The sequence below is a fragment of the Crocodylus siamensis genome, chromosome 6 (assembly GCF_052110815.1).
Source record: "Crocodylus siamensis isolate JL-2025a chromosome 6, ASM5211081v1, whole genome shotgun sequence".
Classification (NCBI taxonomy): domain Eukaryota; kingdom Metazoa; phylum Chordata; order Crocodylia; family Crocodylidae; genus Crocodylus; species Crocodylus siamensis.
In genome coordinates, this window is record NC_143400.1 from 25,303,059 (window position 1) to 25,374,637 (window position 71,579).

Genomic DNA, 71,579 nt, shown 5'->3' on the forward strand with positions numbered 1-71,579 from the left:
GGAGGCTGCCAGTGTCCCCAGAAACAAACTGAGTAGTGGCCGGGCTCGGCTGTGGAAATTTAGGGCTTCGACATTCCACGCCAAGGACCAGATTTAAGCCCCTGCTTCAAATGGATTACTCAAAGCGCGTATGAAGAATGGCAAGTTGTGGGGTCTGAAATGGGTTTTTTTTTTGCTGTTTCTGATTTTGGGGCATGTGAGACTTGTGAGGCCTGAGCAGCAAAAAGCAAGGAGCCCTCCATCATTCCTTGTAGCTCCTCAGCTGTGCATGATGCAGATTTGGGAAAGGGGGATGTATAGAACCTTCTCTTGCCGCTTCTTGCAGTGCAAAGTCCCTTCTGTGAAGGGGTTGAATTTTTTATTTTTTTTTAAATGTGGGCCTGAGGTCAGGTGGGTAATTCTATGGATGTAACTGCAGTGAAGAGAAAGCAGGTCTGTTAGAAAGCAAGGCGTTCTCCTACTTGTGTGCCATAAGGACAGTCCCCTGATTCTGCAGCCTCAGAGGCACAAGTTGGTGCCTGGCGGTGTGCCTGTGAGTTTGCATCCAGGATTTTTTGGGTGTTTTTTTTTTTTCTCCCACAGCACATGGAGGCTGCCATTGTCCCCAGAACCAAACGGACTACTTTCTAGGTTTTGTGGCTGAAAGTGAGGGCCTCGTCATACCTCGGCCTTCAGCAGATTTAAGCCCTTGCTTTAATCGGAGTACACAAAGTGTGTGTGAGGAAGGGGAAGTTGTATGGGCTGAAATGGTTTTTTTTGTCATTTCTGATTCTGGGGTATGTGAGAGATTTGAGGCCCAAGCAGCAAATAGCCAGCAGCTCTGTAGCCTTCCATGTAGCTCCTGAAGTGTGTATGATACTGGCTGGGGAAAGGGGGATGTTCGCGGCCGCCTGTGGCCAGTTCTTTCAGGGCATAGGCCCCTCTGGCAATAGGTTCAATTTTTATTTTTTTTTTTTAAATGTGGGTCTGAGCTGAGGTGGCTAATTCTATGGATATGACTGCAGTGAAGAGAAAGGAGGTTTGGTAGAAAGCATGCCATGAGGAACTTGTGTGCCATGAGGGACAACCTTCCGACTCTGTGTCCTCAGCGCCACAAGTTGGTGCCTGGGTGTGTACCTGTGAGCTTGGTCCTAATTCTTTTGTTCTTGTTTTTTTTGCATCATGAGACATGGAGGCTGCCATGGTCCCCAGAAACAAACCGAGAGGTGGCCGGGCTCCAGGGAGTAAAGTTAGGGCCCTGGCATGCATCGCCAAGGACCAGATTTAAGCCTTGTTTCAGTCGGAGTACTCAAAGTGTGTGTTTGGAAGTTGTGGGGACTGAAATGGGTTTTTTTGTAGTCTCTGATTTGGGGGGTATCTGAGAGTTTTGAGTCCCAGAGCTTCTTGCCGGGCATAGGCCTGCCTGTGAAGGTGTTGAATTATTTTATTTTTTTATGTGGGCGTCAGATCAAGTGTGTAATTCTATGGATGTGACTGTGGTGAGGAAGGCAATGTGGGAGAAAGCATGCCATTCACCAACTTGAGTTGCATTATTCACTGTGTCATGATTCTGGGGGCTCAAAGGTACAAATTAGTTTCTGGGTGAGTGTCTGTGAGCTTGCATCCAGTATTTTTTTTTTTGCACCACTGTTGCCCTGAGGGGTCAGGCCAATGCTCAGCATCTCAATATTGCGCTGTTAGGCAGGAGGGTGTGGGTGTGTAACCCCAAAAATTACACACCGATCACTAATTTGTATATCATGCACACAATGACATATATGTATGCACTCACACTCTCAAATGAGCAACTCCCATACACACTTGTTCAAAATAACGAGTCGGAGTTTACACACATTACTCACACCAAATTTAGAAAGATTAGACTACAGGGGCATGAACTGAAGAACTGAGGCTGGGGGGTTAACTTGAGGTTAATTGATCTTAATTGATTGAAAGACAACACCCAAAACCTGCAGAACAGGGAAGCATGCTGGCACAGAGCCTGGAACTGGAGCCAGAGCTATGGGGGAGCTGCAGAGGTAGATGGGGAGAGGAGGGATAAATGGAACTAAAGGAAAGTGTGTGTGTTAAAGAGGGGCTCTGGGTGTGGGTAGGCAGAGGATGGCTCTGGGGCAGCTAGAGAAGTTGCAGAGAGCAGCAGTAGGTGATGGAAGCTGGAGAGAACTGCAGGACGGCTAACGGGAGCTGGGAAGCTGCAGGAGGTGGGAGGAAGCCAGGAAACAGAGAGAGCAGCAGAGAAAATCACAGGAAAAGCAGGAAGGGGAGGCTGAGAGGTGGCAGAAAAGGGGAGATGGAAATGGGAGGGGATGGGGAAAGTAGCAGAGAAGGTGGGTAGTGGAGAGAGAGAGGGAGAGAATGAGGCTGGAATTTAAGATAGGGAAGGGATTGGGATTCAGGAAAACATGACCTGCCTCGGGGTTGCAAATGACAGAGGTTTTATTGAACAGGAGAGATGGTGACACAATGCCAAATTGGTTTCCTTGCACCCACACACACATACACACACGCACACAATAGCAGCAGGGATTAAACAAGCTTGGTGCAGTGGCTGAAGTCCACTGAAGTCCAGAAGGAGAGAAAAAGAGAGTCCAAATTGTAGGGGGAGGTGTGCAGCTAATATCCACCTATCCTGGCTGGCTAGGGGTCCATGTCCAGTAGATGTTGTCCAGAGGGGGTTCCCAGCAGCACCTCTGGCGTGGATAGGTGACGTGAAGCTGGTTTGGTCCAGATGGAAATGTTTTTCCCACTGAGTGTGTCTTCACCGCCCCTCTATATAGGGGTGTATCTTGTGTGACCTGAGTGACAGAAGGCATACCCAGGCAAGGGTCAGCCCCTGGAGTAGTGAGCATGCGTGCTCCATGAAGGGATGTGCAGTTTCAGGTGTCTGTAATGGTGAGAGTTGCAGTTTTGCAGGGTCTTTAGTTTTTCAACTGCTGGTCTTCTTTGTGTTAGTGTGTAAGTTCCGTAGTTTCTGGATGTGGACAGAAAGGGCTTTTTCTGGTCATTTTGACTCTTGCAGCAGCTGAGACTATTGAGGCCCGAGTATCAAGAAGCCAGCAGCCCTGGAGCCTTCCTTGTATCTCCTGGGCCATACACGAAGCTCGCGGGGGGGAGAAGGATGTTGACGGCTTTCTATGGCCGCTTCTTGCAGGTCACAGACCTGTGTGTGTAGTGGTTGAATTTTGTAATTTTTTTTAATATGTGGGCCTGATATCAGGTCGGTAATTCTATGGATAGGACTGTAGTGAAGGGATTGGTAGTGTGGAAGAAAGCATGCCATTCTTCTACTTGTCTGCCATAAGGCACAGTCTCTGCAGCCTCACAGGTGAAAATTGGTGCCTGGGTGGGTGACTGTGAGCTTGCATCCAGGATTTTTTGTTTTTGCTTTTTTTTGGACCACAACACATTGAGGCCTCCATGGTCTGCAGAACCAAGCGGACTAGTGGCTATGTTCCTGGGCTGAAAGTTATGGCCACAGCATTCCATGCCAAGGTTCAGATTTAAGCCCTTCCTTCAACTGGAGTACTCGAAGCATGTATAAGGAAGAGGAAGTTGTCAGGGCTGAAGTGGGGTTTTTGGTCGTTTCTGATTTTTTTGGTATGTGACACTTCAAGAAGAAGCCAGCAGCTGTGGAGCCTTCCTAGTAGCTCTTGAGCTGTGCATGATGCAGGCTGGGGAAAGGGGGATGTTTGGAGCTGCCTATGACCACTTCTTGCAGGGCACAGTCATGTCTGTGAAGGGTTTGAATTTTTAAATTTTTTTGTTAAATGTGGGCCTGAGGTCAGGTCGTAATTCTATGCATGTGACTGCAGGGAAGAGAAAGGATGTTTGGTAGAAAGCATGCCATTCTCCTACTTATGTGCCATAAGAACAGTTCCCTGATTCTGGGGCCTCAGAGGTGCAAGTTGGTGCCTGGGGGTGTGCCTGTGAGCTTGCATGTAGGATTTTTTGGCTGTTTTTTTCCCCCCTCCCCATGGCACATGGATGCTGCCATTGTCCCCAGAACCGAACGGACTAGTTTCTAGGTTCTGTGCCTGAAAGTTAGGGCCTCGTCATACCTCGACCTTCAGCAGATTTAATAGCCAGCAGCCCTGGAGCCTTCCTTGCACCTCCTGAGTTGTATATGATGCAGGCTGAGTGTGCGGGGGCAGAGGAACCAGCGGACCCCGGGGCTCGCTGGGCCAGACCCCCCAGCTGGGCACACCCGTCTCTGCTCTGGAAGACACGTCAAACACTTACCAGTTGCAGGTGTGTGACGAGAGAGGCCGGCTCAAAAGACCTGCCGGAACGAGAGGCAGCAGTGGCGGCAGAAGTGCCGGTTCAGCAAGCGGACACCGGTGAGCCCGTGGAGGGGCGGATGCGCCCCGCCCGAGGCAACACCTGCATGTTTTGAGAGCAGGGGTAAGGCTCCAGCGTGGAGCGGGAAGCTGAGGCGGTTTCCCAGGACTTGCAGGGGCGGACCACAACGTCTAGAAGTGTCTGGCTCTAGAGAGAGCAAGTCAGAGGAGAACCCTGAGGACAAGGGGTGAATAAATTATTAGCAACGAACTCAATGTGGTAGGGCATCAGGTGTGCCAGAGGGAGGGCTGCAGCCACCCATCCGGGAGACCCCCAGACGGGAGAGTGGAACCCCGCTCTGGGGAGGAACGTGGGCTCCAGATACGGCAACTCCAGGCAGGAGCTGCATTTTCATTTTCCCTTCACGATTCCAGTGAGATCCTGATTAGAAGACTGAACGGTTCCTACGTGGCGGCATGGGCGAGGGTGTAAGGGTGGAGGAGCCCTCAACTGAGCCGGGTCCAGCAGACACAAGGTCTCATTTTCGGATGTGCATGCGCCAGACTATCCAACTGAACCAGGGAATCATTAAAGATGTGGCAGGCGAGCTCGGTGTGTTTAATCTGTACAGTGAGCACCTAGTGTCACCGAGGAGATCTCCCGACACAGGAAGAACAACGAGACTAGCCAACTCGTTCACATTTGGTGCATTGGCTGGGAAGTTGTTGGCAGCGGCCTCCCTGGCGACATCGGACAGTGCAAATGGAGCATCAGGCAGGCTTATCCGGAACAGAAACTTTACAGCAGGTAATGAACTTATTAGTGAAGGTGCTGCTGCAGCAGCAGCAGCAGGCTATGCAGCAGACCACGCTACAAGAGCATTTCCTGCAGCAGCAGATGTGGGCACAAAAGGCCCCTGGGGAATCCTCCCAGTCTCGGGCTATGGGCTGAGGAGGGAGAGGAGGATCCACGCAGCGAACCAAAGACTGCGGAGCTGGTCCCATTTGGAAGGCTTGGCTTCCATGACCGCAGCCCGCTCTTTGGCGAGACAGGCAGTGAGCTGCTGGGAAGAGATGGCCTCCACCTCTCCCCTCTGGGGAGGAGGCTCTTCTCAGCCAGGCTGGCTGACCTGCTCCGCCAGGCTTTAAACTAAGCCTGCTGGGGGATGGGGGGACTACTGCCACTGCTGGCCCGCTGAGCGACCCTTGCAAAGCCAGCAGACCAAGGCACTTAAGGGAGCCCACCCCTGCCCCAGCCTTGGCACAATCTGTGGGCAAGGCAAGAGCCCCCAAGGGCACACTTCCCTGCCTGTACACTATTGCCAGGAGCCTGGGCAACAAGCAGGAGGAGCTCGTCCTCCTGCTCAGTGCAAAAAATTAAGACGTCATTGGGATAAGGGAGACCTGGTGGGACTCCACCCATGACTGGACCACGGGTATAGAGGGCTATACCCTGTACAGGAGGGATCGTATTGACAAAAGGGGCGGGGGTGTAGCTCTCTATGTGAAAGAAAGCTACATGTCGCTGCAAGCTGATGTTGGCGACTGGCATGGACAGCTAGAGACCCTCTGGGTAAAAGTTCGTGGGGAAAACAGCACAGGGGACACAACGGTGGGAGTCTACTACAGACCTCCCACTCAAAGTCCTGAGCTTGACCAGGAGTTCGCCCGGGAACTGACTGAGGCCGCTTGCTCCAGGACCTTGGTTGTCATGGGTGACTTCAATTACCCGGACATCTCCTGGGAAGATCACTCAGCAAAATCCGAGCGGTCGCAAAGCTTTCTATCGTGCATGGATGACCTCTACCTGACTCAAGAAGTCTATGGGCCAGTGAGAGGCAAAGAGCTGCTTGACCTGGTACTGGCTACAGGGGACGACCTAATCGGTGACCTAGTGATCGATGGGAAGCTGGGTGACAGCGACCATGAGCTGATCACCTTCACGATCCACCGTAAAGCTGGCAAGTCAGTCAGCAACACAGAAGTCCTTGACTTCAGAAAAGCCGATTTTGACAAGCTCAAGAGGCTTGTCGGTCAGGCCCTCAGGGACCATGACCCCAGGGAGATGGGAGTGCAAGAAGAGTGGTTGCTTCTCAAGGAAGCGATTTTCAATGCACAAGCTAAATCTATTTGAACATGGAGGAAAGGCAGCAAGAAGGCACAGCAGCCCTCCTGGCTCTCCAGGGACCTAGCGGACCTCCTGCGGCTAAAAAGGAAAGCCTACAAAGGATGGAGGATGAGATTCACCTCCAAGGAGGATTATTCTGCGCTGGTCCGGTCCTGCAGGGAGCAAACCAGGAAAGCCAAGGCTGCAACTGAACTCCAACTAGCTTCAAGCATCAAGGACAACAAAAAGTCCTTTTTCAGATATGTGGGGACCGGAGGACAAGCAAGGGCAATGTTGGACCCCTGCTAAACCAGATGGGGCAACTGACAACTGATGCCCAGGAAAAAGCCAACCTATTAAATAGGTACTATGCGTGAGTCTTTCATCAGTCCCATGGGACGCCAATGCCTGCTATGGGACAGGGAGATCTGGGTGATGGGGATCCTCTACTCTCCATAAATGCTGCCCTCGTGAAGGAACATCTTGAGAAGCTGGATAACTTCAAGTCAGCTGGCCCTGACGATCTGTACCCCAGGTTACTCAAGGAGCTTGTGAGCATCATAGCCCAGCCCCTGGCACGGATCTTTGAAAACTCCTGGCGCTCTGGTGTAGTGCCCGAAGACTGGAAGAAGGCCAATGTGGTGCCGATATTCAAGAAAGGGAGGAGAGTGGATCCGGCTAACTACAGGCCCATTAGCCTGACTTCTATCCTGGGGAAGATCTTAGAAAAGTTTATTAAGGAGGCCATCCTTGATGGACTGGCCCAGGCTAACATCCTAAGGGATAGCCAGCACGGGTTTGTTGTGGGTAGCTCTTGTTTGACCAATCTCATTTCCTTCTATGACCAGGTGACCTATCACCTGGACAAGGGAGAAGAGATTGATGTCATATATCTTGACTTCAAAAAAGCCTTTGATCTGGTATCCCACGATCACCTCTTGGCCAAACTGGCCGGTTGTGGCCTTGGCTCCACCATGATCCGCTGGCTGGGAAACTGGCTCCGTGGTTGGACCCAAAGGGTTGTGCTCGATGGCAGTCACTCATCGTTTTGCCCTGTGACCAGTGGGGTCCCTCAAGTCTCTGTCCTGGGACCCATCCTGTTCAACATCTTCATTAATGATGTGGACATTGGAGTCAGAAGCGGACTGGCCAAGTTCACCGATGACACCAAACTTTGGGGCAAAGCATCCACGCCAGAAGATAGGCGGGTGATCCAGGCTGACCTGGACAAGCTCAGCAAATGGGCGGACAAGAACCTGATGGTGTTTAACACCGAAATATGCAAGGTTCTCCCCCTTGGGAGGAAGAACCTGCAGCATCCTTATAGGCTTGGCAGTGCTACGTTGGATAGCACTACAGAAGAAAGAGACTTGGGGGTCATCATTGACCACAAGATGAACATGAGCCTCCAATGCGATGCTGCAGATAGTAAAGTGACCAAAATGCTGGCTTGCATCCATAGATGCTTCTCGAGCAAATCCCAGGACGTCATTCTCCCCTTGTACTCGGCCTTGGTGAGGCCACAGCTGGAATACTGTGTCCAGTTTTGGGCTCCACAATTCAAAAAGGATGTGGAGAAGCTTGAGAGAGTCCAGAGGAGAGCCACACGCATGATCAGAGGTCAGGAAAACAGATCTTACGATGACAGGCTGAGAGACATGGGACTCTTTAGCCTGGAAAAGCGCAGGCTCAGGGGTGATCTGATGGCCACCTATAAGTTTATCAAGGGTGACCACCAGGATTTGGGGGAACGTTTGTTCACCAGAGCGCTCCAAGGGATGACGAGGTCGAACGATCACAAACTCCTGCAAGACCGTTTCAGGCTGGACATAAGGAAGAATTTCTTTACTGTCCGAGCCCCCAAGGTCTGGAACAGTCTGCCAGCGGAGGTGGTTCAAGCACCTACATTGAACACCTTCAAGAGTAAATTGGATGCTTATCTTGGTGGGATCCTATAACCCCAGCTGACTTCCTGCCCTTTGGGCAGGGGGCTGGACTCGATGATCTTCTGAGGTCCCTTCCAGCCCTGATGTCTATGAAATCTATGAAATTCTTTGAGCTCTAATGTGTGGATTGCAGGAAAGCTTAGGATATTGATGCCCCCTAGAACACCAGTTAACATCTTTCAATGGCCTTTTACTAAAAATCCAATTACAGGCATGGACTTCACGGCATTCAGGCCCTGTACCATAATAAATTTTTTCGTTATTTGATGAGGTACATTAGTAGTAATGACGCTGACCTGGGCCCCTGTGTCAAGTAGGAATGACACCCGTACTTGTCTGAGGGGGTTCGCTGGGTCGATGAGGCTGAGGGTGGTGTAAGGGCGAGCATCATCATTTGTAACAGTTCCATGTATTGCACCGCCGGCAGAGCCAACGGTGACTACTCGTTTTTTGACTGCTCATTGTATTTGAAGCCCAGTTGTTCTGCAAGGAGTTTCTGCCCTTCGTCCCCTAGTGCTTGTAGTTGGGCTTTGTCAAGTTTGGTGTTGTTCAATAGGAATCCGAACCTGGCTCTTTCTTCTGGAGACCTTTGTGGGGTTGCTGTTCTGGAAGTGCCTTGGCGACCGATCTTCTCTGGTACTGGTATTTGTTTCGGGTAGGTTGCGACATGGACTTGGGTGGAGTTTCTGGTCATCGCTGATTGTAGCCAGGATACTAGTCCTCAGATGTTCATCACTGGGGTGTTGATGGACGGATTGAGAACTAACTTTCCAGTAAGTTCTTGTGGGCCTCCATATTTCTCGGATGCTGCTTCAATGGCTTGTTGGAGGCAGGGGACTCGGCCTGGGTTGTCTAGGTAACGGTGGGGCCACGCTTGATTTTGCTGTTCTTGTGGTAAGCCTAAAGGCTCCAAAACTTGGATCCATTGGGCATATGATGCTCCAATCATGGTGTGGAGTAAGTGAACGGCATTGGGTTGTTTAGAGTTTCCATCATGCCAGATATGGGTTTTTCTCATAATGGCTTCCACCACTAAGGCTGGTAGTGATATTGGCCATTGTTGATTCATTGTCACGGGTTGTGGGTCCGTCACTATCCCTCTGCTCCAGGCCGTATTTCGAATGAGGTGCATAGCTTCCTCTTGATCGATGAGTTCATTTGCTGCTTCTATCACAAGGTGGCCCAACCAAACAATGGGGGTTTCTTCGGGTTGGATTCCTGTTCCTTACAAAGATCACTCAATTGTGTTTGAGTTCTGGTACGAATTTTCATAGAGGCTTGGAGTGGTTGTTGATCCCCTGTTGCAGTATACTTGACTACAGTGATAGGGAGAGCTGAGGTTATAAGTTCCTTCTCGCCAGCTTTACTTCTGCTTTTTACTAACAGTGTATTATGAGGTTTCTCTGGGTACGGCAGGTGTGGAACGGTTGTGAGGGTAGGCGGATCAGGGGGACAGTCCGGCCAGGGGGTAGGCATGATTACATCTGGTGATGCAAGATTAGCTGTCGTCATAGGGGCGGTGGCAGGAGGATGGGCCAACCAGGAAGTGGGCGTGAGTGCACTCAGTGACAGTTTGTCATTCGCCATCAGTCCCTCAAGACTCGGGTATAGCTTCCCCTTTTGCTCCATCCTGATTTCTTGGCATTGCTGCTGTTTGTTGTTGATGCTATTTTCGGGTGCTGGCTTCTCCTTTTTTTCAGTGCTATTTTTCTAGTTGTAACTTCTGCTTTTGTTCGGTGCCATCTTTGGGCTTTGGCGAAACACCGCATTGTATTGCTAGTTCCTCAGCATTTTTACCAGCTGTACTCAGCTGTGAGTCAAAATTCGCAACCTCACGTAGCAGAATTGACACAGTATGGAACAGAACATTAATCATTTTTCCCTTATCCCATTTGGGACCACTCCACTTTGTTACCGTACGACCCTCTGAGTCTAAGGTTTCACGGAGTTGTGTCAGCAATTCATGCACGCATGAGTCAGATGCCAGGTTTGGGCAGTTAAACTTTTCGGGCGGGGTGCCCTCTCCCCCTTCCCATGCATGTCGGATGCAGTGAGCAAAGTCTTGGGCAGGTGTCAGGTTCACCGTGCCGTAAGGTTTTACTCACACCAGAGACAAGCTCCTGACCTTGTTTCTGGGATGGAAGGTGACTCCTTTCCAGCTCATAATGCATCCAAAGGAGCTCGGCGCCAACTGAATGGCTCACTCCTTGCCCCCTTTGTCTCTGGCAAGAGATATATATCAGGTGATTAATGAGTTAGCGAGACCATCTGCTTGATGGTAAGCAATGTGTGACCACACATTGTCTGAGTCAGCACAATCCAGCGCGCCATGGGCAGTTGTGAATCAACTGACTCCATTTTGGCTCCCCTACATCCTGTTCGTGATGCCATGTCGCGCCCTGATGACCAGTGTACACCTGACCTGCGAGCCTTGGTTGGCATGAGCGGCCGGGCGTGGGTGGGACAGGTGGTCGGACAGGTGGGTAGTAGCGGCGAGTCGGAGTCAGGAGACTTAAAGCATACTGGTTACAGAGAAAGTTTATTTTACTTACGCTACAGATAGTCGCAGCATAGAAAAGGAATTGTGGTCGAGGTACAGGAAAACAACTGGTGGTCCCAGTGGAGGAAGAGAGGTTGATTTATTTAGCACAACATGCAGAGGTTTTTCTATCTAGGTTAAAAAACTGCTTGATGCAGATCTTAAGCAAAGTATACAGATTACTTTGTGCCTGTAGACCCCCAAGATCTCTTGACGAGAAGGACAGATGAGCCGGCAGAATGAATACACCTGAAAAGTTTTAACCGCGGCAGGGAGAGGTCAGGGACTGGCCAATTTTCTGACTTAACCTCTTATGCGTGTACAGAGCTCTCCACCAAAGGTGGAAATCTTTCCAAAGTTATAGTCTGCAGGGTGGTCTATCACCGAACGGCAGGCATGAATAAATGAATAATTAAAGGATTGCCTATCCTTGTCTGTTCAGGTTTCATGCCAGCTCGATTGCGCATGTGTTTTACATTTAAGCTATGGGGGAGGGTTTGTAATGATGCAGAATTGTAATAGCAAAGTACGTTGCATTAGCTTTGGACCTTTTGCCATCAGCATCTGAGATCAAAGATTTTTCTTTGACACAGGCCTGAAAGTTAGCGCCTCAGCATGCCTCGCTAAAGACCAGATTTAAGCTCTTGCTTCAACTGGAGAACTCAAGTGTGTGTGAATGAGGGGAAGTTGTGGGGGCTGGAATGGGTTTTTTTTTGTCATTTTTGATTCTGGGGTATCTGAGAGTTTTGAGGCCCGAGCAGCAAAAAGCCAGCAGAATGGAGTTGTCCTTTTAGCTCATGAGGTGTGCATGCTGCTGGCTGGTGAAAGGGGGATGTTCGCGGCTGCCCATGGCCGCTTCTAGCACAGGCCTCTCTGTGAATTGGTTGAATATTTAATTATTTTTTTAAATGTGGAGATGAGATCAGATGGGTAATCCTATGGATGTGATTGCTTTGAAGAGAAACTCCCTTTGGTAGAAAGCATGCCATATTCCTACTTGTGTGCCATAAGGGACAGTCTCCCTTCTCTGCGGCCTCATAGTTGTGAGTAGGTGCCTAGGTGTGTGCCTGTGAGCTTATTTCCTGGATTTTTATGTGGTTGTTCTTTTTGCACCCCCACACATGGAGGTGGCCACGGTCCCCACAATCCAATGGAGTAGTGGCCGGGCTAGTGGACGGAAAATTAGGGGACTGTATTCCACGCCACGGACTGGATTTAAGCCCTTGCTTGAATCGGAGTACTCGAAGTGTGTATGAGGAAGGGGAAGATGTTGGGGTAGAAAAGGTTTTTTTTTGGTCATTTCTGAATTTGGGTTATCTGAGAGTTTGGATTCCCAAGCAGAAAAAAGCCAGCAGCCCTAGAGCCCATCTTGTAGTTGCTGAGCTGTCCATGATGCAGGCTGGGGAAAGGGGGATATTTGGAGCCACTTGTTACCAATTATTGCACAGCAGAGTTCCCTCTGTGAAGGGGTTGAATTTTTAAATATTTTTTTAAATGTGGGCCTGATGTCAGATGGGTAATTCTATGGATGTGACTGGTAGGCAGTGTGGGAGAAAGCATGCCGTTCTCCTACTTTTGTGGAATAAGGGACACTCTCCGGACTCTGTGGCCTCAAAGGCGCAAGTTGGTGCCTGGGTGTGTGCCTGGCCGCTTGCGTCCAGGATTTTTTGGTTGTTCTTTTCTTTGCACCACTACAAATGAAGGCTGCCACAGTCCCCAGAACCAAACGGAGTAGTGGCCAGGATCCGGGGAGGAAAGTAAGGGCCCTGGCATGCCTCGGCAAGGACGAAATTTAAGTCCTTGCTTCAAATGGAGAACTCGAAGTGTTTGTGAGGAATGGGAAGTTGTGGGGGCTGAAATTGGTTTTTTTTGTTGTTTCTGATTCTGGGGTAGCTGAGATTTTGAGGCCTGAGCAGCAAAAAGCCAGCAGCCCTGGAAACTTCCTTGTAGCTCCTGAGCTGTGCATGATGCTGGCTGGGGAATGGGGGATGTTTGGAGTCATCTATTGTCGCTTCTTGCAGGGCACAGTCCCAACTGTGAAGGGCTTGAATTTTTTAATTAGTTTTTTAGATGTGGGCCTCATGTCAAATGGGTAATTCTATGGATGTGACTGTGGTGAATAGAAAGGTAGAGTGGGAGAAAGCATGCCATTCTCCTACTTGTGTGCCATAATTGACAGTCTCCCTACTCTGCCACCTCAGAGTAGCAAGTTGGTGGCTGGGTGAGTGGCTGGCAGCTTGGGTCCAAGGTTTTCTTTTTGTTTTCTTTGTGCCACGACACATGGAGGCTGCCATGGTCTCCAGAACCAGACGGACTAGAGGTTACACTCTGGGGCTGAAAGTTAGCGCCTCGGCATGCCTTGATAAAGAGCAAATTTTAGCTCTTCCTTCAATTGGAGAACTCGAAGTGTATGTGAGGAAGGGGAGTTGTGAGGGCTGAAATGGGGTTTTATTGCAATTTCTGATATCGTGGTGTCTGAGAGTTTTTTGTAGCTCCTGAGCTGTGCATGAAGCTGGCTGTGGAAAGTGGGATTTTTGGAGACGTATCTGGCCGCTGCTTGCAGGGCACATGCCCCTTTCTGAAAGGGTTGAATTTTTAATTTTTTTTTTTTAAATGTGGGCCTGATGTGAGATGGGTAATTCTATGGATGTGACTGCGGTGAAGGGAAAGGTCATGTGGGAGAAAGCATGTGTGGAAGAAATCAAACTTCGCATTGTGGTTGAATCAGAACTGACAGAGCCAGCTTTTCTTTATTTAAGGCTATACTGTGATCACAGGGAGAATTCCATACAGCAAGGGGAATCACCCACCTGTCTGTTTCAAAGGATTTCTCAGACTCTCTAAGTTTACAAGCGTATTTATACTAAAGACAGAGAAAGAGATAAAAAAATACACCTTGGAGAAACAAAACAATAGTAAATTACACAGAAACTTAGAAAGTTTACTTAAACAATTAGCTACGCATAGGGCTATCCCAAGGCATGCAGGAATGCGCAGAGCAAGGTATCAAGATAGCCCAAGGAATGCAGGAATGTGGATTCCTTATCTCAGAACATTTGAATTAAGCAGTATCAGCACTTCTGGTCTTTGTCTGTTTTTCTAGTCAAGTAAGCCAATTACTTCTACATTCCCTATTTGATGTTAAAAAAAGCCATCACTTACCTAGTGTGTATTCAGCTCACGTTGCCGAGCTGGTGGCCCTCACCAGGTCTTCCACCCTAGCCTCGAACCTCTGTTAATATTTATACTGATTCTCACTATGTTTTTGGTATTGTCCACAATTATGCTCAACTTTGGATACTTCAGGAGGTGCCAAGGTTAGTAATGGTCCGTACGTAAAGGCCTTGTTGAATGCTTTACAATTACCTTCTGCTGTTTCTATTATTCAATGCCAAGCTCAGCAGCAACCTTATGATGATGTTACATGTGGATATGCTCTGGCAGATTCCGCTGCCAAAGCTGCGGCTATTGCCACTCCTCAGGCTACGCTTGTGTTTTTGTCTATTCCGACTGACCGGTCTCCATTGCCAAGTCTTCATGACGTTGCCTTCCCCCAAGATCAGGCTCTAGAACCAGAGAAATATACATGGAGATGGGCTGGGTCTTTGTTACACCCTGAACCTTTTGTGGCGCTCCCTGGATGGCCACCTGGTTGCCCCAATGGTCCTTCTTCCTCTTCTTGCTTGCATACACCATGGCATGGCACATGTGAGCAAAGGGGGGATGATAGAAGCTGTTTAGCGTGATTGGTTTGCTCCAACTTTTCCATCTGTGGCTCAACAGTACTGTCACACCTGTTCTATTTGCCACGTCCATAATGTGGGACAACTGTAAGAACAAAGAAGACAGCACATCCCCCTCCATGGGGACGCTTTGTAAATTTACTATGAGATGTTATTCCGATGCAGAAATGTTGTTCTTATGAATATGTTCTTGTTATTGTATGCATGTTTTCTGGATGGGTAGAAGCCTACCCATGTGCAAAAGCTGACACCATCACTGGAAGCACAAAGTTGCTGAGAGACTTTATTGCAAAGTTTGGTATTCCTTTATCCCGAATCTCTGAGAGAGGAACTCATTTTACTGGACAGATAATGAAAGAAGTTTGCAAAGTCCTGCAGATCCAACAGAACTTTCATTACCCGTACCATTCACAGGCCGCAGGCCAACTGGAACACCAGAATGGCATTCTGAAAAAGAAACTGTCCAAAATGTGTGCTGAGACTCACCTAGAATGGCACTTCCCATAGCCCTTTTGAGTATGAGATCTATTGCCAACCGAAAGACTGGGCTTAGCCCACATGACAGTCTAATTGGAAGGCCCATGAGGCTCCCTGCCTTGCCACCTGTTGCCTCCAACTTTGCGTTATACATTCACTTGATGATACCATTCTGCACTATTGTAGGGCACTAATAAAGTGTGTTATGGCTTTTCATTCACAGGTACAGGCAGCCCTCCCCAAAGAACCAGATGAGCCATGCCATTCTATGTGGCCTGGAGATTGGGTCCATATAAAAGTCCATCCATGAAAGTCATCACTGGAACCTCACTGAAAAGGCCCATTGTAGGTACTCCTAACCACCAACACTTCAATAAAGTGTCAAGGACTCCAGACATGGATCCACGCTTCACGCAGAAAGAAAACATCAGCCCCGTGAGACCCAAAGTGTCCCCTATATCTATTCTGTAATCAGCCTCCACAAACTGGTAGTGTGGAGAGCTCAAGACTACTGGTGAGCCAAGCGCCTACTGGCAAAAAGCATGTGCCCCAGAGACAGCACTATGCCATTCGGGACATGAAAAAGGCTTCTACCTAGTTCCTGGTTCCCCAGGTGGAGGTGGTTAGTTGTGATTCGGGTAGTTCTCAGGATTTCCTTTTGGACCTTCTTATATGAACTTGACTCATCAGTTATGAGAAACTCCAAAAAAAAGAACTACCCGTCCGCACCAACAAAGAAGATCATTTCCTGAAAATATGTTCTTCATTTAGTTAATCAAATTGGAACAGATTTAGATGTCTCTCTGTTGTTGGAGATCTAGTCGTGTCCCTATCTATTCTACCGGAGGGATACCCATGATACCGGTACCCTCGAATGCAACTCAGATGTTAGCCCCTTACTATTCAGATTTTCATCGAAACGGAACTTGGCAACATGTAAGTTGGAACCGGTGTGACGATCAACGATTAGCATGTGCCACCCTTGGAAAGTTCTGTTGCATCTGTAATAGATCTCATGTTGCAGTAGGAGTCAGTAAGTGCCAGGTAGAACTGAAGAGAGATGTTGCTTGGTTTTCTAATGTTTCCTGGATCTCTACCTACGCCCCTGAAGGTCCTTTTTCAGGCTATTATTCACAATGGATGATGTCCCCACGCTATAATGCAGGGGGATTTCCTGCATTATGGTCACTCTTTTGTGTGTGGAGAAGGCCTATAAAAATCTTCCCTCCGGTTGGACAGGAACGTGCTATGTCTCCGCAGCGTATCCTGCCTTTACTATTAGAGCTCACTTACAGAAAGGAAGAATTGGCAAGGTTCACAAAATTACAGAAAATCAAAGGCTTAGGGGTAGAATGTTCCCCAGCTATGGAGCAGGCTTAGCTTTGTCCGAGATAAAGTTGCAGCATCTGTGGAAAGGATTGGTAATGCTACTGCTGATAGTTTTGATAAAATGAATACAGAAAAGAAGGAAATAAGGCAAATGCTTTAATAGGTTAAGAATGTTGTACTTATAGTCCTGATAATTCAGAAGAAATCCAGGATTTAAGTAACCGTCTTCAAAAAGAAGCAGCTAAACTGCATGAGTCAGATAGTTGGAATTTGAGTTCTTGGTTCAGCTCTATTTTCAGGTCCTTAGGCTCTTCCATCATTCACAGTTTGTTGATATTGTTTGTATTTTTTATCAGAGTATGCCTAGTGTTTATGATAATACAATGTTGCTTAAGTTGTGCTGCCGAAAAAATGTGGAATAGTCCATCAACCAGAAACGAAGTATATAATTTGCATGTTGAAACGGCAGAAAGTCAAAAGAAAGGAAAAGTAGAAGTTGAAAGGCTAATGCCTATAAATTTGTTAAACAAAACTTGTTAAACAAAAAAGAGGAGGGAAAGTGGTATTACGTTTGGTTGGGCTTCTGGCCTGCTTGACTAGGAGAAGAGACAGAGACCAGAAGGGCTGATACTGCTTATTTCAGTTGCATGTTCACAGGTAAGGAACACTGCACGCCTTGTTTTGTCTTGAAGTATTGCCGTGTGCACAGAGGTTTTATTTAAGTAAACTGACTGCATGTCTGTGTGTAATTTACTATCATTTTGTTTCTCCAAGGTCATTTTTTTCTCTCTCTTTCTCTGTCTCAAGTAGAAATATGCTTGTATGCTTATAGAGTCTGAGGATTCCTCTGAAACAGGCAAGTGGGCGATTGTCCTTGTGGTACAGAATTCTACCTGTGCACACAGTATAGCCCTAAATAAAGAAAAGCTGGCTCAGTCAGTTCTGATTTAACCACAAGGTGAAGTTTGATTTCTTCCACATCTACTTGTGTGGCATAAGGGACAGTGTCCTGAATCTGGCGGCCAAAAGGTGGTAATTGGTGTCTGGCTGTCAGCTTCTATCCAGGATTATCTTTATGCTCCATGAAAGATGGTACCATGGTTCCCAAAGCCAAATTGAGTAGTGTCAAAGCTCCAGGGTGGGAAGTTGAAGCCTCTGCATGCTACGCCGAGGCCCAGCTTGACAGCCTTCCTTCAATCATCATTCTCCAAGTGCGTGTAGGAAGGGGAAGTTGTGGAGGCTGAAATGGGGTTTTTCTCTCTTTTCTGATTCTGGGGTATGTGAGACACTTGAGGCTGAGCAGCAATAAGCCAGCAGCCCTGGAGCCTTCCTTGTATCTCCTGGGCTGTGCATGATGCTGGTAGGGGGAAGAAGGATGATGGCAGCTTCCTATGGCTGCTTCTTGCAGCTCACAGGCCTGTCTGTGAAGTGGTTGAATTTTGTAATTTTTTTTTTAGTATGTGGGCCTGACATCAGGTGGGTAATTCTATGGATATGAGTGTGGTGAAGGCAATGGTACTGTGGGAGAAAGCATGCCATTCTTCTACTTGTGTGCCATAAGACACAGTCTCCCAAGTCTGCAGGCTCTGAGGTTAAAGTTGGTGCCTGGGTGGGTGCCTGTGAGCTTGCGTCCAGGATTTTTTGGCTTGGCTTTTTTTGCACCACAGCTCATCAAGGCATCCACAGTCTGCAGAACCAAACAGACTAGTGGCTATATTCCGGGACTGAAAGTTATGGCCGTGGCATTCCACTCCATGGTTCAGATTTAAGCCCTTGCTTCAATCGGAGTACTCGAAGTGTGTGTAAGGAAGGGGAAGTTGTCGGGGCTAAAGTGGGGTTTTTGGTCGTTTCTAATTTTTTGGTATGTGACACTTTTGAGGACTAAGCAGCAAAAAGCCAGCGGCCCTGGAGCCTTCCTTGTAGCTCCTGAGCTGTGCATGATTCTGGCTCGAGAAAGGGGGAAGTTTCCAAACGCCTATGGCCGGTTCCTGCAGGGCACAGGCCCCTCTGTGAATGATTTGAACTGTTAATTATTATTATTATTTTTTTTTAAATGTGGCCCTGATGTCAGGTGTGTAATCCTATGGATGTGACTTCAGTGAAGAGAAAGAACGTTTGTTATAAAGCATGCCATTATTCTACTTGTGTGCCATAAGGGACAGTCCCCCGATTCTGCGGCCTGACAAGCGCAAGTTGCTGCCTGGGTGTGTGCGAGGGAGTTTGCGTTCAGGATATTTGGTTGTGGGTTTTTTTGCAAAAAGACACATGGAGGCTGCCACGGATTGCAGAAAGAAATGGAGTAGTGTCCAAGCTCCAGGGTGGAAAGTCAGGCCCTCGGCATGACTTGCAAAGGACCAGATTTAAGGCCTTGCTTCAATCGGGGTACTTGAAGTGTGCATGAGGAAGAGAAAGTTGTGGGGGCTGAAATGGTTTTTTTTTTTGTCATTTCTCATTCTGTGGTATCTGAGAGTTTTGAGGCCCGAGGAAGAAAAAGCCAGCAGCCGTGGAACCTTCCTAGTAGCTCCTGAGCTGTGCATGATGCAGGCTGGGGAAAGGGGGATGTTTGGAGCTGCTTCTTGCAGGGCACAGTCATGTCTGTGAAGGGGTTGAATTTTTTAATATTTTTGTTAAATGTGGGCCTGAGGTCAGGTGGTAATTCTATGCATGTGACTGCGGGGAAGAGGAAGGACGTTTGGTAGAAAGCATGCCATTCTCCTACTTGTGTGCCCCGATTCTGGGGCCTCAGATTCACAAGTTGATGACTGGGAGTGTGCCTGTGACATTTCATTCAGGATTTTTTGGTTGCTGTTTCTTTTTGTCCATGACAAATGGAAGTTGCCATGGTCCCCAGAATGAAAAGTAGTTGTGGCCGGGCTCTGGGACGGAAATTTAGGGCCACGGCCTGCCTCTCCAAGGACCAGATTTAAGGCCTTGCTTCAATCGGAGTACTCGAAGTGTGTGTGAGGAAGGGGAAGTTGTGGGGGCTGAAATGGGTTTTTGTTGTCATTTATGATTCTTGGGTATCTGAGAGTTTTGAGGCCCGAGCAGCAAAAAGCCAGTAGCCCTGAAGCATTTCTTGTAGCTCCAGAGCTGTGCATGATGCAGGCTGGGGAAAAGGAGATGGTTGTGGCTGCCTATGGCCGGTTCTTGCAGAACACAGGCCCGTCTGTTAATGGGTTGAATTATTATTTTTTTAAATCTGGGCCAGAGGTCAGGTGGGTAATTCTATGGGTGTGACTGCGGTGAAGAGAAAGGACGTTTGGTAGAAAGCATGCCATTCCCCTACTTCTGTGCCATAAGGGACATCTGCCAATTCTGCAGCCTCATAGGTGCAAGTTGGTGCCTGGGTGTGTGCCTGTGAGCTTGCATCCAGGATTTTTTGGTTCTTGTTTTCTTTGCACCATGACACAAGGAGGCTGCCACGGTCCCCAGAACCAAATGGTGTAGTGGCCAGGCTCCGCAGCGGAAAGGTCCACGCCAAGGACCAGATTTAAGCCCTTGCTTCATTCGGAGTATTCAAAGTGCGTGTGAGGAAGGGGGAGTTGTGGGAGCTGAAATGGGTTTTTTTCTCCTTTCTGATTCTGGGGCAGGAGAGACGTTTGAGGCATGAGCAGCAAAAAGCAAGCCCCCTGGAGGTTTCCTTGTAGCTCCTGAGCTGAGCATGATGCAGGTTGGGAAAGGGGGATGTTTGGAGTCGCCTATGGCTGCTTCTTGCAGGGCACAGTCCCATCTGTGAAGGGGTTGAAATTTTAATGTTTTCTTTAAATGTGGACCTGATGTCAGGTGGGTAATTCTATGGATGTTACTGCACTGAAGAGAAAGGAGGTTTGGAAGAAAGCATACCATTCTCCTACTTCTGTGCCTTAAGGCAAAGTCTCCTGACTTTGCAGGTTGGTGCCTGGGTGTGTGCCTGGGAGCTTGCGTCCAGGATTTTTTTGTTTTGCTTTTTTGCACCACGACACTTGGAGGCTGCCATGGTCCCCAGAACCAAATGGAATAGTGGCAATGCTGTGCCATGGAAAGTTATGGCATTGGCAGACCACTCCAAGGACCAGATTTTAGGCCTTGCTTCAATTGGAGTACTTGAAGTGTGTGTGAGGTAGTTGTGGTGCCAAAATGTGGGGGTTTTTTTGTGTATTTTAATTCTGGGCTAGCTGAGACTTTTGAGTCCCAAGCAGCAAAAAGCCAGCATTCCTGGAGCCTTCCTTGTATCTTCTGGGCTGTAAATGATGCTAGCTGGGGAAAGGGGGATGGTGGCATCCTATGGCCTCTACATGGTGGGTGCAGGCCTGTCTGTGAAGAGGTTCAATTTTTTTTCTTTTTTATGTCAGGGCCTCTGGTCAAGTGGCTTATGGATGTGACTGTGGAGAAGAGGAAGGCGTGTGGGAAATAGCTTGATATCCTCCCACTTGTGTGCCACAAGGGATTATGTCCTGACTCTGGGGCCTCAGAGATACCAGTTGTTCCCTGGGTGTGTTCCTGTGAGTTTGCATCCAGGATGTTTTGATTGTTTTGCACCACAGCGCATGGAGGCACCCATGGTCTCCAGAACCAGACGGAGTAATGCGAAGGGTCCTGGATGGAAAGTTGAGGCCTCGGCATGCTCTCAGCAGCCAGGAGCAGCGGGGAGAGGATAGATTCAGGCACACGTGTCCCACATGCATGTGTGCCCCCTTACTGGACCCAGAGCAGAGGCGAATGCAGCAGCAGCAGCAGCACAGGCGAATGCAGGAGCAGCGGGGGGTGCAAGAAGACGGTCCCCCTAAGGTAAGTGGGGCAGAGGGACCAATGCAGCTGAGCCCCTAGATCCCTCTTAACTGAGCTGGTAGAGAGCTGCACTTCCGAGCCATGCGAACACAGCGCGCAAATAGGCACATCCTGTAAGAGCGCTCCAGCCTTTGAGTCAGCATTCACGCTGGCGGGTGAGAAGAAAGGGCCAGGAGGGAGACTCCTGCTAGTGCAGGCCCAAAGCACCACACTCAGCCATAAACAGCCAGCGACTCCTAAGAAGGTATTGACATGGAGTGCTGCCAGGGCCGCTGGCCGGGAGGCACAGCCTTCCCGGGGCTTCCCTGAAGCCTTGACCCAGATGGAGCCACGGGGGGGCTGGCATCCTCCCACCCCATGGCCTATGGGAGTTGCCTAGCAAGGCCTTGGGGGGCAGGGATTGGGGACCTCCACACCTGTCCTGCATGTGCCTGCCTTAGGGCCCTGGAGGCACAGGTGAGGGAGGTCCAGGAGGAGGTTAGCAGGCTGAGGGGAATCAGGGATGCAGAGCAAGAAATTGACAGCTATTTTCTTTCCCTGCAGGGTTATGCACCCAAGGAAGAAGCACCCACTGCAGAGTGGCAGATGGTCACGTCCAAAACCAGGGCTCCTCATTACACAGCAGTACAAGTTCCTCCAGTCTGGCTGGAGAAGGCCTTGGCAACTCTGGAGGAGAAGGAAGGAGAGGAGGAAACTGTGGAGGAGGAAACTCCACGCTCTTCACATCCCGTGCAGGCCTAATGAGATAAGCAGGCCAGGAGGAGAAAGCGTCACGTGATCGTCATAGGCGACTGCAACCTGAGAAGTACAGATAGTCATCTGTTGCCAGGACCCCTCAACACGCGAGGTCTACTGCCTACCTGGAACAAAGTTTGAGGACGTGAAGGGGATGATCCAAACCATCATCCAGCCCATGGATTCCTACCCCATGGTCCTAGTCCATGTGGCTACTAAAGATGTGGCCAGGAGAAGCCCTGATTGCCTGATAGTGGACTACCACACTCTGGGGTGCGTGCTAAAAAAGAGAGGCGCACAGGTGGTTTTCTCTTCTATCCTACCAGTGAGTGGACCTGGAAGATGGCATGCAACGTGCATCGCGGAGACCAACTGGCTGCTTAGGGAATGGTGTTTCGAGGTGGGTTTGACTTCCTCAACCACAAGTGGCACATCATGACAAAAGACATGCTCGGATGGGATAGGCTCCACTGTTCCCATTAAAGGTAAGCGTGTGTTTTCTTCTAGGTTGGCAAACCTCCTCCAGTGGGCTTTAAACTAGATGGGTTGGGGCAAGTGGAAGACGAGGGTGGAGGAATCATCGGACTGCCAGACCAAGCAACACCCACAAGTACAGCCCTGCCTAGAAATGAGCGAAACATATACACAGTTAGTGACAGGGCCAGAGTAATGCTGAAAGTAGGGGAACGATGCACACATCCACAGGAGGCCTCAAATGCCTCTACACAAAGGCTTGTAGTATGGGAAACAATCAGCAGGAACTCACCCTCCTGCTAGCTGACACCAACTCAGACATAGTGGGGATCATAGAAATTTGTTGGGATGCGACGCATGACTGGGCAGTGGATGTCAAGGGCTATAGGCTGTACAGGAGGGACAGGATAGGAAGAAAGGGTGGGGTCATGGCACTCTACATTACGGAGGAATACCCATCCTCTTCAATTAACAAAGAATCAGAGTAAAGGCACTCTTCAGTGCTTTTGGTTAGAATACAAGGCAGTGGAAGAGAAAGAGATTTAACATTGGGGATCTACTACAGACCTCCCAACCAAGGGGAAGAGCTCGACCAGGAATTCTTAGGTCAGCTGATGGAGGTAGTGAAGTCAAAGGATGTGGTAGTCATGGGGGACCTGAACTTCCCAGACATCTGCTGGGAAGAGCAGTCAGCCAGGTCTGATGGCTCACGTAGGTTCTTAGCCAGATGCAGGACCTCCATCTAACCCAGGAGGTGCACAGCCCCACCAGTAGTGACGCCTTGTTGGACCTGGTGCTGACGACGGGAGATGACCTGATGAGGGGGCTGCAGGTGCTCGACCACCTGAGTGACAGTGATCATCCCCTGCTGGAATTCACCACGCAGCGCAAGGTGGCAAAGGCCTGCAGCAAGATTTCAGTGAACTAAGGAGAATAGTCAGAGAAGCACTGATGTCCCGGAGGGGAGGGGAACTTGATGTCCAAGGAGAGTGGTCTCTCCTTAAGGAGACGATCCTCCAAGCCCAAAGGGAGGTAATCCCAACACAGATCAAAGGGAGCAGGCGTACACACAAGCCCCCATGGCTCACCAAAAGCATCCAGGAATGTCTCCTAGCTAAAAGGGAGGTGTACACCCAATGGAAAGGAGGGGCCATTATCAGGGATGACTATACTACAGTTGCTCGGGGATGTAGAGGAGCAGTCAGGAAGGCCAAGGCAGAGCTGGAACTGGGACTAGCTTCCTGGATTAAGGGCAAGAAGTCCTTTCTTAAATACATAAGGGGTAAAAAGAAGGTTCTGGGAAATGTGGGACCCCTGCAGGACACCTTAGGAAATTTCGTCATCACACCCGACAACAAATCCAACATATTTAACGATTTCTTTGCCTCTGTTTTCATAAGCAGGGACCGGAACATTCACCCCCCCTTTGGCCCCCCCTTGGGCCCCAGAGGAGGCACACCTAGGCCAAGGTTTAGTGAGGAACTAGTTAGGAAACTTCTGGAGGGACTGGATGTATTTAAGTCAGCTGGTCCGGACGATCTCCACTTTAGAGTGCTCAGGGAATTGGCTGAGGTCATTGCAGGACCCCTGGCACAGCTTTACTCATGGTGCTCTGGTGTGGTGCTGGAGGATTGGAAGAGGGCCAACGTGGTTCCCATCTTCAAAAAGGGGAAGAACAAGGACCTGGGAAACTATAATTGGGTAGCCAACTGGCTGGAGGGCCGCACCCAGAGGGTGGTAGTGGATGGGTCATTTTTGACCGGGAGGGATGTGGGAAGTGGGGTTCTGCAGGGCTTGGTCCTTGGGCCTGCACTGTTCAACATCTTCATCAGTGACTTGGATGAGGGGGTAAAAAGCACCCTGTTCAAATTTGCTGATGACACCAAGATGTGGGGGGATGTGGGCATGCTAGAAGGGAGGAATAGGCTGCGATCAGGCCTAGGCAGGTTGCAAGGGTGGGAGAATAAGAATAGGATGGGATTCAACACCGACAAGTGCAAAGTGATGCACCTGGGGAAGAACAACTGGCACCATACCTACAGGTTGGGGAACTCCAGTCTCGTCAGTGCAGGGGCGGAAAAGGATCTTGGAGTCATCATTGACTCCAAGATGAACATGGGCTGGCAGTGTGGGGATACAGTCAGGAAGGCTGACCGTACTTTGTCATGCATCCACAGATGCATCTCGAGGAGGTCCAAGGAGGTGATCCTCCCCCTCTATGCAGCATTGGTCAGGCCACAACTGGAGTACTGCGTCCCGTTCTGGGTGCCACACTTCAAGAGGGATGTAGACAACATGGAGAGGGCACAGAGCAGGGCTACTCGCATGACCAGGGGGCAGGGGGAGTTTTGAGGGCCAAACAGCAAAAAGGCAGCAGCCGTGGAGCCTTATTTGTAGCTCCTGAGTTTTGCATGATGCTGGGCAGGGAAAGGGGTATGTTTCCGGCCGCCTATGGCTGCGTCTTGCAGGACACCAGCCCCTCTGTGAATGGGTTGAATTTTTTATTACTTTTTCAAATGTCGGCCTGATTTCAGATGGGTAATTCTATGGATGTGACTGCGGTGAAGAGAAAGGATGCTTCGGAGAAAGCATGCCATTCTCCTACTTGGGTACCATAAGGGACAGTCTCCCTACTCTGCAGCCTCAGAGTCGCAAGGTGATGCCTGGCTGTCTGGCTTTGAGCTTGTTTCCTGTATTTTTTTGTGGTTGTATTTTTTGCACCAGGACACATGGAGGCTGCCACAGTCCACAGAACCAAGCGTAATGGTGGCTAAGCTCTGGGGCTGAAAGTTAGGGAATTGGTATCCTCGCCAAGGACGAAATTTAAGCCCTTGCTTCAGTCGGAGTTCTTGAAGTGTGTGTGAGGAAGGGGAGGTTTGAGAGATGAAATGGGTATTTTTTTGTCGTTCCTGATTCTGGGGTATGTGAGAGTTTTGAGGTCTGAGAAGCAATATGCTAGCTGCCCTGGAGCCTTCCTTGTAGCTCCTGAGCAGTGTACGATGCTGGCTGGGGAAAGGGGTAAATTTGGAGCCCCTTACAGTCGCTTATTGCAGAGCACAGGCCCCTGGGTTTAATCATTTATTTATTTATTTTTATGTGGGCCTGAGATCAGGTGGGTAATTCTATGGATTTCACTGCGGTGAAGAAAAAGGTAATGTAGGAGAAAGCATGCCATTCTCCTACCTGTGTGCTCTAAGGGACAGTCTCCCTACTCTGCGGCCTCAGAGTCGGAAGTTCATGCCTGGGTGTGTACCTTTGACCTTGCTTCCTGGATTTTTTTATGTTTTGTTTTTTTTTTCACCACAACACATGGAGGCCGCCACAGTCCCCAGCACCAAACGGACTAGTGCTTAGGCTCCAGGGCTGAAAGATTCGGTCCTGGCATGCCTCATCAAGGACCAGATTTAAGGACTTGCTTCAATCAGAGTACTTGAAGTGCTGGTGAGGAAGGGGAGGTTGTGGGGTCTGAAATGGGTTTTTTTTTGTCATTTCTGATTCTGGGGTGTCTAAGAGTTTGGATGCCCGAGCAGGAAAAAGCCCTGGAGCCCATCTTGTAGGTCCTGAGTTGCCCATATTTCAGGCTGGGGAAATGGGATGTTTGGAGCTGCCTATTGCTGGTTATTGCAGTGCACAGTTCCCCGTGGGAATGGGTTGAATTTTTAATTATTTTTTTAAATGTGGGCATGATCTCAGATGGGTAATTCTTTGGTTGTGACTGCGGTGAAGAGAAAGGTAGTGTGGGAGAAAGCATGCCATTCTTCTACTTGTGAGCCGTAAGCTACAGTCTCCAGACTCTGCTGCCTAAAAAGTGCATGTTTGTGCCTGGGTGCATGCCTGGGAGTTTGCTTACAGGATTTTATGATTGTTGTTTTTTTTCCCCCGATGGCACATGGAAGCTGTCATGGTCCCCAGAACCAAACGAAGTAGTGGCTAGGCTCTGGGGCGGAAAGTTAGGGCCACGGCATGGGTAGCGGGGACCAGATTTAAGCCCTTAGTTCAGTTGGAGTACTCGAAGTGTGTGTTTGGAAGGGGAAGTTCTTGGGGCCAAAATGGGTTTTTTTGGTCATTTTTGTTTCTGTGGTATCTGAGACTTTTGAGGCCCAATTAGCATTCCTTGTAGCTCATGAGCTATCTATAATGCTGGCTTTGGAAAGGGGGATGTTGGCAGCCACCTATGACCGCTTTTTGCAGGGCACTGGCCCATCAGTGAAGAGGTTCAATTTTTTTTTTTTTCCAAGTGTGGGCCTTAGGTTAGGTGGGTGATACTATGGATGTGACTGGTGAAGAGGATGGTAGTGTGGGAGAAAGCATGTCATTCTCATACTTGTTTGCCCTAAGAGATGGTGTTGTGTCTACGTGGCCTAAGAAGTACATGTTGTTGTCTGCCTGAGTACCTGTAAGCTTGAGTCCAGGATGTTGGGTTTTTTTTTTTGCACCATGACACATGGAGGCAGCCATGATCTCCAGAACCAAACTGAGTAGTGGAAAGGGCAGATAGTAGACACCCACACTTCAATCGGAATACTGAAAGTGTTTGAGGAATGGAAAGTATTGGGGTCCAAAATGAGTTTTTTCCATCCTTTTTATGATTCAGTGGCACCTGAGAAAGTTGAAGCCCGAGCAGCAAAAAGCCAGCAGCCCTGGTGCTTTCCTTGTATGTCCTGGGCTGTGGATGTTGGTGGCCGCCTATGGCCCCTTCTTGCAGGGCACAGGCCTGCCTGTGAAGGTGTTGAATTATTTTATTTTTTTAGGTGGACGTCAGATCAAGTGTGTAATTCTACAGATGTGACTGTGGTGAGGAGTATGGCATTGTGGGAGAAAGAATGCCATTCGCCTACTTATGTTGCATTATTGACAGTGTCATGACTCTGGGGCCTCAGAGGTACAAGTCCATTTCTGGGTGAGTGCCTGTGATCTTGCTTCCACTGTTTTTTGTTGTTGTACCACTGTTCCTCTGAGGGCTCAGGCCAATGCACAGTATCACAATATTGTGCTGTTCGACAGGAGGGTGTGGGTATATAACCCCAAAAGTTACACAGCGATCACTAATTCCTATATCATGCACACAATGACATATATTTATGCAGTCACGTTCTCAAACGAGCAACTCCAATACACACTCGTTCCAAATACCTAGTCTGAGCTTACACACACTACTCACTCCAAATTTAGACAGAATCAGTTATCGCTTACCAACACCTGCACATTCAATACACATATGTGAATTACTAATTCATGTACCACACACACATCCACAGTATATCAATCTCTATCTAAATATGTGTATTCACTAATTCACACACATACCACCCACCTACTTGGACACACAAGTGCGTTCCTAAGTTGGGTGTTGTGATATGTGTGTATGTATGTGCTTTGTTTCCTTTCAATACCTGGTGAAAGGTGAAGGTAAGAAAGTAGAATTGTAGGGGGTTAAAATTACCAGGACTGGGATTAGAACGGGTAGTCTACAGGGGCCTGGGCTGAAGAACTGAGGCTGGGGGTTAGCTTTAGGTTAATTGACCTTAATTCATTAAAAGTCAACACCCAAAACCTGCAGAACAGGGAAGCATGCCGACACAGAGCCTGGGACTTAAGCCAGAGCTATGGCGGAGCTGAAAAGGTAGATGGGAAGAGGAGGGAAAAATGGGACTAAAGGAAAGTGTGGGTGTTAATGAGGAGCTCTGGCTGTGGGGAGCCAGAGGATGGCTCTGGGGCAGCTAAAGAAGTTGCAGAGAGCAGCAGTAGGTGCTGGAAGCAGGAGAGAACTGCAGGACAGCTAATAGGAGCTGGGAAGCTGAAGGAGGTAGGGGAAGCCTGGAAACAGACAGAGGAGCAGGAAATCACAGGGAAAGCAGGAGGGACACCAGGAGAGCAAGTGGAGGCCGAGAGGTGGCAGGAAAGGAGAGATGGTATCGGGTGGAACTGGGGAGAGAGAGACAGAGAGAGTTAGACAATGAGGCTGGAATTTAAGATAGGGGAGGGACTGGGATTCAGAAAACATGACCTGCCTCGGGGTTGCAAATGACAGTGGTTTTATTGAACAGGAGAGATGGTGACAAAATGCCAAATTGGTTCCCTTGCACCCACACACACATACACAATAGCAGTAGGGATTAAACAGGCTTGGTGCAGGGGCTGAAGTCAACTGAAGTCCGTAAGGAGAGAGAGAGTCCAAATTGTAGGGGGAGGTGTGCAGCTAATATCCACCTATCCTGGCTGGCTAGGGGTCCATGTTCAGTAGATGTTGTCCAGAGGGGGTTCCGGGCAGCACCTCTGGTGTGGATAGGTGACGTGAATCTGGTCTGGTCCAGATGGAAATGATGTTCCCACTGCGTGTGTCTTCATTGCCACTCTATATAGGGGCAAATCTTGTGTGATGCTAGTGACAGGAGGCATACTCAGGCAAGGGTCAGCCCCTGGCGTACTGAGCATGTGTGCTCTGTGAAGGGATGTGCAGTTTCAGTTGTCTGTAATGGTGAGAGTTGCTGGTTTTGCAGGGTCTTTAGTTTTTCAACTGCTGGTCTTCTTTGTGTTCGTGTGTAAGCTCCGTAGTTCCTGGATGTGGCCAGAAAGGGCTTTTTTTGGTCATTTTGACTCTGGCAGCAGCTGAGACTATTGAGGCCCGAGCAGCAAGAAGCCAGCAGCCCTGGAGCCTTCCTTGTGTCTCCTGGGCTGTGCATGAAGCTGGCGGGGGGAAGAAGGATGTTGGTGGCTTCCTATGGCCGCTCCTTGCAGGTCACAGGCCTGTCTGAAGCAGTTGAATTTCATAATTTTTTTTAATATGTGGGCCTAACATCAGGTGGGTAATTCTATGGATATGACTGTGGTGAAGGGAATGGTAGTGTGGGAGAAAGCATGCCATTCTTCTACTTGTGTGCCATAAGGCAAAGTCTCCCAAGTCTGCAGCCTCAGAGGTGAAAGTTGGTGCCTGGGTGGGTGCCTGTGAGCTTGCGTTCAGGACTTTTTGTTTTGGGTTTTTTTGCACCACAACACATCGAGGCCTCCACGGTCTGCAGAACCAAACAGACTAGTAGCTATGTTCCGGGACTGAAAGTTATGGCCGTGGCATTCCACTCCATGGTTCAGATTTAAGCCCTTGCTTCAATCAGAGTACTAAAAGTGTATGTAAGGAAGGGGAAGTTGGCGGGGCTAAAGTAGGGTTTTTGGTTGTTTCTGATTTTTTGGTATGTGACACTTTTGAGGACTGAGCAGCAAAAACCAGCAGCCCTGGAGCCTTCCTGGTAGCTCCTGAGCTTTGCATGATTCTGGCTCGAGAAACGGGGATCTTCGCGGACTCCCATGGCCGGTTTCTGCAGGGCACAGGCCCCTCTGTGAATGATTTGAACTGTTAATTATTTTTTTAAATGTGGCCCTGATGTCAGGTGTGTAGTTCTATGTATGTGACTGCAGTGAAGAGAAAGAATGTTTGTTATAAAGCATGCCATTCTTTTACTTGTGTGCCTTAAGGGACAGTCCCCCGATTCTGCGGCCTGAGAAGCGCAAGTTGGTGCCTGGGTGTGTGCCGGGGAGCTTGCATTCAGGATATTTGGTTGTGGGTTTTTTTGCAAAAAGACACATGGAGGCTGGCACAGTTTTCAGAAAGAAACAGAGTAGTGTCCAAGCTCCAGGGCGGGAAGTCAGGCCCTTGGCATGACTCGGCAAGGACCAGATTCAATCGGGGTACTTGAAGTGTGCATGAGGAAGGGGAAGTTGTGGCGGCTGAAATGGTTTTTTTTGTCATTTCTCATTCTGTGGTATCTGAGAGTTTTGAGGACCAAGCGAGAAGAAGCCAGCAGCCGTGGAGCCTTCCTAGTAGCTGAGCTGTGCATGATGAAGGCTGGGGAAAGGTGGATGGTTGGAGCTGCCTATGGCCAGTTCTTGCAGGGCACAGTCGTGTCTCTGAAGGGGTTGAATTTTTTAATTTTTTTATTAAAGGTGGGACTGAGGTCAGGTGGTAATTCTATGCATGTGACTGCGGGGAAGAGGAAGGACGTTGGGTAGAAAGCATGCCATTCTTCTACTTGTTTGCCATAGGGGACAGTCCCCCGATTCTGGGGCCTCAGAGGCCCAAGTTGATGGCTGGGAGTGTGCCTGTGATCTTTCATCCAGGATTTTTCGGTTGTTGTTTCTTTTTGTCCATGACAAATGGAGGTTGCCATGGTCCCCAGAATGAAAAGTAGTAGTGGCTGGGTTCCGGGTTGGAAATTTAGGGCCACAGCATGCCTCGCCAACAACCAGATTTAAGCCCTTGCTTCAATCGGAGTACTCGAAGTGTGTGTGAGGAAGGGGGAGTTGTGGGAGCTGAAATGGGTTTTTTGTCGTTTCTGATTCTGGGGTAGGAGAGACGTTTGAGGCATGAGCAGCAAAAAGCAAGCCCCCTGGAGGTTTCCTTGTAGCTCCTGAGCTGAGCATGATGCAGGCTTGGGAAAGGGGGATGCTTGGAGTCGCCTATGGCTGCTTCTTGCAGGGCACAGTCCCATCTGTGAAGGGGTTGAAATTTTAATGTTTTTTTTAAATGTGGGGCTGAGGTCAGGTGGGTAATTCTATGAATGTGACTGCCGTGAAAAGAAAGGAGGTTTGGTAGAAAGCATGCCATTCTTCTACTTGAGTGTCATAAGGGACAGTCTCCCGATTCTGCAGTCTCACAGCCACAAGTTGGTGCGGGTGTGCCTGTCAGATTGCATCCCGGATTTTGTTGTTGTTGTTTTTTTAGCACCATGACACATGGAGACTGCCACGGTCCCCAGAACCAAACGGAGTAGTGGCCGGCTCTGGGGGGGGAAGTTAGGACTAGAACATGACTCACCAAGGACCAGATCTAAGCCCTTGTTTCAATTGGAGTACTCGAAGTGTGTATGAGGAATGAAGTGGGGTTTTTTTCTCGTTTCTGATTGTGGGGTGTCTGAGAGTTTTGAAGGCCCGAGCAGCAAAAAGCCAGCAACCCTGGAGCCTTCCTTGTAGCTCCTGAGCTGTGTATGATGCTGGCTAGGGAAGGGAGATGTCCGCGGCCACGTATGGCCACTTCTTGCACGGCATAGTCCTGTCTGTGAAGGGGTTGAATTTTTTAATATTTTTTTTAAATGTGTGCCTGAGGTCAGGTCCGTTATTCTATGGATGTGAGTGCAGAGAAGAGAAAGGTGGTTTAGTAGAAAGCATGCCATTCTCCTACTTGTGTGACATAAAGGATATTCCCCTGTTTCTTCGGCCTCCTTGGCTCAAGTTTGTACTTGGGTGTGTGCCTCTGAGCTTGCGTCGAGGATTTTTGTTGTTGTTTTTTTTGCATCACAACACATGGAGGCTTCCATGGTTTGCACAGCCAAATGGAATAGTTTCCAGGCTCCAGAGCCAAAAAAAAAGGGCAACGGCATTCCACGCCAGGGACCAGATTTAATCCCTTGCTTCAATCGGAGTACTCAAAGTGTGTGTGAGGAAGGGGAAGTTCTGCAGTCTGAAATGGGGTTTTATTGTCATTTCTGATTCTCGGGTATTGGAGAGTATTGAGGGCTGATAAGCAAAAAGCCAGCAGCCCTGGAGCCTTCCTTGTAGCTCCTGAGCTGTGCATGATGCTGGCTGGGGTAATAGGGAAGTTCGCGGCCGCCTTTGTTCAGTTGTTGCAAGGGCACAGGCTCCTCTGTGAAGGGGTTGAATTTTTAATTTTTTTTTTTTAAATGTGGGCCAGAGGTGAGGTGGTTAATTCTATGGATGTGATTGTGGTGAAGAAAAAGGTAATGTAGGAGAAAGCATGCCATTCTCCTACTTGTGTGCTATAAGGGACAGTCCGCTGACTCCGTGTCCTCAGAGGTGCAAGTTGGTGCCTGGATGTGCGCTGTGAGCTTGCATCCAGGATTTTTATTTTATTTTTTTTGCAAAATGACACCTGGAGCCTGCCATTGTCCACAAAACGGTGTAGTGGCTATGTAGTGGCTTCAGGGCAGAAAGTTCGGGCCTCGGCATGCCACGTTAAGGACCAAATTTAAACCCTGGCTTTCATCAGAGTATTTTAAGTATGAATAAGGATTGGGAAGTTGTGGGTGCTCAAATGGAGTTTTTTTCTCGTTTCTGATTTTGTGGTATCAGAGTATTCAGGCCCAAGCAGGAAAAAGCCAGCAGCCCTGGAGCATTTCTTGTAGCTCCTGAGCTGTGCATGGTGCAGGCTAGGGAAAGGGGGATGTTTGGAGTCGCCTATGGCCACTTCTTGCAGGGCACAGGGCCCTCTGTGAATGGTTTGAATTGTTAATTCTTTTCTAAAATGTGGGCCTGATGTCAGATGGATAATCTTATGGATGTGACTGCAGTGAAGTGAAAGGTCGTGTGGGAGAAATCATGCCATTCTCCTACTTGTGTGCCATAAGGGACAGTCTACAGACTCTGCAGCCTCAAAGGCGCAAGTAGGTGCCTGGGTGTGTGCCTATGAGCTTGTGTCCTGGATTTTCTGGTTGTTGGTTTCTTTGCACCACAACACATGCAGGTTGCCACAGTACCCAGAACTAAAAGGATTAGTGGCTAGCCCCTGGTGTTGAAAGTTAGGGTCTCGACATGCTTCCCAAAGGACCAGAATTAAGCCCTTGCTTCAACTGGATAACGCAAAGTGTATGTGAGGAAGGGGAAGTTGTGGGGATTGAAATGTTTTGTCTTTTTTTCATTTCTGAATGTGGGGTAGGAGAGACTTTTGACACCCTAGCATCAAAAAGCCAGCAGCCCTGGAGTCTTCCTTGTAGCTCCCAAGGTGTGCATGATGCAGGCTGGGGAAAGGGGGATTTATAGAGCCACTTCTGGCCGCTTCTTCCAGGGCTCCGGTGCCTCTGTGATTGAGCTGAATTTTTAATTTTGTTTTTTAAATGTGGGCCTGATGTCAAATGGGTAATTCTATGGATGTGTCTGCGTGGAAGAGAACGGTACTGTGGGATTAAGCATGCCATTCTCCTGTCTTTATGCCATAAGGGACAATCTGCCGACTGCAGCGTCAAAGGAGCAAATTGGTGCATGGATGTGTGCCTGTGAGCTTCCGTCCAGGATTTTTGGGGGGTTTTTTTTGCACCACGACACATAGAGGCTGCCACTGGCCCAGAATCAAATGGAGTAGTGGCCGGGCCCCAGGAAGGAAAGTAGGGGTTCAACATTCCCCCCAAGGGCCGTATTTAAGCCCTTGCTTCAATCGGAGAACACAAAGTGTGTGTGAGGAAGAGGAAGTTGTGGGGGCTGAAATGGGTTTTTGTTGTTGTTTCTGATTCTGGGGTATGTGAGACTTTTGGGGCCTGAGTAGCAGAAAGCCAGCAGCCCTGGAGCCTTCCTTGGAGCTCCTAAGGTGTGTATGATGCATGGTGGGGAAAGGGGTAGTTGGGAGCCACCTATGGCCACTTCTTGCATGGCACAGGCCCCTCTGTGAATGGGTATCAATTTTTAAATATTTTTTAAAATGTGGGCCACGGGTCAGGGGGGTAATTCAATGGATGTGACTGAGGTGAAGAGAAAGGTAGTGTGGGAGAAAGCATATCATTCTCCTTCTTGTGTGCCATAAAGGACAGTCCCCAGACTCTGCGGCCTCAGAGGCACCGGTTGGTGCCTCAGTGTGGGCCTGTAAGCTGGCATCCAGGATTTTTTTGGTGTTCTTTTTTTTGCACCATGACATATGGAGGCTGCCACTGTTCACAGAAGCAAACGGTGTAGTGTCCAGGTTCGGGGGCTGAGAGTTAGGGCCTCGGTATGGCTCGGCACAGACCAGATTTAAGCCCTTGCTTCAACTGGAGAACTCGACGTCTGTGTGAAGAAAAGCAAGTTATGGGGGCTCAAATGGGTTTTTTTTTGGTTTTTCTGATCCAGGGGTATGTGAGACTTTTGGGGCCCGAGCAGCAAAAACCCAGGAGCCGTGGAGCATTCCTTGGAGCTCCTCAGGTGTGTATTATGCTGGCTGGGGAAAGGGGGATGTTCGCCTATGACGCTGGCTGGAGAAAGAGAGAAGTTCATGTGTGATGCCTATGGCCTCTTCTTGCAGGGCAGAGTCCCATTGTGAAGGGGTTGAATTTTTTAATGTTTTTTTTAAATGTGGGCCTCAGGTCAGGTGAGTAATTCTATGGATGGGACTGCAGTGAAGAGAAAGGACGTTGGGGAGAAAGCATGCCATTCTCCTACTTGTGTGCCAAAAGGGACAGTCCCTGGATTCTGCGGCCTCACAAGCACACGTAGGTGCATGGTGTGCCTTGGAGTTTGCATCGTGGATTTTGTTGTTCTTGTTTTTTTTACCACAACACATGGAGGCCTCTACAGTCCCGAGAACCAGATGGACTACAGGCTAGTCTCCGGGGATGAAAGTTAGGGCCCAGGCATGCCAAGGACCAGATTTAAGCCCTTGATTCAATCGTAGAACTCAGAGTGTGAGTGAGGAAGGGGAAGCTGTGGGGGATGAAACGGGTTTTTTTTCTCATTTCTGATTGTGTAGTATCTGAGAGTTTTGAGGCCCAAGAAGCAAAAAGCCAGTAGTCCTGGAGCCTTCCTTGTAGCTCCTGAGCTGTGCATGATACAAGCTAAGGAAAGGGGGATGTTGGTGGCTGCCTATGGTCTCTTCTTGCAGGACACAGGCCTGCCTGTGAAGGTGTTGAATTTTTTTTTTTATGTGGGCGTCAGGTCAAGTGTGTAATTCTATGGATGTGACTGTGGTGAGGAGGAAGGAATTGTTGGAGAAAGCATGCCATTCACTTTGTTGTGTTGCATTATTGATAGTGTCATAACTCTGGGGCCTCAGAGGTGCAGGTTTGTCTCTGGGTGAGTTACCAGGACTGGGATTAGAACTGGTTGACTACAGGGGTTTGGGCTGAAGAACTGAGGCTGGGCATTAACTTTAGGTCAATTGCTCTTAATTGATTAAAAGACAACACCCCAAACCTGCAGAACAGGGAAGCATGCTGGCAGAGAGCCTGGGCCTGGAGACAGAGCTGCGGGGGAGTTGAAGAGGTAGATGGGGAGAGGAGGGGAAAAATGGGACTAAAGGAAAGTGTGGGTGTTAAAAATGGGCTCTGGGTGTGGGGAACTAGAGTATGGCTCCAGGGCAGCTAGAGAAGTTGCAGAGAGCAGCAGTAGGTGCTGAAACCTGGAGAGAACTGCGGGACAGGTAATGGGAGCTGGGAAGCTGCAGGAAGTGGGGGGAAGCCGGAAAACAGAGAGAGCAGCAGAAAATCACAGGGAAAGCAGCAAGGACAGCATGAAAGGAAGGGTAGGCTGAGAGGTGGCAGAAAAGGGGAGATGGAAATGAGAGGGGATGGGGAAAGTAGCAGAGAACATGGGAAGTGGAGAGAGAGAGACAGAGAGAGGGAGAGAATGAGGCTAGAATTTAAGATAGGGAAAGGACTGGGATTCAGAAAACATGACCCGCCTACGGGTTGCAAATGACAGTGGCTTTATTGAACAAGGGAGATGGTGAAACAATACCAAATTGGTTCCCTTGCACCCACACACACATACACACACACGCACACCATGGCAGCAGGGATTAAACAGGCTTGGTGTAGGGCCTGAAGTTGACTGAAGTCCGGAAGGAGAGAGAGAGTCCAAATTGTAGGGGGAGGTGTGCAGCTAATATCCACCTATCCTGGCTGGCTAGGGGTCCATGTTCAGTAGATGTTGTCCAGAGGGGGTCGCCGGAAGCTCCTCTGGGGTGGATAGGTGACTTGAATCTGGTCTGGTCCAGATGGAAATGCTGTTCCCACTGGGTTTGTCTTCACTGCCCCTCTATATAGGAGCAGATCTTGTGTGACCCTAGTCACAGGAGGCATACCCGGGCAAGGGTCAGCCCCTGGCGTACTGAGCATGTGCGCTCCATGCAGGGATGTGCAGTTTCAGGTGTCTGTAATGGTGAGAGTTGCTGGTTTAGCAGGGTCTTTAGTTTTTCAACTGCTGGTCTTCTTTGTGTTCCTGGGTAAGGTCCATAGTTCCTGGATGTGGCCAGAAAGGGCTTTTTTTGGTCATTATGACTCTTGTGGCAGCTGACACTATTGAGGCCTGAGCAGCAAGAAGCCAGCAGCCCTGGAGCCTTCCTTGCATCTCCTCAGCCGTGGATGAGGCTAGCCCGGGAAAGGAGGATGTTGGCGGCTGCCTATGGCCTCTTATTGCAGAGCACAGGCCCCTCTGTTAAGGGGTTGATTTTTTTGTTTTGTTTTGATTTTTAATGCGTGGGCCTCAGGTCAGGCAGAAAATTCATTGGAAGTGACTGTGGAGAAGTGGCAGGCAGTGTGGGAGAATGCATGCCATTCACCTATTTTTGTGGCATAGGTGACAGTGTCCTGACTCTGGGGCCTCAGAGGTGACAGTTGGTGTCTGGATGTGTGCCTTTAAGCCTGAAACCAGGATTTTTTTGTGTGTGTGTGCTCTGCACCATGATAAGTGATAAGTCTGATCGCTCATGTCGGTTCTTAGCCAGAGTGCAGGACCTCCATCTAACCCAGGAGGTGCACAGCCCCACCAGGGGAGACGCCTTGTTGGACCTGGTGCTAGCCATGGGTGATGACCTGGTGAGGGGGCTGCGGGTGATGGGCCACCTGGGAGACAGTGATCATCGCTTGCTGGAATTCACCATCCAGCATAAGGTGGCAAAGGGCTGCAGCAAGGCAACAGCCCTAGACTTTAGGAGGGCTGACTTCAACAAGCTAAGGAGGATCGTTGGGGAAGCGCTTAGGACCCAGAGGGGAAGGGAACCAGATGTCGAAGGTGAGTGGTTGCTCCTTAAGGAGATGATCCTCCATGCCCAAAGGGAGGTAATCCCAACAAGGGTCAAAGGGAGCAGGAGGGCACATAAACCCCCATGGCTCACTAGGAGCATCCGGGAATGTCTCCTTGCTAAAAGGGAGGCATACACCCAATGGAGGGATGGGGTCATCACCAAGAAGGACTATGTTACAGTCGCCCGAGGATGTAGGGGGGCAGTCAGGAAGGCCAAGGCAGAGATGGAGATAGGACTAGCTTCCCAGATTAAGGACAATAAGAAGTCCTTCTTCAAATACATAGGGGGTAAAAAGAGGGTCCCGGGTAATGTGGGGCCCCTGCAGGACACGATGGGCAACTTAGTCGTCATGCCAGATGACAAAGCTAACATATTTAACGATTTCTTTGCCTCTGTCTTCCTAAGTAGGGACCAGTTCAGCCACCTCCCTGCTGGGCCCCCCTCGGGCCCCGGGAGAGACACGCCTGGGCCAGGGGTTAGCGAGGAGTTAGTTAGGGTACTTCTGGAGAGGCTGGACGTGTTCAAGTCCACTGGTCCGGACGATCTTCACCCTAGGGTTCTACAGGAACTGGCCGAGGTCATTGCGGGACCCCTGGCGCGGCTCTATGAGCACTCGTGGTGCTCTGGTGAGGTGCCGGAGGACTGGAAGAGGGCCAATGTGGTCCCTATCTTCAAAAAGGGAAAAAAAGAGGACCCGGGAAATTACAGGCCAGTTAGTCTTACCTCAATCCCCGGGAAAGCTCTTTGAAAAAATTATCCTGGCACACATCCAGGAGGGCCTTGCGGGGGAATGCATGCTCAGGGGCAACCAACATGGGTTCATCAGTGGCAGGTCTTGTCAAACCAACCTGGTGGCCTTTTACGATCAGGTCACCAAATCATTAGATGCAGGGGTTGCTGTGGATGTAGTCTTTCTGGACTTCCGGAAGGCTTTCGACACTGTCTCTCACCCTGTCCTCATCAAAAAGCTGGGAGACTGTGGTGTTGATGCCCACACAGTCAAATGGGTCGCCAACTGGTTGGAGGGCCGCACCCAGAGGGTGGTAGTGGATGGGTTCTTCTCGACCTGGAAGGACGTGGGTAGTGGGGTTCCGCAGGGCTCGGTCCTTGGGCCCGCACCGTTCAACATCTTCATCAGTGACTTGGATGAGGGGGTAGAAAGCACCCTGTTCGAGTTTGCTGATGACACTAAGATGTGGGGGGATGTGGGTGCACTAGAAGGGTGCAATAGGCTACAGGCTGACCTTGACAGGTTGCAACGGTGGGCGGATGAGAATAGGATGGGGTTTAACACTGATAAGTGCAAGGTGTTGCACATGGGGAGGAAGAACCGGCACCACACTTACAGGTTGGGGAACTCCCCTCTTGCCAGCACGGAGACGGAAAAGGATCTTGGAGTCGTCATTGACTCCACGATGAACATGGGCCGGCAGTGTGGGGAGGCAGTCAAGAAGGCCAACTGTACCCTGTCCTGCATCCACAGATGCATCTCGAGCAGGTCCAGGGGCGTGATTCTCCCCCTCTACGCGGCACTGGTCAGGCCGCAGCTGGAGTACTGCGTCCAGTTCTGGGCGCCACACTTCAAGAGGGATGTGGACGATATGGAAAGAGTTCAGAGGAGGGCCACTCGTATGATCAGCGGTCAGCAGGGCAGGCCTTATGAGGAGAGGCTACGGGACCTGAACCTGTTTAGCCTCCACAAGAGAAGGTTAAGGGGGGACCTTGTGGCCTGCTACAAACTGGTCAGGGGGGATCAGCAGGTATTGGGGGAGTCCCTGTTCCCCCGTGCGCTGCCAGGAGTGACCAGGAATAACGGTCACAAGCTGGCGGAGGGTAAGTTTAGATTAGATATTAGGAGGCGCTACTTCACAATCAGGGCGGCTAGGGCCTGGAACCGGCTTCCAGGGGAAGTGGTGCAGGCTCGTAGCCTGGGGACTTTTAAAAGGAAGTTAGATGAGCACCTTGCCGGGGTCATCTGACCCCGGTGCTCTTTCTGCCAAGGCAGGGGGTCGGACTAGATGATCTACCTAGGTCCCTTCCGACTCTAGCTACTATGAAACTATGAAACTATGAAGTGGAGGCTACCATGGTCCCCGGAACCATGGCAAGGTAATGGCAAGGTTCTGGGGTGGAAAGTTATGGCCTCAGAATGCCAGACCGAGGACCAGATTTAAACCCTTGCTTGAATCGAAATACATGAAGTGTATGTGAGGAAGTGGAAATTGTGGGGGGCCAAAATGGGTTTTTTTGGTCATATTTGTTTCTCGGGCAGCTGAGAGTTTTCAAGCCAAAGAACCCAGCAGCCCTGGAGCCCTCCTCGTATTTCCTGGGCTGTACATAATGCTGGGTAGGGAAAGGGGGAAATAAGCAGCCGCCTATGGCCTTTTCTTGCAGGGCAGAGACCCGTCTGTGAAGGGGTTCAATTTTTTTTTTAAGTGTGGGCCTGAGGTCCAATGGGTAACTCTATGGATGTGACTGTGGGGAAAAGGAAGGCAGTGTAGGAGAAAGCATGACTTTCACCTATGTGGAAGGAGATTTCATCCAGCTTCTGGCATGCTTGACTAGGAATTTCAAATCAAATTGTTCCTCACCCTATTTTCCAACCTTTACATGTTTCTCTTGGTCCTGTTTCTGATCAATATGCCTTTCTTTCTAGTCCTTGTTCTCCTGTTAATTTGTTAGGCAGAGATTTGCATTGTAAACTTGGCTGTACGATATACTGCTCTCCTAATGGTGTTTATTTGGATGTCCCCTGTGGTAACAAAATGGCTGCACTTGCCCCCTTAGCTAGCTCTGCTCCTGACCCTGAGTTCCCCGATCTTTCTGTGTTGCAGGTTTACCTACTTTTCCTGTTGTACCACACCCAGCTACTATCTTGTCCTGTATTCCTCCTAATGTTATTTTACGGTTGTTGACTTGTCTTCTGCATTTTTCTCTATTCCTATACACCCTGAGAGCCAGTTTCTTGCTGCATTTACCTATCAAGGACTTCAGTACACCCAGCCGCTATTCCCCCGGTCTATACTGAATCCCCTTCTCTTTTTTCTCAACCTCTAAATAAAGAGCTAGATGACCTAATATTTAAAGATAATTCTCTGCTTGTGCAATAAGTTGATGATTGGGTCTTGGCATCTACCTCCCTTGAAGCCTGTAAAACTGAGTCTTTAACTCTCCTCACCTCTCCTGCCCTAAAAGGCCATAAGGCATCTAAAGAAAAGCTACAACTTGGTCTTCCTGATGTCCACTATTCAGGTCATGATATTTGTGCTTGAAGAACAACTGCTTTCCTCTTGCAGAATAGAAGCTATTCTTAAAACTCCCTAAGCCAACTACTGTGTTCCAAATGCGTACCTTCCTACTGCCGCCAGTGGATACTCGGTTTTGCCTTTAGAGTCAAGCTCTTGCAAAATCAGACTCTTGTTAATACCCCTGAGGCTTTCTTTACCCTGGACTTCAGAAATCGAAGCCGCTTTTGCCTCTATGAAATGAGCTGTGTCGCAAGCTCCTGCCTTATGCCTCCCGATTCTACTAAACCTTTTTTCTTCTTTGTCATGAAAAGGATGGATTTGCACTTGCACTACTTACTTAGACATGCGGAGATGAGCACCGTCCAATTGCTTCTTCTAGTTCTGCTCTTCACCCGGTTGCAGCTGGCCTCCCTCCATGTCTGCGTGCTGTAGCTGCAGCCGCTGTCACTGTCGAACTTTCCTCCACCCTTGTATTAGGTTCTCCCCTTACTGTTTCTGTCCCATATGCTGTAGCGGCCCCTTTCCTACAAACAACAACCCAACACCTTTCAAATGCTAGATGAACTAAGTATGAAATCTTGCTTCTCTCTTCTGAATATGGAACCCTAACTAGGTGCGCTGTTTTAAACCCTGCTTCTCTGTTACCGACCCCTTCGGATGGTGAACCCCATGATTACATTTTTTTTAATGTGCAGCTAACAATGCCCCTCACTCTTCCAAAGGACAACCCCTTTCAAAACCCAGATCTAGTATTCTACATTGATGGATCATGCCAAAGAAACTCAAAAGGTTCCCTTGGTGCAGGATATGCAGTATGTTCCCAATACGATGTTATAGAAAGCCATCACTTACTTAGTGTGTACTCAGCTCAAGTTGCCGAGCTTGTGGCCCTCACCAGAGCCTGCACCCTAGGCTCTGGAGACTCTGTTAATATTGATACTGATTCTTGCTATGCTTCTGGTATATTCCACGGTCTGGTCAACTTTGGAAACAAATAGGCTTCCTCAATTCAGGAGGTGCCAAGATTAGTAATGGTCCATATGTAAAGGCCTGGTTGAATGCTTTACAGTTACCTTCTGCTGTTGCTATTATTCAATGACAAACTCACCATTAACCTAATCATAGAATCATAGAAGTAGGGTCGGAAGGGACCTTGTAGATCTACAAGTCCGACTCCGCGCCTGGGCAGGAATAAAAGACTGGACTGAAATGAGTCCAGCCAGGTAGTCATCAAGCCTCTTCTTAAAGATCCCCAGGGTAGGAGCCAGCACCACTCCCCTAGGATGATGGTTCCAGCTCCTAGCCACCTTAACTGTGAAGTAGTTCTTGCAGATGTCTAATCTAAATCTACTCTCTAATAATTTGTGTCCATTGTTCCTTGTCATGCCAGGAGGTGCTAGGGGAAACAGTCTCTCCCCTAAACCCTTCTGGGCCCCCCAGTGAGTTTATAGACAGTCACCAAGTCCCCCCTCAACCTTCTCTTGTGAAGACTGAGTCCCGCAGTCTTTCAATGTTGGGTCTGCCCTGTTGTCCCTGGATGATGTGGGTGGCCCTCCTCTGGACCCTTTCAATGTTGTCCACAACCCTCCTGAAATGGGGCGCACAGAACTGGATGCAGTACTCCAGCTGTGGGCTGAACAAGGTTCAGCGGGAACCACGTCATATAGAGCGGGAGGATCACCTCCCTGGCTTTACTTGAGATGCACCTGTGGATGCACGACAAAGTCCGGTTAGCCCTGCCGACCGTGTCCTCGCATTGTTGGCCCATGTTCATCTTGGAGTCACTAATGACTCCAAGATCTCTTTCTGCCTCCATGCTCTCAAGAAGGGAGTTTCCCATTCTATAAGCGTGCTGCTGGTTTCTACTGCCTAAGTGCAGCACCCTGCAATTGTCAGTACTGAAATGCATCCTGTTTATGTCGGCCCACTCCTTTTTACCTATCCAGGTCTTGTTGCAGTCATTCCCTCCCTACTAGTGTGCTCACCTCACCTCAGATTTTGGTATCATCAGCGAATTTAAACAAGGTGCTTTTCACCCCGTCATCCAACTTGCTGGTGAAGAAATTGAACAGCGCAGGCCCCAGTACCGAGCCCTGGGGGACTCCGCTACCCACTTCCCCCCAGGTTGAATATGACCCATCCACCATCACCCTCTGGGTATGACCCTTCAGCCAATCTTCAATCCATCTGACTGTGTAGGCATCACTGCCACAGTCGTCTAGTTTTTTAATGAGGATGGGGTGGAAGATGGTGTCAAAGGCCTTGCTGAAGTCTGGAAAGACTATGTCCATGGCAACATCTGCATCCATTGCCTTTGTGACCTGATCATAAAAGGCAGTCAGGTTGGTCTGACATGACCTGCCCCTAATGAAACCATGCTGGTTGGCCTTGAGCACCATCCCTGAACCTGGCCCATCACAGATGTGCTCCTTGTGGATCTTCTCAAAGACTTTCCCAAGGATAGAGGTAAGACTGACAGGCCTATAGTTGCCCGAGTCCTCTCTCTTCCCTTTTTCGAAGATGGGGACCACGTTAGCTATCTTCCAGGCATCTGGCACCTGGCCCAAGCACGACGAGCACTCATGAAGCCATGCCATGGGCCCTGCAATAACCCCAGCTAGCTCCCTCAACACCCAAGGGTGGAGAGCATCTGGACCTGCTGACTTCAAGACGTCCAGCCCCTCCTGAAGCTCTCTAACCCAGTCCTCCCCAACCTGAGGTCTGGAGGCATTCCCCTCAAGTCCATCTGGCATCACAGCAGGGAAGTCCCAGTCCCTGCACAAGAAAATGGACATGAAGAATTGGTTAAAGAGTTCCACTTTCTCCTCTGGCACAACCACCAGATTGCCCAGAATACTTTGCAGGGGCCCCACATTACCCGGTACTGCCTTCCTCCTCCCTATGTATTTGAAAAAGGACTTTTTATTATCCTTGATCTTGGTCGCTAGTCCTAGCTCTATGTCTGCCTTAGCTTTCCTGGCTGCCCCCCTACAGGTCCGAGCAGAGGAGGTATACTCCTCGTTGGAGATAGCACCCCCCTTCCACTAGGTGTATGCCACCTTTATGGTAAGCAGGCATTCCCGGACACCCTTAGTGAGCCAGGGGGGCTTTCAGGCACTCTTGCCCCGCCGTTGTTTCTTGTTGGGCTGGACTCCCCTTGGGTCCTGAGTATCATTTCCTTAAGGAACGACCACTCATCCTGGACACTGAGTTCCCCTGCCTTCAAGCATCCCAGCACCTCATCCACTAGTCTCCTCAACTTGCTGAAGTTGGCCCTCCTAGGGCTACCGCCTTGCTGCAGGCCCTTGACACCCTGCGCTGGATGGTGAATTCCAGCAAGCGGTGATCAGGTGGTCAAGAACCTGGAGGCCCCTTACCAGGTTGTTGCCTCTGGCCAGGACCAGGTCCAACTGGGCGTTTCCTCTGGTGCAACTGTGTACCTCCTGGATTAAGTGGAGGTCCTGTATCTCAGCTAGGAGCCTTCTGGACCGTAAGGCGGATGTGAGGTAGCTGCACAGAACGGCACCCCCAGGGAGCAAAGCAGCGGGCACAACTCTGCAGGCATGGTCATGCAGCCGCGAAGCACAGCTGCCAGGGGCCCTGCCCTGGTGCTGCTGCCTACCGTGGGCTCTTCTGAGGCCTCCATCCATAAGGATGTATATCATCCTTATGATGATGTTACATGTGGAAATGCTCTGGCAGATTCCGCTGCCAAAGCTGTGGCCATTTCCTCTCCTCAGGCTACGCCTGTGTTTTTGTCTATTCTGACTGACCGGTCTCCATTGGCAAGTCTTCACAAACTTGCCCTCCTCCAGGATCAGGCTCCAAAACCAGAGAAATATACAGGGAGACGGGCTGGGTCTTTGTTACACCCTGACTTTTTGTGGTGCTCCCTGGACAGGTGCCTGGTTTCCCCAATGGTCCTTCTTCCTCCTCTTGCTAGCATATGCCGTGGCATGGCACATGTGAGCAAAGGGGAGATGATAGACACGGTTAAGCTTGATTGGTTTGCTCCAACTTTTCCATCTGTGGCTCAACAGTACTGCCACACCTGTCCTATTTGCCAAGTCCATAAAGTGGGAAATCCTGTAAGAACAAAGAACGCATCACAACCCCCACCTTGAGGACCCTTTGTAAATTTACAATGAGATTTTCTTCTAGTGCAGAAATGTTGTTCTTATGAATATGTTTTTGTTATTCTATGTATGTTTTCTGAATGGTTAGAAGCCTACACATGTGCAAAAGCTGACGCCATGACTTGTAAGCACAAAGCTGCTGAGAGACTTTATTCCAAGGTTTGGTATTCCTTTATCCCTAATCTCTGGGAGAGGAACTCATTTTACTGGACAGATAATGAAAAAAGTCTGCAAAGTCCTGAAGATCCAAAAGAACTTTCATTGCTCATACCATCCACAGGCCTTGGGCCAAGTGAAAGGCCAAAATGGCATTCTGAAAAATGAACTGTCCAAAATGTGTGCTAAGACTCACCTAAAATGGTCAGATGCACTTCCCATAGCCCTTTTGAGTATGAGATCTAGTGCCAACCGAAAGACTGGGCTTAGCCCACATGAAAGTCTAATGGGAAGGCCCATGAGGCTCCCTGCCTCTCCACCTGTTGCCTCCCACTTCTGCAGTATACATTCACTTGATGATACCATTCTGAACTATTGTAAGGCACTAATGAAGAGCGTTATGGCTTTTCATTCACAGGTACATGCAGCCCTCCCCAAAGAAGCAGGTGAGCCGTGCCATTCTATCTGGCCTGGAGATTGGGGCCATATAAAAGAACATCCATGAAAGTCATTGCTGGAACCTGGCTGGAAAGGCCCAATCCAGGTCCTGCTGGCCACCAACACTTCAATAAAGTGTCAAGGACTCCAGACATGGATCCACGCTTCATGCAGTAAGAAAACATCAGCCCTCTGAGAGCCAAAGTCTCCTCCATATCAATTTTGTAATCAGCCTCCACAAACTGCTGGTGAGCCTAGCGCCTGCCAGCAGGAAAGCTTGAGACTGGTAGTGAGCCAAGCGCTACTGGCGAAGAGGATTTGCCACTACAGAGAGAAGAGGATGTGCCCCAAAGACAGCACTATGACCCTTGGGATAGGAAAAAGGCTTGTACCCAGCTCCTGTTTCCCCAGGTGGAGCTGTTTAGTTGTGATTTGGGTAGTTCTCCAGATTTCTTTTGGGGCCATCTTATATGAACTTGACTTATCAGTTATGAGAAACTCTGAAAACAAAACTAACCTTCTGCACCAACAAAGAAGATCATTTCCTAAAAATTTGTTCGTCTCTTTAGTTAATCATATTGGAATAGATTTAGATGTCTCTCTGTTGTTGGAGCAGTAGTCATGACCCTAGCTATTCTACCGGAGGGGTACCCATGATACCAGTACCCTTGAATGCAACTCAGATGTTAGCCCCTTACTATTCAGATTTTCATGGAAACGGAACTTGGCAGCATGTAAGTTGGAACCGGTCTGACAATGGACTATTATCATATGCCACCCCTGGAAAGTTCTGTTGGAGCTGTATTGGATCTTCTGTTGCAGTAGGAGTCAGTAAGTGCCAGGTAGAAGTGAAGAGAAATGGTGATTGGTTTTCTAATGGTTCCTGGATCTCTACCTACTCTCCTGCAGGTCCATTTTCAGGCTATTATTCACAATGGATGATGTCCCCATGCCATTATGCAGGGGGATTTCCTGCATTAGCTGGTCACTCTTTCGTGTGTGGAGATGAGGCCTATAAAAATCTTCCCTCCGGTTGGACAGGAACGTGCTATGTCTCCGCAGCGTATCCTGCGTTCACTTTAAGAGCTCACCTACCGAAAGGAAGACTTTTCAAGGTTCGCAAAATTGCATAAAATGAAATGTTTGGGGGTATAATGTTCCCCAGCTATGGCACAGGTTTAGCTATGTCTGATATAAAGAAAGTTGCAACATCTCTGGAAAAGATTGGTAATGCTACTGCTGAATAGTTTTGATAAAATAAATAAAGAAAAGAACGAAATAAGGTAAATGACATTGGAAAACCGACTTAGGTTACATTAGATAGTAGCCAGCGAAAGGAGGATTCTGTGCTTTAATAGGTAAAGAATGTTGTACTTATATTCCTGATAATTCAGAAGAAATCCAGAATTTAAGTTTCATAGTTTCAAGGCTCAGAAGGGACCTGAGCAGATCATCCAGTCCGACCCCCTGCCATGGCAGGAAAGAATACTGGGGTCCTATGACCCCAGCAAGATGTGCATCTAACCTCCTCTTAAAGACCCCCAGGGTAGGAGCCTGCACCACTTCTCTTGGAAGCTGGTTCCAGATCCTAGCCACCCTGACTGTGAAGTAGCGCCTCCTGATATCTAACCTAAACCTACCTTCTGCCAGCTTCTGACCATTATTCCTTGGCACTCCTGGCGGTGCTCGGGGGAACAGTGACCCCCCAATGCCTGCTGGTCCCCCCTGACTAGTTTATAACAGGCCACAAGATCCCCCCTCAGCCTTCTCTTTTGGAGGCTGAACAGGTTCAGGTCCCGTAGGCTCTCCTCATAGGGCCTGCCCTGCTGTCCCCTGATCATATGAGTGGCCCTCCTCTGGACCCTCTCCATGCTGTCGACATCCCTCTTGAAGTGTGATGCCCAGAACTGGACCCAATACTCCAGCTGCAGCCTGACCAGTGCCGCATAGAGGGGGAGGATCACCTCTCTGGACCTGCTCGTGATGCATCTGTGGATGCATGCCAAGGTGCGGTTGGTCTTCCTTACTGCCTCCCCACACTGCCGGCCCATGTTCATCTTGGAGTCAATGATGACCCCAGATCCCTTTCTGCCTCCGTGCTGACAAGAGGGGAGTTCCCTAACCTGTAGGTATGGTGCTGGTTGTTCCTCCCGAGGTGCATCACCTTGCACTTGTCTGTGTTGAATCCCATCCTGTTCTCATCCGCCCACCCTTGTAACTTGTCTAGGTCTGGTTGTAGCCTGATGCTTCCTTCCAATGTGCCCACGTGTCCCCACATCTTAATGTAATCAGCAAATTTGAACGGGGTGCTTTTTACTCCCTTATCCAAATCACTGATGAAGATGTTGAGCAGTGCGGGCCTGAGGACTGAGCCCTGCGGAACCCCACTGCCCACGTCCTTCCAGGTTGAGAAGGACCCATCCACTACCACCCTCTGGGTGTGGCCCATCAGCCAGATGGCGACCCATTTGAGTGTGTGGCTGTCTACACCACAGCCCCCCAGTTTCTTAATGAGAACAGGGTGAGAGACAGTGTCAAAAGCCTTCTGGAAGTCCAGGAAGATGGTATCCACTGCTACCCCTGCATCTAATGATCTGGTCATCTGATCGTAAAAGGCCACCAGGTTGGTCTGACAGGACCTGCCACTGATGAACCCATGTTGGTTGCCCCTAAGCATGCAGTCCCCTGCTGGCCCCTCTTGGATGTGTGCCAGCATATTTTTCTCGAACAGCTTGCCTAGGATCGAGGTAAGACTAACCGGCCTATAGTTTCCTGGGTCCTCCTTCCTGCCTTTTTGAAGATGGGGCCACGTTGGCCCTCTTCCAGTCCTCCGGTACCTCACCAGAGCACCACGAGTGCTCGTAAAGTTATGCCAGGGAACTTGCAATGACCTCAGCCAGTTCCTTTAGAACTCTAGGGTGGAGATCTTCTGGGCCGGCTGACTTGAATACATCTAACCCCTCCAGAAGCTCCCTAACTAAATCCTCACTAACCCATGGCCCAGGTGTGCCTCCCCCGGGGCCTCAGGGGCACCCAGCAGGGAGGTGTCTGTTCTGGTCCCTAGTTAGGAAGACAGAGGCAAAGAATTGTTAAACATGTTAGCTTTGCCGTCTGGTGCGACGACCAATTTTCCCAACGCGTCCTGATAGGGCACCACATTACCCGGGACATTCTTTTTATCCCCCGTGTATTTAAAAAAGGACTTCTTATTGTGCTTAATCTGGGAAGCTAGTCCCAGTTTCAGCTCTGCCTTGGCCTTCCTAACTACCCCTACATCCCCAAGCAAATACAGAATAGTCCTCCCTGGTGATGACCCCTTCTTTCCTTTGGGTGTAAGCTTCCTTTTTAGCAAGGAGACATTCCTGGATGCTTTTGGTGAGCCACAGAGGCTTGTGTGCTCTCCTGCTCCCTTTGATCCTCATTGGGATTACTTTCTTTGGGCCTGGAGGATTGTCTCCTTAAGGAGCGACCACTCTCCTTGGACACCTGGCTCCCCTCCCCTCTGGGACTTCAGTGCTTCTCCATCTATCCTCCTTAGCTCGTTGATGTCTGCCCTCCTAAAATCTAGGGACGCTGCCTTACTGCATTTTGAAGAAGTAACCATCTTCAAAAAGAAGCAGCTAAATTGCATGAGTCAGATAGTTGGAATTTGAGTTCTTGGTTTAGGTCTATTTTCAGGTCCTTAGGCTCTACCGTCATTCACAGTTTGTTGATATTGTTTGTATTTTTTATCAGAGTATGCCTAGTGTTTATGATAATACAATGTTGCTTAAGTTGTGCTGCCCAAAAAATGCGAACTGGACCGTCAACCAGAAACGAAGTATATAATTTGCATGTTGAAACAGTAGAAAGTCAAAAGAAATAAAGGTAGAAGTTGAAAGGCTAATGCCTATAGATAACTTGTTCAACAAAAAAGAGGAGGGAATGTGGTATTACATTTGGTTGGGCTTCTGGCCTGCTTGACTAGGAAAAGAGACAGATACCAGAAGGGCTGATACTGCTTTTTTCAGTTGCATGTTCACAGATGAGCAACCCTGCATGCCTTGTTTTGTCTTGAAATATTGATGTGTGCACAGAGGTTTTATTTAAGTAAACTGCCTGCATGTCTGTGTGTAATTTATTATCGTTTTGTTTCTCCAAGGTCATTTCTTTCTTCTGGCGACCTTTGTGGGGGTGCTGTTCTGGAAGTGCCTTGACGACTCATCTTCTCTGGTACCGGTATTTGCTTTGGGTAGGCTGTGACATGGACTTGGATGGAGTTTCTGGTCATTGCTGATTGTAGCCGGGATACTAATCCTCAGATGTTCGTCACTGGGGTGTTGATGGAGGGATTGAGAACTAACTTTCCAGTAAGTTCTTGTGGGCCTCCATATTTCTTGGATGCTGCTTCGATGGCTTGTTGGAGGCAGGGGACTCGGCCTGGGTTATCTAGGTAATGGTGGGGCCACGCTTGATTTTGCTGTTCTTGTGTTAAGCCTAAAGGCTCCAAAACTGGGATCCATTGGGTATATGATGCTCCAATCATGGCATGGAGTAAGTGAATGGCATTGGGTTGTTTAGAGTTTCCATCATGCCAGATATGCGTTTTTCTCATAATGGCTTCCACCACTAAGACTGGTAGTGATATTGGCTATTGATTCATTGTCACAGGTTGTGGGTCCATCACTATCCCTCTGCTCCAGGCCGTATTTTGAACGAGGTGCATAGCTTCCTCTTGATCAATGAGTTCGTTTGCTGCTTCTATCACAAGGTGGCCCAATCAAACAATGGGGGTATCTTCAGGTTGGATTCCTGTTTCTTTACGAAGATCACTCAATTCTGCTCAAGTTCTGGTACGAACTGTCATAGAGGCTTGGAGTGGTTGTTGATCCCCTGTTGCAGTATACTTGACTACAATGATAGGGAGAGCTGAGGTTATAAGTTCCTTCTCGCCAGCTTTACCTCTGCTTTTTACTAACAGTGTATTATGAGGTTTCTCTGGGTACAGCGGGGGTGGAGCGGCTGCGAGGGTAGGCGGATCAGGGGGACAGTCCGGCCAGGGGGTAGGCGTGATCACATCTGGTGACACAAGATTAGCTGTCGTCATGGGGCGGTGGCAGGAGGAAGGGCCAACCAGGAAGTGGGCGTGAATGCACTCGGTGATGGTTTGTCATTCGCCATCAGTCCCTCAAGACTCGGGTATAGCTTCCCTTTTTGCTCCATCCTGATCTCTTGGCATTGCTGCTGTTTGTTGTTGATGCTAATTTTGGGTGCTGGCTTCTCCTTTTTTTCAGTGCTATTTTCTACTTGTAACTTCTGGTTTTGTTCGGTGCCGTCTTTGGGTGTTGGTGAAGCACCACATTGTATTGCCAGTTCCTCAGCATTTTTACCAGCTGTACTCAGCTGTGAGTTGAAATTCGCGACCTCACGTAGCAGAATTGACACAGTACGGAACAGAACATTAATCATTTTTCCCTTATCCCATTTGGGACCACTCCACTTTGTTACCGTACGACCCTCTGGGTCTAAGGTTTCACGGAGTTGTGTCAGCAATTCATGCGCGCGTGAGTCAGATGCCAGGTTTGGGCAGTTAAACTTTTCGGGCGGGGTGCCCTCTCCCCTTTCCCATATATGTCGGATGCAGTGAGTGAACTCTTGGGCAGGTGTCGGGTTCGCCATGCCGTAAGGTTTTACTCGTGCCAGAGACAAGCTCCCGACCTCGTTTCTGGGCCAGAAGGTGACTCCTTTCCAGCTCATAATGCATCCAAAGGAGCTCGGCGCCAACTGAATGGCCCAGTCCTTGCCCCCTTTGTCTCCAGCAAGAGACATATATCAGGTGATTAATGAGTTAGTGAGACCATCTTCTTTGTGGTACGCAATGTGTGACCACAGATCATCTGAGTCACCACAATCATGGTCTCCGGCATGCTACGGGCAGTGCCGGATCAACTCTGACTCCATTTCAACTCCCCTGCATCCTGTTTGTGATGCCATGTCGCGCCCTGATGACCGGCGTACCCCTGACCTGCGAACCTTGGTCAGCACGAGTGGCCGGGCACGGGTGGGACAGGTGGTTGGACAGGTGGGTAGTAGCAGCAAGTCGGAGTCAGGAGATTTAAAGCATATTGGTTACACACAAAGTTTATTTTACTTACGCTACAGATAGTCACAGCGTAGAAAGGAAAGTTGTGGTCGAGTTACAGGAAAACAACTGGTGGTCCCAGCGTAGGAAGAGAGGTTGATTTATTTAGCACAACATGCAGAGGTTTTTCTATCTAGGTTACAAAACTGCTTGATGCAGAACTTAAGCAAACTATACAGATTACTTTGGGTCTGTAGACCCCCGAGATCTCTTGACAAGAAGGACGGACGAGCCGGCAGAACGAATACACCTGAAAACTTTTAACAGCGGCAGGGAGAGTTCAGCGACTGGCCAAATTGCTGACTTAACCTCTTGGGCATGTACAGAGCTCTCCACCAAAGATGGAAATCTTTCCAAAGTTATAGTCCGCAGGGTGGCCTATCACCACACACCAGGCATGAATAAATGAATAATTAAAGGATTGCCTATCCTTGTCTGCTCAGGTTTCATGCCAGCTCAGCTGCGCATATGTTTTACATTTAAGCTATGGGGGAGGTTTGTAATGATGCAGAACTGTAATTGCAAAGTACGTTGCGTTAGCCTTGGACTTTTTGCCATCAGCATCTGAGATCAAAGATTTTTCTTTGACACAGGGCTGAAAGTTAGCGCCTCGGCATGCCTCGCCAGAGACCAGATTTAAGCTCTTGCTTCAACTGGAGACCTTGAAATGTGTGTGATTGAGGGGAAGTTGTGGGGGCTGAAATGGGTTTTTTTTTTGTCATTTTTGATTCTGGGGTGTCTGAGAGTTTTGACGCCCAAGCAACAAAAAGCAAGCAGAATGGAGTCATCCTTGTAGCTCATGAGGTGTGCATGATGCTGCCTGGTGAAAGGGGGATGTTCGTGGCTGCCCATGGCCACTTCTACCAGGGCACGGGCCCCTCTGTGAATTGGTTGAATTTTTAATTATTTTTTTAAATGTGGAGCAGAGGTCAGATGGGTAATCCTATGGATGTGATTGCATTGAAGAGAAAGGCCCTTTGGTAGAAATTATGCCATACTCCTACTTGTGTGCCATAAGGGACCGTCTAGGGACTCTACAGCCTCAAAGGTGCAAGTAGGTGCCTGGGTGTGTGCCTATGAGCTTGAGTTGTGGATTTTGTTGTTCTTTGTTTCTTTGCACCACAACACATCTAGGTTGCCACGGTACCCAGAACTAAACGGATTAGTGGTTAGCCCCTGGTGCTGAAAGTTAGGGTCTTGACATGCCTCCCCAAGGACCAGAATTAAGTTGTTGCTTCAACTGGAGTACTCAAAGTGTGTGTGAGGAAGGGGAAGTTGTGGGGGCTGAAATGGTTTTCTTTTGTAGTTTCTGATTGTGGGATAGGAGAGACTTTTGAGGCCCTAGCAGCAAAAAGCCAGCAGCCCTGGAGGCTTCCTTGTAGCTGCTGAGGTGTGCATGATGCAGGCTGGGGAAAGGGGAATTTACGGAGCCACCTCAGGCTGCTTCTTGCAGGGCTCTGGTGCCTCTGTGTTTAGGATGAATTTTTAATTTTGCTTTTTTAATGTGGGGCTGATGTCAAATGGGTAATTCTATGGATGTGTCTGCGTGGAAGAGAATGGTAGTGTGGGAGTAAGCATGCCATTCTCTTGCCTTTCTGCTATAAGAGACAATCTGCCTACTGCAGCCTCAAAGGCGCAAGTTGGTGCATGGATGTGTGCCTGTGAGCTTCCATCCAGGATTTTTTGGGGGTTGTTTTTTTGCACCATGACAAATAGAGGCTGCCACTGTCCCCAAAATGAAATGGAGTAGTGGCTGGGCCCCAAGAAGGAAAGTAGGGGTTCAACATTCTGCCCCAAGGGCCGGATTTCAGCCCTTGCTTCAATCGGAGAACTCGAAGTGTGTGTGAGGAAGAGGAAGTTGTGGGGCCAAAATGGGTTTTCTTTGTTGTTTCTGATTCTGGGGTATGTGAGAGATTTCAGGCCTGAGCAGCAAAAAGCCACTAGCACTGGAGCATTCCTTCTAGCTCCTGATGTGTGCGTCATGCAGGCTGGGGAAAGGGGGATATTTGGAGCCACCGATGCCCGCATCTTGCAGGGCACAGTCCGGTCTGTAAAGGGGTTGATTTTTTAATTTTTTTTTTAAATGTGGGCCTCAGGTCAGGTGAGTAATTCTATGGATGGGACTGCAGTGAAGAGAAAGGACGCTTGGGAGAAAGCATGCCATTCTCCTACTTGTGTGCCAAAAGGGACAGTCCCCTGATTCCATGGCCTCACAGGCAAAAGTAGGTGCATGGTTGTGTGCCTTTGAGCTTGCGTCGTGGATTTTGTTGTTGTTTTCTTTTACCATGACACATGGAGGCCTCCATGGTCCCCAAAACCAAATGGACTACTGGCTGGGCTCTGGGGCTGAAAGTTAGGGCCCAGGCATGCCTCGCCAAGGACCAGATCTAAGCCCTTGATTCAATTGTAGAACTCGGAGGGTGTGAGAGGAAGGGGAAGCTGTGGGGGATGAAATGAGGTTTTTTTCTCATTTCTGATTCTGTGGTATTTGAGAGTTTTGAGGCCCTAGAAGCAAAAAGTCAGTAGCCCTGGAGCCTTCCTTGTAGCTGCTGAGGTGTGCATGGTGCATGCTGGGGAAAGGGATATTTTTGTAGCCACCTATGGCCCCTTCTTTCAGGTCACAGGCCTCTCTGTGAGTAGGTTGAATTTTTAATGTTTTTTTAAATGTTGGCTTGCTGTGACATGGGTAATTCTATGGATATCAGTGCAGAGAAAGGATGTCTGGTAGAAAGCATGCCATTCTTCTTCTTCTGTGCCATAAGGGACAGTCCCCCAATTCTGTGGCCTCAGAAGTGCAAGTTGGTGCCTGGGTGTGTGCCTGTGAGCTTGGATCCTGCATTTTGTTATTGTTGTTGTTTTTGCACCACGACACATGGATGCCTTCATGGTCCCGAGAACCAAAAATAGTGCCTAGGCTCTGGGGCAGAAAGTTAGAGCCTCGGCGTGCCTCGCCAAGGACCAGATTTAAGCACTTTTTTCAGTTGGAGAACTTGAAGTGCATGTGAAGAACTGGAGGTTGTGGCGGCTGAAATGAGGCTTTTTGTCATTTCTGATACTGTGTTATGTGAGAGTTTTGAGGCCTGAGCAGCAAAAAGTCAGCAGCCTGGCAGCTTCCTTGTATCTCCTGGCCTGTAAATGATACCATCTGGGGAAAGGGGGATGTTAGCATCCACCTATGTCCTCTACATGGAGCGTGCAGGCCTGTCTGTGAAAGGTTGAATTTTTTTTTTTTATGTCAATACCTCTGGTGGCTTATTATATGGATGTGACTGTGGTGAAGAGGAAGGCAATGTGGAAGATAGCTTGCTATCCTCTCACTTGTGTGCCACAAGGGTCAGTGTCCTGAATCTGGGGCCTCAGGGGTGACAGTTGTTGTCTGGGTTTGTTCCTGTGAGCTTGCATCCAGGATGTTTTGATTGTTTTGCACCACAGCACATGGAGGCTCCCATGGTCTCCAAAACGAAACAGCGTAATGCGAACAGTCTTGGATGGAAAGCTGAGGCCTCAGCATGTTTTCAGGAGCCAGGAGCAGCAGGACAAGACATATCCAGGCAGACATGTGTCCAGCACACATGTGTGCCTCCTTACTGGACCCGAAGCAGAGGCAAACGCAACAGCAGCTGGGGTGCAAGCAGCTGGTCCCCCTAAGGTAAGTGGGGCAGAGGAACCGAGGCAGCGGAGCTGGATCTGGAAGGGAAACCCCCCGGATGCCTCTTAACTGAGCCGGTAAGGAGCTGCGCTCTCAAGCCACACAAGCAGAGCACGCAAATAAGAGCGTTCTGTAAGAGTGCTCCAGCCTTCATGTCAGCGTTCACACTGGTGGATGAGCAGGAAGGAGATTCCTGCTAGCGTGGGGCAAAGGCACTACACTCAGCCAGAAACAGGCAGCAACTCCCAAGATAGTGTCGATGCGGAGTGCTGTCAGGGCCCCTGCCAGGGCCCCTGCATTGGGGGCACAGCCTTCCTGGGGCTTGTCTGAAGCCTCCACACAGATGAAGCCACGGTGGGAGCTGGAGTTCCCCCCCACCCCCTGGGCTGTGGGAGTGGCCCAGTATTGCCTGGGGGGGCAGGGATTGGGAACCCCCGCACCTGTCCTGCAGGTGCCTGCCTTAGGGCCCTGGAGGCACAGGTGCGCGAGCCCCAGGAGGAGGTTAGCAGGCTGAGGGGAATCAGGGATGCAGAGCAAGAAATTGATAGCCATTTTCTTTCCCTGCGGGGTTATGCAGCCAAGAAAGAAGCACCCACTGCAGAGTGGCAGATGGTCACCTCCAAAACCAGAGTTGCTCATTTCACAGCAGTACCAGTTCCTCCAATCCGGCTGGAGAAGAGGTACAAGGCCCTGGCAACTCTGGAGGAGAAGGAAGGAGAGGAGAAAACTGGAGAGGAGGCAACTCCACGCTCCCCATATCCCGAGCAGGCCGAAGGAGATAAGCAGGCCAGGAGGAGAAAGTGTCACGTGATCGTCCTAGGCGACTCCATCCTGAGAGGTACACAGGGTCATCTGTCTTCAGGACCCTTAGACACGCGAGGTCTACTGTCTACCTGGAGCAAAGATTCAGGACGTGAAGGGGATGATCCAAACCATCATCCAGCCAAGCAATTCCTACCCCATGGTCCTAGTCCACGTGGCTACTAAAGATGCGGCCAGAAGAACCCCTGATTGCCTGATTGCGGACTACCATGCTCTGGGGTGCATGCTAAAAGAGAGAGGCGCACAGGTGGTTTTCTCTTCTATCCTACCAGTGAGTGGACAAGGAAAACGGCATGCAACGTGCATCATGGAGACCAACTGGCGGCTTCGGGAATGGTGTCTCGAGGTGGGCTTTGGCTTCCTCAAGCATGACCGGCACATCACAACAAGAGACATCCTCGGATGGGATGGGCTCCACCTTTCCCCTAAAGGTAAGCATGTGTTTTCTTCTAGGTTGGCGGACCTCCTCCGGCGGGCTTTAACTGGGCTTGTTGCGGGAAGGGGAAGACGAGGGTGGAGGAATAATTGGAATGCCATCTCAAACAACACCCACAAGTACAGCCTGTCTTAGACCAGCAAGTGAAAGCTATACGCAGGTAAGTGACAGGGGCCAGAGTAATGCTGAAAGTAGGAGGCCAGTACACACATCTACAGGAGGCCTCAAATGCCTCTACATGAACGCTCGTAGTATGGGAAACAACCAGCAGGAACTCACCCTCCTGTTAGATGACACCAACCAAGACATAGCAGGGATCAATGAAATGTGGTGGGTCTCGACACATGACTGGGTGGTGGATGTCACTCTTTAAGGAGACGATCCTCCAAGCCCAAAGGGAGGTAATCCCAACACAGATCAAAGAGAGCGGGAGTGCACGCAAGCCCCCATGGCTCACCAAAAGCATCAGGGAATGTCTGCTAGCTAAAACAGAGGTGTACACCCAATGGAAAGGAAGGGCCATCACCAAGGATGACTAAACGACAGTTGCTCAGGGATGTAGGGGGGAAGTCAAGAAGGCCAAGTCACAGCTGGAACTGGGACTAGCTTCCTGGATTAAGGACAAGAAGAAGTCCTTTTTTAAATACATAGGGGGTAAAAAGAAGTTTCCGGGTTATGTGGGGCCCCTAGAGGACACATTAGAAAATTTGGTTGTCACTCCAGACAACAAAGGCAACATATTTAACAATTTCTTTGCCTCTGTTTTCATAAGCAGGGACTGGAACAGTCACCCCCCGATTGGGCCCCCTTGGGCCCCAGGGGAGGCACACCTAGGCCAAGGGTTAGTGATGAACTAGTTAGGAAACTTCTGGAGGGACTGGATATATTCAAGTCAGCTGGTCCAGACGATCTCCACCCTAGAGTGCTGAGGGAATTGGCTGAGGTCATTACAGGACCCCTGGCACAGCTTTAGGAGCACTTGTGGTGCTCTGGTGTGGTGCCGGAGGACTGGAAGAGGGCCAACATGGTTTTAATATTCAAAAAGGGGAAGAAGGAGGACCCAGGAAACTATAATTGGGTCGCCAACAGGCTGGTAGGCCGCACCCAGAGAGTGGTAGTGGATGGGTCATTTTCGACCGGGAGGGATGTGGGCAGTGGGGTTCCGCAGGGCTTGGTTCTCAGGCCCGCACTGTTCAACATCTTTATCAGTGACTTGGTCACGGGGGTAAAAAGCCCACTGTTCAAATTTGCTGATGACACTAAGATGTGGGGGGATGTGGGCATACTAGAAGGGAGGAATAGGCTGCAATCAGACCTAGGCAGGTTGCAAGGGTGGGTGGATAAGAATAGGATGGGATTCAACACCGGTAAGTGCAAAGTGATGCACCTGGGGAAGAACAACTGGCACCATACCTACAGGTTGGGGAACTCCAGCCTTGTCAGTGCAGAGGCAGAAAAGGATCTTGGAGTCATCATTGACTCCAAGATGAACATGGGCTGGCAGTGTGGGGATGCAGTCAGGAAGGCTAACCGTACTTTGTCATGCATCCACAGATGCATCTCAAGCAGGTCCAAGGTGGTGATCCTCCCCCTCTATGCATAACTGGTCAGGCCACAGCTGGAGTACTGCATCCCGTTCTGGGCGCCGCACTTCAAGAGGGATGTGGACAACATGTAGAGGGTGCGGAGGAGGGCCACTCACATGATCAGGGGGGCAGCAGGACAGGCCTTATGAGGAAAAGTGATTGGACCTGAACCTGTTCAGCCTCCAAAAGAGAAGGCTGAGAGGGGATCTAGTAGCCTGTTACAAACTAGGGGACAAGCAGGCACTGGGGAACTCCATGTTCCCCTGAGCACTGGCAGGAGTGACCAGGAATAATGGTCACTAGCTGGCAGATGGTAGATATCAGGAGGCGCTACTTCACAGTGAGGGCGGCTAGGATGTGGAACCAACTTCCAAGAGATGTGGTGCTGACAAATACCCTGGGGGTCTTTAAGAGGAGGCTGGATGTACACCTTGCTGGGGTCATTTGACCCCAGTACCCTTTCCTGCCATGGCAGTGGGTTGGATTTGATGATCCACTCAGTTCCCTTCTGACCCTAGAAACTGGGAAACTGAAACTAGGAACCTAGGAAACCATGCCATGCCAAGGCTCAGATTTAGGTCCCTGCTTCATTCAGAGTATTCAAAGTGTGTGAGAGGAAGGGGAAATTGTGGGGAGACAAAATGAGTTTTTTTGATCATTTTTAATTCTGGAGCAGCTGATACCGATTGAGGGCCCAGGAGCAAGAAGCCAGCAGCCCTGGACCCATCCTTGTATCTCCTGATCTGTGCATGATGCTGGGTAGGGAAAGGGGGTTGTTGGCAGCTGCCTGTGGCCTCTTCTTGCAGGGCACAGGCCCGTCTCTGAAGGGGTTCAATTTTTTTTGGCAAGTGTGGCCCTCAGGTCAGCTGGGTAACACTATGGATATGGGTACTATGGATGTGACTGGTGAAGAGGAAGGTAGTGTGGGAGAAAGCATGTCATTCTCATACTTTTTTGCCCTAAGGGATGGTCTTGTGGATATGTGACCTAAGAGGTGCATGTTGTTGTCTGCCTGGGTGCCTGTAAGCTTGAGTCCAGCATTTTTTTTTTCTTTGCACCATGACACATGGAGGCAGCCATGATCCCCATAACCAAATGGAGGATTGGCAAGGCTCCTGGGCATATAATAGAGGTCTTGGAATGCCACAGTGAGGCCCACCTTTAGGACCTTGCTTCAATTGGAGTACTTGAAGTGTTTGAGGAATGGGAAGTTTTGGGGGCCAAAATGGGTTTTTTCCTTTGTTTTTGATTCAGGGGCAGCTGAGAAAGCTGAAGCCTGAGCAGTAAAAAACCATCAGCCCTGGTGCTTCCCTTGTCTGTCCTGGGCTGTGCATGTTGCTGGCTGGGGAAATGGGGATGTTTGTGGCTGCCTATGGCCTCTTCTTGCAGGGCACAGGCCTGCCTGTGAAGTTGTTGAATTTTTTTTTTATGTGGGCATCAGGTCAAGTGTGTAATTCTATGGATGTGACTGTGGTGAGGAGGAAGGCATTGTGGAAGAAGGCATGCCATTCGCCTACTTGTGTTGCATTATTGACAGTGTCATGACTCTGGGGCCTCAGAGGTGCAAGTTCATTTCTGGGTGTCTTCCTGTGAGCTTGCGTCTGGTTTTTTTTTTTTTTTTTGCACCTCTGTACCACTCAGGGGTTATGCCAATGCTGAGGATCTCCAAATTGTACCATTACACAGGAGGGTGTGGTGTACAATTCCACATGCACACAAAAATCAATTAAGCACACACTCACTAATTGCATACACTCCTGTTAGGCATACACACTCACACTACCAGCTCAGGCAAATACACTATAAACCCCAAAAGTTCCACCACAAACACTAATTCGTATATCATGCACACAATGCCATATGTGCACACACTCTCAAATGAGCAACTCTAATACACACTCGTTCAAAATAACTACTCTGGCTTCACACACACTATGCGCACCAAATTTAGGCAGAATCAGTTACCACCTACCAAAGCCTGCACATTCAATACACTTACGTGGATTACTAATTCATATACCACACACACAGAGTATTTGTATCTATATCTTTATATGCATATTCACTAATTTACACATGTACCACCCACCTACACATACACACAAGTGCATTTCTAAGTTGGGTGTTATGATATGTATGTGCTTGGTGTACTTGAGATAGGTGGCATAAACTTAAGGTAAGAAAGTAGAATTGTAGGGGGTTAAAGTTACCAGGACCAGGATTAGAGCTGTTCAACTACAGGGGCCTGGGCTGAAGAACTGAGGCTGGGGGGTTAACTTTAGGTTAATTGATCTTAATTGATGGAAGGACAACACCGAAAGCCTACAGAACAGGGAAGCATGCCAGCGCGGAGTCTGAGACTGAAGCCATAGCTATGGGGGAGCTGAAGAGGTACATGCGGAGAGGATGGAAAAATGAGAGTAAAGGAAAATGTGGATGTTAAGAGAGGCTCTCGGTGTGGGGACCCAGAGCATGGTTCCGGAACAGCTAGAGAAGTTGCAGAGAGCAGCAGTAGGTGCTGGAAGCTGGAGAGAACTGAAGGACACAGCCCCACCAGGGGGGATGCCTTGTAGGACCTAGTGCTGGCCACGGGTGATGACCTGGTGAGGGGGCTGCGGGTGCTCGACCACCTGGGCGACAGCGATCATCGCCTGCTGGAATTCACCATCCAGCTCAAAGTGGCAAAGGCATGCAGTAAGGCAGCGGCCCTAGATTTTAGGAGGCCAGACTTCAATGAGCTAAGGAGGATAGTTGGAGAAGCGCTGAGGTCCCAGGGGGGAGGGGAGCCAAGTGTTCAAGGAGAGTGGTCGCTCCTTAAGGAGATGATCCTCCAAGGGCAAAGGAAGGTAATCCCAACGAGGATCAAAGGGAGCATGAGAGCACACAAGCCTCTGTGGCTCACCAAAAGAATCCGGGAATGTCTCCTTGCTAAAAAGGAGGCTTATACCAATGGAAAGAAGGGGTCATCACCAGGGAGGGCTATTCTGTAGTTGCTCGGGGATGTAGGGGGGAAGTTAGGAAGGCCAAAGCAGAGATGGAACTGGGGCTAGCTTCCCAGATTAAGCACAATAAGAAGTCCTTTTTTAAATACATAGGGGGTAAAAAGAAGGTCTCGGGTAATGTGGGGCCCTTGCAGGATGCCATGGGAAACTTGGTCATCACACCAGATGGCAAACCTAACATGTTTAATGATTTCTTTGCCTCCGTCTTCCTAAGTAGGGACCAGAACAGCCACCTCCCTGCTGGTCCCCCCTTGGGCCCCGGGGGAGGCACACCTGGGCCATGGGTTAGTGAGGATTTAGTTAGGGAGGTTTTTGAGGGGTTGGACGTATTCAAGTCAGCCGGCCCGGATGATCTCCACCCTAGAGTTTTAAAGGAGCTGGCTGAGGTCATTGCAAGTCCCCTGGCACAACTTTATGAGCACTCGTGATGCTCTGGTGAAGTACCGGAGGACTGGAAGAGGCCCAATATGGTCCCCATCTTCAAAAAAGGCAGGAAGGAGGACCCAGGAAACTATAGGACGGTTAGTCTCACCTCGATCCTAGGCAAGCTGTTCGAGAAAATTATGCTGGTACACATCCAGGAGGGGCCAGCAGGAAACTGCATGCTTAGGGGCAGCCAACATGGGTTCATCAGTGGCAGGTCCTGTCAGACCAACCTGGTGGCCTTTTACGATCAGATGACCAGATCATTAGACACAGGGGTAGCAGTGGATATAGTCTTCCTGGACTTCTGGAAGGCTTTTGACACTGTCTCTCGCCCTGTTCTCATTAAGAAACTGGGGGGCTGTGGTGTAGACAGCCACACAGTCAAATGGGTCACCAACTGGCTGGAGGGCCGTACCCAGAGGGTGGTAGTGGACGGGTCCTTCTCAACCTGGAAGGAAGTGGGCAGTGGGGTTCCGCAGGGCTCAGTCCTCGGGCCCGCACTGTTCAACATCTTCATCAGTGATTTGGACGAGGGAGTAAAAAGCACCCCGTTCAAATTTGCTGATGACACTAAGATGTCGGGGGACGTGGGCACATTGGAAGGATGCAACAGGCTACAATCAGACCTAGACAGGTTACAAGGGTGGGCGGACGAGAATAGGATGGGTTTCAACGCAGACAAGTGCAAGGTGATGCACCTCGGGAGGAACAACTGGCACCATACCTACAGGTTGGGGAACTCCCCTCTTGTCAGCACGGAGGCGGAAAGGGATCTGGGGGTCATCATTGACTCCAAGATGAACATGGGCCGGCAGTGTGGAGAGGCAGTAAGGAAGGCCAACCGCACCTTGGCATGCATCCACAGATGCATCTCGAGCAGGTCGAAGGAGGTGATCCTCCCCCTCTATGTGGCACCGGTCAGGCCGCAGCTGGAGTATTGGGTCCAGTTCTGGGCATCACACTTCAAGAGGGATGTCGACAGCATGGAGAGGGTCCAGAGGAGGCCACTCGTATGATCAGGGGACAACAGGGCAGGCCCTATGAGGACAGGCAGCGGGACCTGAACCTGTTCAGCCTCCAAAAGAGAAGGCTGAGGGGGGATCTTGTGGCCTGTTATAAAGTAGTCGGGGGGGATCAGCAGGCATTGGGGAAGTCACTGTTTCCCCGAGCACCACCACGAGTGACCAGGAATAATTGTCACAAGCTGGCAGAGGGTAGGTTTAGGTTGGATACCAGGAGGCGCAACTTCACAGTCAGGGCGGCTAGGGTCTGGAACCAGCTTCCAAGAGAAGTGGTGCTGGCCCCTACCCTGGGGGTTTTTAAGAGGAGGTTAGATGAACACCTTGCTGGGGTCATTTGACCTCAGTGTTCTTTCCTGCCATGGCAGGGGGTCGGACTAGATGATCTGCTCAGGTCCCTTCCAACCCTAGAAACTATGAAACCATGAAACTATGACAGCTAATAAGAGCTAGAAAGCTGCAGGAGGTAGGGGGAAGCCTGAAACAGGAGAGAGCAGCAGAAAATCACAGGGAAAGGAAGAAGGACAGCAGGAAAGGAAGGGGAGGCTGAGAGGTGGCAGAAAAGGGGAGATGGAATTGGGAGGAGATGGGGAAAGTAGCAGAGAGGGTGGGAAGTGGAGAGAGGGAGAGAGACAGGGAGACAGAGAGCGGGAGAGAATGAGGCTGGAAATTAAGATAGGGAAGGGAGTGGGATTCAGATAAAGAGGCTTGTTGCAGGGGCTGAAGCCCACTGAGGTCCATGTGGAGAGAGAGAGAGGCAGCACGTGTGCTCCATTCAGGGCTGTGCAGTTCCAGGTCTCTGTAATGGTGACAGTTGCTGGTTTTGCAGGGTCATCAGTTTTTCAACTGCTGGTGTTCTTTTGGTTCCTGGGTGAAGTCTGTGGTTCCTGAATGTGGCCAAATTGGGTATCTTTTTGTCATTTTGATTCTGGGGGCAGCTGAGACAATTGAGGCCCATGCAGCAAGAAGAAAACATCCCTGGAGTCTTCCTTGTAGCTGCTGGGCTGTGCACGATGCTGGCTGGGGTAAGGGGGATGTTGCAATCCACCTATGTCCTTTTCTTACAGGGCACAGGCCCGTGTGTGAAGGGGTAAAATATGTATATTTTTTAGTCTGGGCCTTAGGTCAGGTGGGTCATTTTAGGGATGTGACTGTGGGGAAGAGAAAGGCAGTGTGGGAGAAAGCATGCCTTTCACCTATGTGGTAGTAGATTTGGTCTGGCTTCTGGCATGCTTGTCTAGGAGTGTCTAATCAAATGGTTCCTCACCCTATTTCCCAACCTTTACATGTTTCTCTTCGTCCTGTTTCTGATCAACATGCCTTTCTCTTTAGTCCTTGTTCTCCTGTTAATTTGTTAGGCTGGGATTTGCTTTGTAAACACAGCTGTGCAATTTATTGCTGTCCTAATGGTGTTAATTTGGATGTCCCCTGTGGTATCAAAATGGCTTTACTTGCCATCTTAGCTAGCTCACCGCCTGAGTTCCCTGATCTTTCTGTGTTGCAAGAAGAAATCATAAAAGCTGTCCCTCCGTTTCTCTGGTCCCAGCATGCTAATGAAGCTGGACAAATCCAAACTGCCCAGCCCGTAAAATCAGACTGAACCCAGCTAAGCCTTTACCCAAAGTTGCTCAATACCCTTTACAACCAGAAGCCAAAGAAGGGACATGTTCTGTTATAACTGCTCTTTTAAAGCGAGGTATCATGGTTCTGACTAAGAGGCCTTGTCAGACGCCTATTCTTCCTGTATTAAAAACCTGGAAAGAATCCCTATCGCTTTGTACAAGACCTCCGTGTGGTAAATTCTGCATCTTTACCTACTTTTCCTCTTGTACCACATCCTACTACTTTCTTGTCCTGTATTCCTCCTAATGCTTTTTATTTTATGGTTGTCTTCTGCTATTTTCTCTATTCCTATACACCCTGAGAGCCAGTTTCTTGCTGCATTTACCTATCAATGATTTCAGCATACCTGGCCACGATTGCCCCCGGTCTATACTGAATCCCCTTCTCTTTTCTTGCAACTTCCAAAGAAAAATCCAGCTGACTTAATATTTCACGAAAATTCTGTGCTTGAGCAATATGTGGATGACTTGGTCTTGGCATCTACCTCCCTTGGATCCTGTAAAACTGATTCTTTAACTCTCCTCACTTCTCTTGCCCTAAAAGGCCATACAGCAGCTAAAGGAAAGTTACAACTTTGTATTCCTCGTGTGGAGTATTCAGGTCATGATATTTCTGCTGGAGAATGACTGCTTTCCTCTTGTAGAATAGAAGCTATTCTTAAAAATCCCTAAGCCAACTACTGTGTTCCAAATGAGTACCTTCCTAGGCATGGCTTTCTGCTCCCACAAGTGGTTACTCGGTAATGCCTCTAGAGTGAAGCCCTTGCTAACTCGGACTCTTGTTAATACCCCTGAAGCTTTCTTTACCCTGGACTTCAGAAATTGAACCTCCTTTAGCCTCTATGAAATGATCTGTATCGCAAGCTCCTGCCTTAGGCCTTCCCGATTCCACTAAACCTTTTATTCTCTTTTGGCATGAAAAGGATGGATTTGCACTTGCACTACTTCCTCAGACATGTGGAGATGAGCACTGTCCCATTGCTTCTTCTAGCTCTGCTCTTGACCTTGTTGTAGCTGGACTTCCTCCATGTCTGCGTGCTGTAGATGAAGCTGCTGTCATGGTTGAACTTTCCTCCACCCTTGTATTAGGTTCTCCCCTTACTGTTGCCGTCCCACATGCTGTAGCAGCCCTTTTACTAAAAACAACAACCCAACACCTTTCAAACGCTAGATGAACTAAGTATGAACAGTGGCTTCTCTGTGATAAAAATGGCACCCCAACTAGGTGCCCTGTTTTAAACGCTGCTTCTCTGTTACCTACCAATTCAGATGGTCAACCCCATGATTGCATTTTTGTTAATCCTCACCTAACAATGCCCCTCACTGTTCTAAAGATCAACCCCTTGCAAAACCCAGATCTAGTATTCTACACTGATGGATCGTGCCAAAGAAACTCAGAAGATTCCCTTGGTGCAGGATATGCAGTATATTCCCTATATGATGTTATAGAAAGCCTTCACTTACCTAGTGTGTATTCAGCTCAAGTTGCCGAGTTTGTGGCCCTCACCAGGGCTTGAACCCTAGCCAAGAGCCTCTGTTAATATTTATACCATTTCTCGCTATGTTTTTGCTATTGTCCATGATTATGGTCAACTTTGGAAAAAAGAGGCTTCCTCACTTCAGGAGGTGCCAAGGTTAGTAATGGTCCATATGTAAAGGCCTTGTTGAATGCTTTACAATTACCTTCTGCCGTTGCTATTATTCAATGCCAAGCTGAGCAGAAACCTTACGATGACGTTACACGTGGAAATGCTCTGCCAGATTCCGCTGCCAAAGCTGCGGCTATTGCCACTTCTCTTGTGACGCCTGTGTTTTCGTCTATTCCGACTCGCAGGTCTCCATTGGCAAGTCTTCATGACGTTGCCTTCCTCCAAGATCAGGCTCCAGAGCCAGAGAAACACACATGGAGACACGCTGGGTGTTACACCCTGACCATTTGTGACGATCTCCGGACCGCCACCTGGTTGCCCCAATGGTCCTTTTTCCTCCTCTTCCTCACATACACAGTGGCATGACACATGCAAGCAAAGCGGGGATGATAGAAGCTGTTTAGCGTGATTGGTTTGCTCCAACTTTCCATCTGTGGCTCAACAGTATTGCCACACCTGTCCTATTTGCCAAGCCCATAATGTGGGACAGCTTGTAAGAACAAAGAAGACAGCACATCCCCCACCATGGGGGTGCTTTGTAAATTTACAATGAGATGTTATTCCAATGCAGAAATGTTGTTCTTATGAATATGTTCTTGTTATTGTATGCATGTTTTCTGGGTGGGTAGCAGCCTACCCATGTACAAAAGCTGACATCATCACTGGAAACGCAAAGTTGCTGAGAGACTTTATTACAAGGTTTGGTATTCCTTTATCCCCAAACTCTGAGAGAGGAACTCATTTTACTGGACAGATAATGAAAGAAGTTTGCAAAGTCCTGCAGATCCAACAGAACTTTCATTGCCTGTACCATCCACAGGCCTTGGGCCAAGTGGAACGCCAGAATGGCATTCTGAAAAAGAAACTGGCCAAAATGTGTGCTGAGACTTACCTAGAATGGTACTTCCCATAGCCCTTTTGAGTATGAGATCTATTGCCAACCGAAAGACTGGGCTTAGCCCACATGACAGTGTAATGGGGAAGACCCATGAGGCTACCCGCCTCTCCACCTGTTGCCTCCCACTTTTGCCTTATACATTCACTTGATGATACCATTCTGGACTATTGTAGGGCACTAATGAAGTGTGTTACGGCTTTCTGTTCACAGGTACAGGCAGCCCTCCCCAAAGAACCAGAGGATCCGTGCCATTCTTTCTGGCCTGGGGATTGAGTCCATATAAAAGTCCATCCACGAAAGTCATCGCTGGAACCTCTCTGGAAAGTCCCGTTGCAGGTACTCCTGACCACCGACACTCTGTCAAGGACCCCAGACATGGATCCACGCTTCATGCAGAAAGAAAACATCAGCCCCGTGAGCCCCAGTGACTCCTCTGTATCAATTTTGTAATCAGCCTCCACAAACTGGTAGTGAGCCTAGCACCTGCCAGCAGGGGAGCTCAGGACCAGTAGTGAGCCAAGCGCCTACTGGTGAAGAGGATTTGCCACTATAGAGAGAAGAGGATGTGCCCCAAAGACAGCACTGTGCTGTTCAGGACAGGAAAAAGGCTTCTACCTAGTTCCTGGTTCCCCAGGTGGAGTTGGTTAGCTGTGATTCAGGTAGTTCTCAGGATTCCCTTTTCGGCCATGTTATATGAACTTGACTCATGAGTTATGAGAAACTCTAAAAAAAAAAGAACTACCCTTCCGCACCAACAAAGAAGATCATTTCCTGAAAATATGTTCTTCAGTTAGTTAATCATAGTGGAACAGATTTAGATGTCTGTCTGTTGTTTGAAATGTAGTCGTGTCCCTATCTATTCTACCAGAGAGATACCCAGGATACCGGTACCCTCAAATGCAACTCAGATGTTAGCCCCTTACAATTCAGATTTTCATGGAAACGGAACTTGGCAGCATGTAAGTTGGAACCAGTCTGATGATGGACTATTATCATATGCCACCCCTGGAAAGTTCTGTTGGACCTGTAATGGATCTCATGTTGCAGTAGGAGTCAGTAAGTGCCAGGCAGAACTGAAGAGAAATGGTGCTTGGTTTCTAATGGTTTCTGGATCTCTACCTAATCCCCTGCAGGTCCATTTTCAGGCTGTTATGCACAATGGATGGTGTCCTCACGCCATAATGCAGGGGGATTTCCTGCATTAGCTGGTCACTCTTTTGTGTGTGGAGATAAGGCCTATAAAAATCTTCCCTCTGGTTGGACAGGAACATGCTGTGTCTCCGCAGCATACCCTGCCTTTACTATTAGAGCTCACTTACCGAAAGGATGACTTCGCAAGGTTCACGAAATTACAGAAAATCAAAGGTTTGGGGGTAGAATATTCCCCAGCTATGGCGCAGGCTTAGCTATGTCCGAGCTAAAGAAGTTGAAGCATCTCTGGAAAAGACTGGTAACATTACTGCTGATAGTTTTGATAAAATAAATACAGAATTAAAGGAAATAAGGCAAATTACATTGCAAAACCGACTTAGGTTACATTAGATAGTAGCCAGCCAAAGGAGAAGTCTGTGCTTTAATAGCTAAAGAATGTTGTACTTATATTCCCAATAATTCAGAAGAAATCCAGGATTTAAGTAAATGTCTTCGGAAACAAACAGCTAAATTGCATGAGTCAGATGCTTGGAATTTGAGTTCTTGGTTTAGCTCTATTTTTGGGTCCTTGGGTTCTACCATCATCCGCATTTTGTTGATATTGTTTGTTGTTTTTGTTTTGTTGATATTGTTGTTCTTATGCATAGTGTTTATGATACTACAGTGTTGCTTAAGTTGTGCTGCCCAAAAAATGCGGACTAGCCTGTCAACTGGAAACGAAGTATAGATTTTGTATGTTGAAACAGCAGAAAGTCAAAAGAAAGAAAAAGTAGAAGTTGAAAGGCTAACGCCTATAAATATCTAACTTGTTAAACAAAAAAGAGGAGGGAATGTGGTATTACATTTGGTCGGGCTTCTGGCCCGCTTGACTAGGAAAACAGCCAGAGACCAGAAGGGCTGATACTGCTTATTTCAGTTGCATGTTCTCGCATGAGGATCCCTGCATGCCTTGTTTTGTCTTGATATATTGCCGTGTGCACAGATGTTTTATTTAACTAAACTTCCTGCATGTCTGTGTGTAATTTACTCTTGTTTTGTTTCACCAAGGTGGTATTTTTTTCTCTCTTTCTCTGTCTCAAGTTCAAATATGCTTGTAAGCTTATAAAGTCTGAGGATTCCTCTGAAAGAGACAAGTGGGTGATTCCCCTTGCTGTACGGAATTCTCCCTGTGAACACAGTATAGCCCTAAATAAAGAAAAGCTGGCTCAGTCAGTTCTGATTCAACCACAAGGTGAAGTTTGATTTCTTCCACATCTCCTTGTGTGGCAAAAGGGACAGTGTCCTTAATCTGGTGGCCAAGAGGCAGTAGTTGGTCTCTAGTTGTCTGTCTGTGAGTTGGCGTCCAAGAAACATGGTGCCATGGTTCCCAAAACCAAATGGAGTAGTGTCAAAGCTCCAGGGTTGAAAGTTGCAGCCTCAGCATGCTACGTGGAGTCCCAGATTGAGGCGATTCTTTCAATTGAATTTCTCAAACTGTGTGAGAGGAAGGGGAAGTTGTATCGGCTGAAATAGGTTCTTTTGGTCATTTTTGATTCTAGGGAATTTCAAATTTTTGAGGCCCAAGCACCAAAAGCCAGCAGCCCTGGAGCATTCCTTGTAGCTCCCGGGCTGTGCGTAATGCTGGCTGGGGAAAGGGGGATGTTGGCTGCCACCTATGGCCGCTTCTTGCAGGGCACAGGCCTGTCTGTGAAGGGATTGAATTTTGTAATTTTTTTTAATAAGTGGGCCAGAGGTCAGGTGAGTAATTCTATGGATATGACTGTGGTGAAAGGAATGGTAGTGTGGGAGAAAGCATGGCATTCTCATACTTTTGTGCCTTAATGGACAGTCCCGCAAGTCTGCAGCCTCAGAGGCACAAGTTGGTGCTTGGGTGTGTGCCTGTGAGCTTGAGTCCAGCATTTTGTTGTTGTTGTTTTTGAACTACGACACATGGAGGCTTCCTTGTCCGCAGAACCAAATGGTGTAGTGGCTAGGCTCTGGGGTGGAAAGTTGGGGCCACGGCAGGCCACGCCAAGGACCAGATTTAAGGCCTTGCTTCAACTGGAGTACTCAAAGTGTGTGTGAGGAAGGGGACGTTGTGGCGGCTGAAATGGGTTTTTTTGTGTGTTTCTGATTCTGGGCTATGTAATATTTTGAGGCCATTGCAGCAAAAATCCAGCAGCCCTGGAGCTTTCCTTGTGGCTCCTGAGCTGTGCATGATGCAGGCTTGGGAAAGGGGGATGTATGGAGCTGCCTATGGCCACTTCTTGCAGGGCACAGTCCTCTCTCTGAAGGGGTTGAATATTTTAATTATTTTTTAATTTTGTGTGAGATCAGGTGGGGTAATTCTTAGGATGTGACTGCGGTGAAGAGAAAGGAAGTTTGGGAGAAAGCATGCCATTCTGCTACTTGTGTGCCATAAGGCACAGTCTCCCTACTCTGCAGCCTCAGAGTCTCAGGTGGGTGCCTGGGGGGTGTCCCTGTGAGTTTGCATCCGCGATTTTGTTGTTGTTGTTTTTTTTGCCCTATGACACATGGAGGCTGCTAGAGTCCCCAGAAACAGACAAAGTACTGGCTGGGCTCGGGGGCGGAAAGTTAGGGGTTCGATATTCCACGGAAAGAACCTGATTTAAGCCCCTGCTTCAGTCGGAGTACTCCAAGTGTGTGTGAGGAAGGGGATGTTGTGGGGTCTGAAATGGGTTTTTTTTTTGCCGTTTCTGAGTCTGGGGCATGTGAGCCTGGTGAGGCCTGAGCAGCAAAAAGCCAGGAGCCCTGAAGCATTCCTTGTAGCTCCTGGCCTGTGCATGATGCAGACTTGGGAAAGGGGGAAGTATGGAGGTACCTATGGTTGCTTCCTGCAGTGCACAGTCCCATTTGTGAAGGGGTTCGATTTTTTTTAAAGTGGGCCTGATGTCAGGTGGGTAATTGTGTGGATGTGACTGCAGTGAATAGAAAGGCAGTGTGGGAGAAAGCATGTCATTCTCCTACTTTTGTGCCATAAGGTACAGTCTCTGGACCACGCAGAATCAGGGCTTCAAATTGGTGCCTGGGTGTGTGGCTGTGCGTTTGTGTTCAGGATTCTTTCGTTGTTGTTTTTGTTGCACCACAACACATGGAGGTTGCCACAATTCACAGAACCAAATGGTGTAGTGGCTAGGCTATGTGGCGGAAAGTTAGGACCTCCGCATTCCACATCATGGAGCAGATTTAAGCCCTTGCCTCAATTGGACTACTCAAAGTGTGTGTGAGGAAGTGGAAGTTGGGCTCCTTGTATCTTTTGGTCTGTGCATGAAGCTTGTTTCCAGATTTGCCCGCTACTTTATGGTGTGCTCATTTATTAGTGTTAGGGTCTTGGTAATTCTATGAATTTGCTGCTTGTGTTTCTTTTGTTTCTACACAGAGCTTGTGCAAGCCCTCACCTCCAATGGAGCTATCTTGCAGGACTGAGTTCATGGGGCTGGGTTGCTCCAGTCCCCAAATCAGTCATACACACAAACACCCAGAGATTAACATGACACGCCTGACCTGGCCGGGTTGATCAGCATGGATAGGCTGACACCCTCGTATGCCAAGAATCAGTTCATCAGAGCAACAATAACTACACTCAGACACAAGCACACAGTTAAACAGAATACCTCTGAATCTGGCTGGGTGTCCAGATGACATGCTCATGGGCCAGCATTCAGTTCATTAGGGCATGTCTGAGCCAAACTGGGTCAATCAGCCTGTACATGCTGATCCCCTGATGCGTTTCAAACTCAGCCCTTCCCAATCTTTTAGCCTCTTGCTGAGCAGACCCCACAGTATTTTGGGGCTTCACAGGGATCTTTAGCTTAGCTAAAAGAAGCATTGCTGCAGAGCAAGTGGGGAAGGAGAAGTAAAGGAGAAATATATCCAGATACCACCAGTTTGACTGTAAAAGTTATTTATTGCTAAGTAGATGCCAGATATAATGACACTAGCAGTAATAGACATGGAAAGGAAAAACAAACACAAATAGTTCCAGTATGAGCCTGGTTTCACAAAGTCTTTGGGGAAACCTAGCTCAAGCTTAACTAATACAACTCAGGTTGAGAAATCTATGCTGAGAGAGAGAAGAGAAGAGAGAGAGAGAGATCTGGAATCTCACCAGT